The sequence below is a fragment of the Myxocyprinus asiaticus genome, chromosome 23, assembly GCF_019703515.2.
Source record: "Myxocyprinus asiaticus isolate MX2 ecotype Aquarium Trade chromosome 23, UBuf_Myxa_2, whole genome shotgun sequence".
Classification (NCBI taxonomy): Eukaryota; Metazoa; Chordata; class Actinopteri; order Cypriniformes; family Catostomidae; genus Myxocyprinus; species Myxocyprinus asiaticus.
In genome coordinates this window covers 16,687,490-16,759,578 of record NC_059366.1, presented here as the reverse complement: position 1 = coordinate 16,759,578, position 72,089 = coordinate 16,687,490, and the positions used below count along the sequence as shown (strand labels likewise).

Genomic DNA, 72,089 nt, shown 5'->3' with positions numbered 1-72,089 from the left:
ATGGAAGAGGTTTGGTACAACCACGACTCTTCCTAGAGCTGGCTGCCCAGCCAAACCGAGCAATCGGGGAAGAAGGGCCTTGGTAAGAGAGGTGACTAAGAACCCGATGGTCACTCTGGTTGAGCTCCAGAGATCATGTGTGGAGATGGAAGAAACTTGCAGAAGGACAACCATCACTGCAACACTCCACCAAACTGAGCTTCAAGGCAGAGGGGCCAGACGGAAGCCCCTCACCAGTGTAAGACACATAAAAATGCACATAAAAAACTCTCAGTCTGTGAGAAACAAGATTCTCTGGTCTGATGAAACAATATTGAACTGTTTGGCCTCAATTCCAAGCATCATGTCAGGATGAAACCAGGCACCGCTCATCACCTGCGCAATACCATCCCAACGGCGGTGGTAGCATCATGCTGTGGGGGTGTTTTCCAGTGGCAGGGACTGGAGGACTGGTCAGGGTTGAAGGAAAGCTGAACACAGCAAAATACAGAGATCCTTAAATGAAAACCTGGTCCAGAGTGCTCAGGACCTCAGACTGGGCCGAAGGTTCACCTTCCAACAGGACAATGATCCTAAGCACACAGCCAAGACAACACAAGAGTGGCTTAGGCACAACTCTGTGAATGTGAGTGGCCTAGCCAGAGCCCGGACTTGAACACAGTTGAACATCTCTGGAGAGACCTGAAATTGGCTGTCCACTGATGGTCTCCATCCAACCTGACAGAGCTTGAGAGGATCTGCAGAGAAGAATGGCAGAAAATCCCCAAATCCAGGTGTGCAAAGCTTGTAGCATCATACCCAAAAAGACTTGAGGCTGTAATCGCTGCCAAAGGTGCTTCAACTAAGTACTGAGTAAAGGGTCTGAATACTTATGTCAATGTGATATTTCAGTTTTTTCTTTTTTTAAATTTGCAAAGTTATCAAAAATTAGATTTTTGCTTTGTCATTATGGGGTATGGACTGTAGATTGATGTGAAAAAATAATTTAAAGCATTTTAGCATAAGGTTGCAACATAACAAAATGTGAGAAAATAAATGAAGGGGTCTGAATACTTTATGAATGCACTGTATACTCTGTGTAAAAAGGATGAGAGATTAACTTTTCAGAATCTTAATAATAGTACAAGATGGCAAAGTCAAACTTTTAACGTACAGTATATCTCCCATAGAGAAAAATAAATAAACAACAAACTATGTTATTACGTTCCCTGTCTGTCACTCACTCGAAGTTGTGTCAATGTAGTGACACTAGGGGTTCGATCTTGAGAGCCCCAATCACCTTTGCTTAAAATAGAAAAGGCCAATGATAATTAGCGAGTGGAATTTGCATGCCATTCTCCGCCCCCGGACATACAAGTATAAAAGGAGATGGCATGCACCACTCATTCAGATTTTTCTTCGGAGCCGAATGCATGCTTGTGTTCATCCTCTCACCTTTCGCTTACGCTTCTGGATTTTGCGCCGCATATCAGCAGACACCCTCGCACAGTTGAGTGTTGTGCTTCCCTTGGGTGCTTCGGCGGCTGAGTCCATGGGTGCTAAAAGAGTATATTCAAAAGAGTATATTTCCTTCTAAAAGAGCTCACGCAAATGCTTGGCGTCTATTTAAAGAGGTCCTTCCATGTTTGCGCTACTGGATGTGGCCTTTATCTCTCCCCTTCGGACAGCCATGAAGTCTGTCTCGAATGCTTGGGGTGCCAGCACACCGAGGCAGCTTTCGTGGAAGGGTTATGTTCTCATTGCGAGAACATGCCCATCAGAACGTTGCGGTTGTGGCTCACTTCCTTCTTCATCATGCAAGGAGCCACCGCGGCTGCTCCCCAGCCCGCTCCGTCCTGGGCTGATGCTCAGCCGGCCGGGTCGGCAAACACCGCGGGCGATCTGGATATGGATATGGGAGCGTTTTCGCCGGCTCAACCCCCGTGGACCTCCCATCCCCCAGCATGCTCGTTCTATCCGGAAGAGCTGTCGAGCGATACAGGCGGTTCACCTCAGGGCGGATTTAATGTGTCGTTCGCGGCTCACAACGAGGATGAGCTTTCGGTCACAGCATCAGAGGGTGGGCTTCTGCTGTCGGAAGCGGATGGATCTTCTGAGCTCAGTAGAGCACAGGATGAGGCGGACACTGAGATGGCAGCTGTGCTTGCCGGAGCGGCTGCAAACATCAGGCACTACCGACCAAGGCTCCCTTCCAAGGCCTGTAAGTTATCTTCCTCATTAATGACGAAGGCTTTAACTCGCTGTGTCTGAAACCGCCCCCTATCCACTATATAGTGCTCTATTTTGGGTGTCCGCCATTTTGTAGGAGTGTCTGAATTCTGAGTGAGCCACTCATTCCCTACTTTTGTTCACTCATTCTTACCCACAATGCACTCAAATTCGAGTGTACATTTGATGTACACTCGACGACGGTTAATTGCCCATAATCCACAGCAGGGAAGACGTCAAGCTGGGAGTTTACTGCTTCCTTCACTTCTGCAATGTTTTATTTCATGCTGAATGTATTAAAATAACCTTTTTTTTAAAATAACTTTTTGACAAATCATTACTTGATTAAAATAACATAACATATAAAGAGGCAAAACATACAGATACATTTAAAAATGTACTCTTTATTTATATTTATACAGAATTTTGCCATTAAGCTGAAGAATTCTTTATTTACTAAATAATTCACTGAGGTGATATTATTTTAATTTAGGAGACTGCACACAGCGGAAATTATAATTCTGTGGATTATTTAAATATTTAGTTAAAACATAGGTTATGATAACTTTGGTGCTGTTTATGGTTGGATGAGGGTGCGATGCGCCCAGAAACGCTTGTATTGGAGTTTAATAAAATAATGTACATTTGATAAAATGTGTTTACTCTTTATATTAACGCTATATTATACACAGTGTATATTACACTGGCGGCCAAAAGTTTGGAATAATGTAGAGATTTTACTCTTATGGAAAGAAACTGGTACTTTTATTCACCAAAGTGGCATTCAACCAGTGGCGAATTCTCAGGGCCAGCAAAGCCTTCTCTGCTGGCCTAACATGACAAATAAATAAATATTTTTCATCCTTTCATTCTCAATCACCTCTTTACCTATGTATTTTTAATCGCTTTCCACTCTTAATTAATCTACAAACAAACAGAGAAAAATTAGTTTATCCAGTCAGAATTTATTCCTTGATGCTTACAAGCAAAGTGTGACAGCTGTTTTACAAATTGCATGCCCGAAGCTGAGCTCGTTAGACGAAGCAGCGCGTGAGTCTGAGCTCCATCCCCTCAGGCCTTCAGAATTTCTTCAGAATCCCTCAACAGTGCAAATGAATGAGCAACTAAAGTCAGATTGTCAGATTCATCAGCCAATCAGATTGATTTGTTTGTTCTTGGTGGGTGTGATCTTAAGGATATGTCCCAGTCGAGGCCTTCTAGCTGGCCTTAAGTGACGCAATCACGCTTTAAGTGATGCACGTAATTCAAGAGCAAAAAGCACGAGATCTGGCTGTCATCACTGCCGCTCTCGCCGTTGAGAAAGAGATCCTTACGGATTTAAAAACCTGAGATGTTCTGCATGACCATGTGATTGATTAATTAAACAGGAAAGGAGGACTGATTTTCACTTCAAGTAAATTGGTAAGTGCTTTTTGCATTGTTTTAGCAACATCAGGAGTTTTCTAAGTGTAGGCTGCTTGAGCATTCAGTGTCAGATCAAGTTTTGAAAAGCAGTGCTGCATCCATTCAACTCAGAAAGTCGGATTTTACAACTTCCTACTGCAATGGAATGCATCTTGAAGTCAGAATTACAACTTGTAGGCTCGTGCAGAAATTCTCAACTCCAATTTCAATGAGATGCAGGGGCATGATGTCACACAAACATGTCGACACTCAGGGAGATATACAAAGTAAGTGATAAACATTCACTTTATTAAGTAATATCGATACATGATATTAAAGCTTGTTTAACAAACACCTGCAGAAACAGGTGTATAAAACATGGTCAATTATAATCTCTTTCGATAATCGTACACCTGAAGCACAAATGCTAGCGCTGCAGAACTGTTTATTAGTTGGGTTGCTAGGAGACATCTCTAATGAGAGTCAAACCCCTGCTAAGCTAATGGGAGTGTTGCAGTTCCGAATATAGGGGAATAGAATGCATTTATGGTCGGAGATATCAAGTAGGAATATCCCACATCCAACTTGAATGGAACACAGCATAACCATGTACCTTGACGAAATGAAATTTATTGCAAGCAACATTTAAATCGCAAATATTATTAGATAGATTTTTCCAGGTATTATAGACCTCCATTCATATGAAAAATTATGATTTTTGAATGTCTGTTCGGGAGACGCTCATTTCACTAAACAGTCATGCTGCAGTTAAAATTAGGCTTGTTTGAGTATTAAGTGTCGTTTCAAGTTCTGGCTTTCGTGCGTGGACGTGTTTTTAAAATGTAAATTGGTATTACTAGTTAGCTGTGACATAATGTATGATGCCCAAAGGCATAGGGTGTCTTATTCATTGTGAAACTGTGTTTTCTTAATGGCATGAATCACACTGAAAGCTTAGACTTTAAATGCATGGCCCGCCGCTGCATTCAATGGATCACAATGAATAGTCAGGACATTAATAATGTGAAAAATTACTATTACAATTTACAATTGTTCAGAACTTCTTAAACTACTTCAAATAGTTCTCCCCCACGTGCAGCAATGACAGCTTTGCAGATCCTTGGCATTCTAACTGTCAGTCCAGATACTCTGTATCCTGTAGCTTCCTGTAGCACTTGCCATAGATGTGGCTGTCTTGTCGGGCACTTTTCACACACCTTACAGTCTAGCTGATCCCACAAAAGCTCAATGGGGTTAAGATCCATAACACTCTTTCCAATTATCTGTTGTCCAATGTCTGTGTTTCTTTGCCCACTCTAACCTTTGCTTTTTGTTTTTCTGTTTCAAAAGTGACTTTTTCTTTGCAATTCTTCGCATAAGGCCTGCACCCCTGAGTCTTCTGTTTACTGTTGTACATGAAACTGGTGTTGAGCGGGTAGAATTCAATGAAGCTGCCAGCTGAGGACAGTGAGGCATCTATTTCTCAAACTAGAATCTCTGATGTACTTATCCTCTTGTTTAGTTGTACATCTGGCCTTCCACATCTCTTTCTGTCCTTGTTAGAGCCAGTTGTCCTTTGTCTTTGAAGACTGTAGTGTAAACCTTTGTTTGAAATCTTCGGTTTTTTGGCAATTTCAAGCATTGTATAGCCTTCATTCCTCAAAACAATGATTGATTGACGAGTTTCTAGAGAAAGCCATTTTTGACCTAATATTGACCTTAAGACATGCCAGCCTATTGCATACTGTGGCAACTCAAAATCAAACACAATGTTAAGCTTCATTTAACGAACCAAATAGCTTTCAGCTGTGTTTGATATAATGGCAAGTGATTTTCTAATACCAAATTAGCAATTTAACATTATTACTCAAGGATAAGGTTTTGGAGTGATGGCTGCTGGAAATGGGGCCTGTCTATATTTGATCAAAAATTACTTTTTTCAAATAGCGATGGTGCTGTTTTTTTACATCAGTAATGTCCTGACTATAATTTGTGATCAGTTGAATGCCATTTTGGTGAATTAAAGTACTAATTTCCTTCCAAAACAGCAAAATCTGTACATTATTCCCAACTTTTGGCCGCAAGTTTATATTCAAATTTACAAACAAAATGAAGATTTATTGTATTAATATATTATATAATATGAATAAGAAGTAAGGCACAAGTATTTTAAAAGTTCATATGTGACATTGTTTCTGTGACAGCCCCAGAGCTCTGAAACTCGGTGTATACGTCAGCATCTGAATTCACTCACTCATTTTGTTCACTCACTGCTGAGACATAGTGCACTCACTGCCATTCACTATATAGGAAATAGTGAATGAGTGAACGATTTCGGACACAGCCACTCTCTTCACCATACGATCGACTCGCGCCCACACATCGCTCCCATGCGCACCTTGCTGTGAACGCGCAGAAGTGCTGTCTGTTCGCGCTCCTGTTGTCAATCACGTGAACGGCAGAGCAAAAGGCATTTACACTTAACGTGGATGTTTACATGGATTTACACAGTTAATCAGCCCGAAGTAGCTGCGATAGTTTCCAGTATCCCTGCGAGAGCGCAGGGTAAATGCGTAAATACTGCTCATGACATGCGGGACGCAGGACAAAGCGCACTGATATATTGCTGCACTGATTTAAAAATGTACACTTAAAAACTGATACCATAAGAGCCCAGTTACAGAATCTCCCTGAAAATGACCATCTCATTACACAGAAAAGCCTGCATTAGCATTAGAACCTCAACTTACCTCAGAGTGTTGCCATAAGTTGAAGCTGAGATTTTAATCTTGAAATATCAGCTTGTCTTGGTGTTAAATGAAGGCATTACATGACGAAACTATTCTTTTTTCACTGTGCGGAGTGAAGAAAGTGTTTCACTTTGAAGAGCAAGATGCTGCAGCAGTGATGGCTTGAGTGACAGTCTGTGACAGCGCGTGCAGCTGTTTGAACTTCCGCTGTTGTAAAAGTCCCATTAAATAATCTTTCAATAAATTACACATTAACTCAAATTAAACCCAGTAAAGTAAGGACAGGAATGCTGCCCACTGAAACGTTTTCATTAGAAATTTACTTGAGTGAGAGTAAAAAGTACTCGCTTTTAAACCTTAACTTTTAATTTTTTCCTCCAAAAAGTTACTGTAAATGTAAATGTAACAGAGTAAATGTAGCACGTTACATCCCACCTCTGGGAATGAGTAACCAAATTGGTTCATAGACAATAGTCAAAATACAAATAGTCCTTTCTTAAAATAAAGTGTTGGATACGGATGCCTGAATTGTATCGATTTGAAATCTCACTCTGCTGTTTCAGTACGCCAACGTGGCAACCTCCACCTCCCCCGATGCCACCAGTAGTCCCCGTCATGTCACTGAGGGTGGGCTCCTCACCTCTGCCGCCTTTCATCTGGCAGGATCTGATGGTTCGATTAGAATCTTATCGGACCGTCAGACGGGGCTTACTTCGAAGATGGACATAATCAGTTGTCTAGCTGTTATTCCTTCAATGAAAGATTCTGTGAATTCATTCAGTCTGCGAGTCTTCTGATAGAACTATGACGTCGCCATCTCAAAGTATTACAAGTTGCTATGAGAATATATTGGTTGTGGCACAGATCTTTGAAAGACACTGTATGCAGTTTTGTTTGAAGTGCTTAGTAAATATCCATGAGCAGAACTGTGGGTGTTTCTCAATGCTAAGAATGCAGAGAACGGACTTGCGTTCTTATGAAGACTAGTCTTAACAAGCTAACTTGGAGGAACGAACTCGGAGAAACAGGAGGACGTAGAACACATCTATTGCGAGCTTTGAGATGTGCTGCAGTCTTCCTGTTGCTTAATTGTCCGACCCAGCACATTTGAAGCTAGTGAGGGATCTACTGGCATCATCACACCAGTGAGGTTTTGCAGGTAATATATTAAAATAATAAAGCATGTTAACACTCAATTCTTCCATGTGTTTATTACTTTACTAAATCATGCCCATCATGGGAAATCACAACGATGAATGCTCTTCGTTTGCCACCATACTGCTAAGACTTCTGGGACTTAAAATGGGTTCTTGCGGACAAATCACCATCCAATGTATCCTCAATATTCTGTCTGATCAAGAACACATCCGAGCAATTCTCAGACCTTGCACCGTTGAGAATTGTGTTGAACTTCGGCAGTGGATGATGGCGTTGAACGAGTCCATGAGAACATCAGAACACATAAGAATGCACATTAAGAAACAGCCTGTATATTCTGATTTGGATCTCGAACACAAGATGTTTTAGAGAAATGGAGTTGCAGAATAGGTGACCTATCCACCTCTTTTATCATCTCATGTTTGAGATCCACATATAGCAGGTACCGGTGTCCTTCCCATAGGTGGATCTGGAACACAAGATGTTTCAGAGAACTGGGGTTACAGAATAGGTAACCTATTGTTTTCTGTAAAGCCGGACACAGACCAAACTGAGGTGCTGTTGTTTGAATTGATTTATATATTTTTGCATGCTTGGCTATTATTGTTAACTGGTATCTGGCTGGGAGATATTATGATATATATCGTTAAGGCGATATAAAGTGTCAGTTGATAGAGATTTTGCTATATTGTGTAAATCGCGGTATGTAAATATCCATGTGCGCAGCATGAGCGTTTTTATCAGTGGAAAGGGTTTCACGTGAGACTGAGGGGGGAATAAATACTTCTATACTTTTCCATCATTAGATCATTATGTGAGGAATTATTGCTGATATGATGGATAGAAATATCAAGAAATTGAAAAGAAGCTTGTTATTAAGCAAGTTCTGTGAAAATGTAATCTGCAAACTGTGTCGTGCAATGATAATCACTCGTGGTAATATAAGCAATCTGTTTTACCACCTCAAAATGAAGCACACTAAAGAATAATATGTAAGCCGAAGATACGTTCTGCATTACAGTTTTTCTGAATTGCTAAAACACTAAACCAAATGAATTCTCTTCTCTGAACCAAATGCTTAGTGGCCTAAACCCATTTGTCGAATCAATCACTCTTTTTGCAAAACTCTAAATACATTCTTACTCACTAACACACATTTCAAACTGTGATGCATTTGTGTTGCAAAATGGTAAACACGGGCAGCAAAAATTAAGCACAACTACAACACAGTTAACATAGTTTACACACAACGACTTAAAATTGTTCACACTTGTTTCTAATGATGTGAAAATGTGATGCTGAGGCAGAATTAATCTCTCATTGACTTTGATTTTACAGTTGCACAATATTTTTGAGTGAGTGTACTTTAATGTGTTTTTCATATAGAGTTTTCTTTGTTCTTTGGGGTTTTGTAGTTGGACTGCTGTATTTTTACAGTATGCTAAATATATATAAAGTGCTGAATATACAGATATTCAATACTGTATTACTTGCAGTACTTACAGTATACCATATATTCACTGTACTATTGTAAGTTGTGATTACTATACTTTTTTTGACAGTAATTGCAAAATGCACTTACTATATACAATACATTTTCTGTAACTTCAAGCCCTGGATGCTGTGTTCTCCATTTTCTGATGTAGTATATAATGAATGCTCTGTAGTGTTTATATATTGACTTGCTGCACTGTAAAATAAATCCTGTTAAATTACGGTAAAAAACTGGCAGCTGTGGTTGCCAGAAATTCACCGTAAAAAATATGGTATCCACTTTTCAGGCTTTATGGGATGTAATTTTGATGCCTGTATATTTTACGGTGCATTACCGTTGTTTATATTATTAAATAATAAACTTGATATATTAACCTTCTGAAACTGTAAAAATCTGCTTTTCACTTTATAATATATTGTTAGTTACCGTAGTAATTACAGAAGGGCACATGATGACATGAAGTTCATCAATAGAGGCCCTTCCAGGAGCAATGACCAATAAACATGCAGAGACAGTGCTCAGTTAACTCACACAAACACTAAACACCATCAGGGTAACACATGTGAAATTAAAATTATGCAATAAACTACATCAAATATAACACAGAACACCCCAAAGTACATAACTGATATTAAAAATAACAATTCCCATAAAATATAATGAAATGAACTGGGTCACACAGGAAATTCTGTGAACGCCCAATTATTATTTTTTACCGTAATTTTAACAATAATTTACCATAAAAAGTACATGTACTCTCTTGTTAAACATAATCGAAATTTTTACTGTTAATTATACAGAAAATCATACTTTTTACATTTAAAAATATATATATATTTTTACAAAATTTTACCATAAAACTACATGTATTGTCTTTTTATATATATATATATATATATATATATATATATATATATATATATATATATATATATATATATATATAAAAATTTACCGTATATTTTAAGGTAACTAACCTTTAACCAATTAAAAAAAATTTACTGTAGCATTTTTACAGTCTTTTACAGTTAAAATTACGAACATTTTTTACAGTGTGTGTGTGTATGATCTGAAAGTATTGTTTGATTTTGAGCACAGATGAAATGGTTTTGAGGTGATTGTTTGATTTTGCCAGAAGGGTCAGGAGTTTTGTAAATGTAGTTTGAAGATTTGGTTTTGAGTTTAAAGTTGTGAGAAAATGGGTGAAGGTTTCAAGAAATGTGTTTTAGCAATTCAGAAAAACTGTAATTAATTTCTGTTCAGTCATTTGTTTTGTTTTTTCAGGAAGTGTTTACATAATTTGGGATATTTTCTGCAAGAAGTTTTATTTACAGTACTTATGTTTACTTATGTATTATTTTCTTTGTTGCATTGATTTGAGAACATCTTGAGTTTCTTTACGAAAATTCATAATCAACAACATATCAGCCTGTTTGAGAACTTGGGAGTGTGATATTGCAGATTTTGTTGACTTTTGTATGACAAACTGCATGTTATGTTTCTCATTTTGGCTTTGGATAAAAGCGTCTGTTAAATGACTAAATGTAAATGTAATGTAAATGTAGACTGAAATGTGGCATCATGTGAAATTGAGCATAATGGTAAGGTTAATTTAACACAGTGTTTTTTGTTTTTTACTTTGACTGTTTGTCAAGTTTCAGAAAAGAGAAAAATATAAGAGGCTTTCATTTATTAAGTATTTAATTCACTGACTGGATTTTCCAAAACTAGGCCTTACAATATGGTTATTTAATATATTAACCATAACATTAAATCATGATATATATTGTTATCATGATAAAAAATTACTCAGATTTCAGTCACATCACCCACCCCTAGTATCAACCACTTGTATCAACTATATCAGATAAAACTGCCCCTAAATAGAAGGAAAACCATTTGAATTGTGATTGGTCACTTTTCATGTCAGTCAGATAGACCTGTCTAAGTCCGTGGTTCTTGGTCATAAACTGAATGAGACTTTATGCTGATAGTTGAAATTATGGCTACACAAGACAATCCTTAACTCACTCTCATACAATCTTTGAAAGAAATATAGGCCTATTATTTGATCATTCCTATAGCTTACACTCTGGTTGGTTAAAAGTGCCAGATCATTCAGAGAAAATGATGGTAAGTGACTGTGAAAGGAAAGAGAAGTAAAAGGATATGAAAATACTATGCTTATGATTGTGTTGTAGTTAATCGTCCATGAGCAAGAGAAGATGAGGAATTTACATTAATCTTTAATTCACTGGCACTGGTCATGAGTTCCAGCAAGACACATACATCAAGAGAACAGCATTGCACATGAATAATGCACTGAGAGAGTGCATTTATTTCATGCAGGTCTTGGTGTCTGTTTCCAGCTGCACTGAGTGACAATTAAAGGGGCTTTTGAGTTAATGTAATATTTATGTAGTTGTGGTGGTGTCCCTTTAGGTGTCAGACCTCTGGTTGCATGTCATCCAAGGTAAATAATAATAAAATAAAAAAATTATTTCTGGTAATTATCTTTCCTGTGTGTGCAGGCCCTCCATACACCTTTGTTTTCATCCATCTCTTTATTACTATAATGCATCCTACCATGTCAGCTGGACCTGGGTGTGCCTAACGACTTAGAACAATAACAATTTAATTTTTAAGTTTCATTAATTTTATTTCCTTAAAATTAATGTTCCTATCATCTTAACTGGACCAGAGAATGTATTACGGAATGGAACAATAATATAATTGCCATTGTTTTATACATTTTATTTCTTTAGAAGTGAAGTGTGTAATTAATTTCTGTGCCACTTCCTTCACCAAATGGAACTGCAAAAATAATGACTGTTTTCAAGCAGATTTCTAGAATATTCCCAACTTCTTCCATTGGTCAGACAGATAGTCCTGTCCCAAACTCACACCATTGGTAGAGAAGGATATAGCTGCAGGCCGAGCTCCAAACCGCCAGCAAAGAGAGCCCCTAACCTAACCCTTTCCTTAACCCTAACCATGTGTGGAAGAGTCGCCTCCTTTTGGAGCTAGCCCAACCCCCTTCTGGAGTGTCTCTGCCCTCTTTTAAAGATAATGCCCCAATATGGAGATCTCCAGGAGGCACTTTTTTTACAGCACTGTATTACATTTATGTACTATATAATTACAACTACTACAGTAATTACTAGGTACTAACCCTAAACCTAACCCGACCCTAACCTTAACCCATATTAAGTACATGTAGTTACCTAATATTACACAGTACTTTCTTGGATAATTACACTGTAAGTATACTGAAAGTACACGTACTGTAAAATAAAGTGCAACCGATCTTCGGCCAGCAGCTATACCTACTTGGCCTGGTGACCCTACAAAGGTGAAATGCTGTAACTAAGCCAACACTGAAACTTAGAAAAATTGCTTCTGTTTTTTTGGTTGTCCAACCAGATGTGGATTATAAAATTTTCACTGTCCGTTTTCTCTAAATATGAGCATAGCTGAGGCAAACCCAAATATGGCATAGGAGAAAGTATTTCAACATGTAAAAAATTACACCTCACCTTGAAATCATTTAATAACACACAAGCTGTGGGGGAAAGACTGGACGCAGTAATTAATATAAAGTATAAAATGTATACCTTAATGAAGATGGATATATACAGTAAGTCATGTGTGTGTTGCTAGGAGCTGGCAAGCAGAAGGTGAGGCTGTCAGACGTGATTTACTTCGCACAGGGGCATAGCAGTCATTTCAAAAATGTGTGTGTGGGACACACACACACACACACACGGCTGTCAGTAGGTGGCTCACACAGACCCAACACTTACAGTGCAGTATTAATATATTACAGTATATATTAATATACAAGTATGATATATTGTAAGTATTATATATATATATATATATATATATATATATATTATTTACTTTTAATATTTGTAGTATTTTAAAGATTCAAGTATAGCAAAATAATTGCAAAATTTTGCAAAAATAGTTACAAAAATAAAGGGCATCTTGTGGAGCACTTAGTTTTGTTTCACACATGACAATAAAAGACTGAGCACAAGCTGGTCCTGAATAAATAATTTAATCAGTTACAATAATGACAATTGTGCATGTGCACAATTACATTTTTTACTCTGTGCTTGAGCATTGTGGGATTTAAACGTATCCAAGTGGCTCGAGTGTTTTGACTACGTTCACCAAAATCCGTTCAGATCCACTTAATGATTCAGTGACCAGTTCTGGTGATGCCAGAATAGTTAGTAATTGAATCAACAATCAAAAGAAAATTTTATCCTTTAAAATGTGTATGTCTACAGACCTACAAAGAGACTTTAGTAGAGGTTTTAAGCATTATAATTACAAAGCAAATCTATAATTTCCCTACAGTTTGTGAGCTGCTGTGCATGACTTAAATCAAAAGACAACCATAATAGTCTTATAATAATTATAATGAGTTTCAATTACGTCCGTATGTTTTCATGTATATAAAAGCATGTCTACATATCTATTCACTGCAGTAAAATGCAAAAGTGTTCTAAGAACATAGCAGATCTATCTTTTTGCCTAAGATTGTCGATTGCACACCAACACAGAGGTAAAAAACAGGAGCTGATATTAAAAATAGCTTTACATATTTAACACTCTAGTATCTAGTAATCTGCTTAAATTGGCAAAAACAACTGATCAAACTATTACCACAGAAACATAATGTAAAAAGCATAACTTAAAAAAGACTTATGCACTGATATAAACTCCACTTACAATGTGTGCTTAAAAGAAGGATTGTCTTTTTGTTTTTTCTGCAGTGCATTTCACCTAATGCTGCCAATCAAGAACGATATGCCAATACAAAATTTGTGTGTTCCTCATCTCTAGATTATTCATTTACATCAGCATCAATGCCGATAAAAAACATGGATAAATGAGCATTGTTGAAAGCAACTTTGTAGAACTGAACGGTACCACGTTGATTAGACTGTCTGACTGACGGCCTATTACGTAAGGGTTGTTTCAGCTCATGAAACTCACCTGTGATTGGCTGGATGGTCGCTCAATCAGCCCAAAGTAACTGTGGGGGCGAGGGCATGGCTAAGCATTTGTCTGGGGAGAGAGGAAGCGGTAAGGGTTTTCACCTGAGATGAATTGCTGCTAATTGTGATTTTCTATGTTCACAGTGAGAGGCAGGGAGATAAAAGGCTGCCCAAAACCCCAGAGAGAGGGAAAGAACCCAGCTGACAAGCTGTGTGTGTTGGATGCTGTCAGCTGTTTTGAAAGCTTCAACATCACGCTTGAGGCAGACGTGTTTAATTTATAAAATAAAAGTGACATACCTGAGTTTGAATCACTGTTTCCCACTTCCTCATTTCATTGAACCATTACAGTAACAAAACGTAAAAAATACTGTATACAAATCCACTATTTGGACTCAGTATGGGTTTAGCTTGGAAAAGTGTGGGGAACAAAAATCTCCTTTTTAAAGAGTGCTACACCCTCTTCGCATATCAGAGATTAGAGCGCCAGTGCAAGCATGTCATGCCTCCCTGCTGCACTGATGCTCGATGACTATGATGCTCCTATACTCTATGTGAGAGTCCTGATGCAGTCCAACCTTCCACTGCAGTTTGGATTTCATCCTGTTACAACAGATGTGCAGGAAGTCAACAGCTCTCACTATACACATGCACAAGCACAGAGCCGCATTCACATTTGATGGAATACAAAGATTTTGTGTGTCCTTAACCATTTACAATGAACTGGTTTCACCTCACACGTCTGTTTTACCATAATTTCCTTGGTTCTTGGTCTATTTCCCCTTCTGCTCTTTAGCCTTCTGTCAACCTCTTTCTCGATTTCATACAGTAACAGCATGTCTCATTGCCAAATTTTGTTTCAAGGCTTCTCTCCACCCTACTGATGGCCATGACACACCTCCCTGAGGCTGATATGGATGCCAAGCCGGCAAACTGCCACATACATACACACAAACAGGATTACAAAGAATCTCCTTAGCTGATATGGGCATCTGATCACACTGCCTATACTGTAAACCCAAGGCTTGACAAAGAGAGTTTACAGAGCTTAAAGGAATAGTACTCAAAAAAGAAAATGTTGTCATCATTTACTCATACCAAGTCAGTATTATGTTCTTTCTTCAGTGAAACACAGGTGATCTTAAGGCTGGATTAGGCAACAATACACAACTTTTACTCAAATTTTAGCCCAGATTTTCAGTCAGGCCGAGTTGGTGCTAGTCGGGGCTAGTCGGTTCCAGTCTGCAGATTTAGAGAAAGTCGGAGTCCGAGAAAATTGCCAAGTGTATGATGGAGTAGTGTATGATTTCATCTAATCTGAGGATTTTAAACATTTTTTAACCGACTACCCTTACAAAACAAATCAGCAGCAGTGTGCACTCTTCCAAAATAACTTTTTTTACAGCCCGTGCTGTATGTGTGTGTGGAAAAGAGATAGCCATTGGACAGACGTGCTCTGCCGCTCTCATCCAGAAATATCAGTAACGTAATACACTTTAAAAGGTACGTTCTCCAACTCTGCAAATGATTAAATAGAAGACGTTTTATCAGACTCACGCTTACTACGCAAAGTAATTTCTAACTGAAAATGTTGACTATATCAAGACAAAATCAAATTTACTACGTATCAGGGACAGTTAAACTAATGTGATGGATGAAATAGACCATGATGGAAATTGTACAATTCAGTCTGTCACATATTTATAGTGCAACCTCTGTGTGTTGCCTGTAAAGCTGGTACTTGCGTTTCAATGGCAAAAACGTCAGAAAATACAATGAAGAACACAAGTGAGGGGAGAAATCTCTATTCACCTATTATCCATACTAAATAAAATGTGAAAAGAATGAAACATCAGCCCAAGGTGAATTTGTCAAAAATGTGATCTTGACTTTAAGGATGTAGGCTACACCTGGACACAGCAGGAGGACTGATAAGTGTGAAGTGTAGTACTGTAGTATATAAATATTTTTTTAATGGTATCTGATCTTTTCTGTTTTTATTTTATGTTGTTGTATTTAAATTTATGGACATTATTAAATGTTTTAATATTACCATTTATTAAATGTATTAAACACTTTAAATGTATTTAATTAAATACATTAAATGTATTTCACCAATAATTTTAGATAAAACTAAACTAAATTGAATGGACAAATTGAAAATGAAGTAGAAATAAAAATGAAATTACAATTCGAAATAATAATAACTCTGGTTGTAATGACTAATGCAGCTTTCACTTTCTTTGGTGTATGTTTGAGTGGAGGGGAAAAGCAACAAATAATTTAAATGTCAGCAGAACGCAATAAGAAGTGTGTTGAAGGACAGTTTTGTCTTCATACACCTAAAGCATATGCTTTCATTCTGAAACCACTTTGAAATTTGTTCAGCAGGATATTAATCATTTGTTCTTTGCATTTATATTGACAAATTGTTTTTCTTAGTTGTGAAGGTTAAAATAAGTGTAAAATATTGATGTTGAGTTTACAGTTACAATTTTAATTCAGATTCTTGAACAGATTAATTCGGACTCTGCCTTGAGTCTGACTCAGCCACTTTTGGCCTCAGACTTGGTTGTTTAAAGACTCTGACTTGACTTGGACTTGACTAAGGTGGACTCAAACCAACACTAGATGTTTGTACAGAATGAGAATGTTTAAAGATTTAAGACAGAGCCAGCATGCCTGCTTTGATGTCGGCACATAAGCTAAGGAAAGTGTTTGAGGAGTTAAAATAGAAGGGGTAGATCAATCGTTGCACGTTACACATAACAGGCTCATATTCAGAATTTATGAGAGGTTGAGCCAAGAGTATAAATCCTTATGTAAACGTATAGCTCAGGTCAGACTGCTTTATTGATCCAGAAAAAGATTCCAGTTCCCAAGAGATCAGCCTACCTCATCTCACCATTATGATATTGATGTGTCAGTCAGGAGCAAAGTCTCTGGTTGTGGGAACTGTGTGCTGGTGAATGTTGCAATGTGACCCAATTTTGTCTAAGTTGTGCTTAGCTATTGCTGGACAATGAGCATTATCTGAAATGATGACTGTGGTAAAAGAGTAAATAGGTCTGGTGGCTGAGGGTGCTTAAATATCCATGAAATACTATGCAGTTGAGATGGGTGGAGGATGGCTGGAGGTTGTATGCCTGTCTGTTAGTTCCAAGAGCTGTGATTCACATTGCAGACTTCTGATCATTGTTCAACTGCTTCAAACATTGTGGAGTTGAAACTGCTGAAAGTTTCTTCGGGTGAAGAGTACTTGTATAGTGTATCTAGCCTATATAACTATAGAAGAAGGTCTCTCTCAGGCTGTTTGGTTTAAAGCTCTATGCTTCAGCTGCCTGAAAATTGTGTGAGCCTTAAGGACCTGGACAGCCTTCAAACACAAAGATGAATGTCTGGTATAGAAACAGGCACAACACATGCAATGTCTGACAATCTTTTCACAGTCTGACAAAGACTATCTTCAGGCCCTCAGTTGTCCTCCACACAGTCTTTATGTTCTATTATCTCACATTTTTCCTGATTCTTCCTGTTGATTCATACTTTCACTTGTATTCCCTTTTCCTCTATTCTCTATTTTCTGATGATTTTTCCAGAGCATCTCTTAAAGCATCTCCAGATGTTTGTCTGCTTTGCTATTGTTGTTTTTTTTGTTGAAATCCATTCAGGTAAACCAGGAGGGAAAGGCTGATGTGTTTGAAACAAAGGGAAAAGACACAGACCCTCCTGTTGTGAATCATGGTGGATATCATGAGCTTTTTGTTTAAAGAAATTGAAAAGTTGGGGCCTGGATAGTTCAGCGAGTAAAGACGCTGACTACCACCCTTGGAGTTCGCGAGTTCGAATCCCAGGGCGTGCTGAGTGACTCCAGCCAGGTCTCCTAAGCAACCAAATTGGCCCGGTTGCTAGGGAGGGCAGAGTCACATGGGCTAACCTCCTCATGATCGCTATAATGTGGTTCGTTCACGGTGGGGCACGCGGTGAGTTGTGCGTGGATGCCACGGTGGATGGTGTGAAGCCTCCACACGTGCTATGTCTCAGCGGTAACGCGCCCAACAAGCCACGTGATAAGATGCGTGGGTTGACAGTCTCAGACGTGGAGGCAACTGAGATTTGTCCTCCGCCACCCGGATTGAGGTGAGTCACTACGCCACCATGAGGATTTAGAGTTCATTGGGAATTGGGCATTCCAAATTGGGGAGAAAAGAGGGAGAAAATCCAAAAAAATTGGTACTGAACAATGCAATGAGGAAAATAAACATTGTGGTCTCATGCCATTCACTGTAACTTGCCTTAGAGCTAATACACTCCCCAGCACTCCATGGGTTTCACATTGTGCATGCTGACTGGTGTAAGAGTGTAAAGAAATGAGACGTGTCCTTGAGGTTTTTTGAATGATGGTTCAACTCAGATCACATTATCATACAGTAAATGCACTACACTCAAAAAACTGAAATGTTGCATTTACTTAAAAAACTTCGTCAAGTGGTTCCACTTAAGTAATCTCAACAAACAAAAAATTTGTTGCATGTACAAAAGAAATTTATGTAAAGCTGACAGAACTTCTTTACGTAAATACAACTTATTTACATTTGTTGTGTGAACTAAAGAAAATTTGACATCTGTACACACCATTTGCATGTCACTATTACATATTATATATGTACGGTTTGCTTAATAAAATTATGCTTAATTTAAGAAAATTCAATATGCAATAAACATTTGTTATGGATTCTGGTTACCTTATTTTTATAATTATTATTATATTATTATTATTTGCCATACAAGTGTACAAGAAAACCATTAAGTAATCACACAGATATTTCCAGAAACAAATTGCTTTTATTTAATAGGCCTTGCAATACAACTGGGCCATGGTTTTCGAGCCTTGAAGAAATTGTGATAAATCTATTTTTCTTAAAAACAATTACCATAATAAGTGGCTTCAGCTCAAGATTGGCAGCATAGCCCAAAATGCCACATAACTCAATAGGTTTTTTAGCATTTAATAAAAGGAACACTTATGACTGGCCCATATTTTTTATCAATAACAAAAACAAAAACAAATTCACAGTTCTGAAAAATAAATAAAACAACAATACAAGCAGCAGCATTGTTCTGGTATGAGAATTAAACATGCAATTATTTATTCCATAAGTTTGTTTTTAAGAACCTGTATTTTGTTTGAAAGTTTGTTTGCATCAAGTCCCATTAACACCTTCTGAAGAAATTCAAAGGTGTACTTGAGTTCAGATGGATAGCTCAGATTCGAGCTGTATATTACTCCTAAAAGCAGAGCACAAGCCTAAAGCAAGGAACAAAATATCCTGAAGTAATACAACAATTTGGCATTCCAAATCACTTTTTCTTGGCAGTATTTTTCAGGATGGCAAAGGATTTCACCAAAATATTCATACCTTACAAAGTTGCCAACATAATCTCCTCAATGTGGACGGGACCTAAACTGGTGGTGTTAAGATTTGAGGTGAGTGAAAGCAGCACGTCATATGAGCAAATGAAGACAGCTGTGCGTCCTATAAGACATAGGCTAGATCATGATTGGATGTGATGCCAGAACTGAATGAATGACGTAATGCTACCATGAGTCCTTTTCGAGGCTGCTACAGATGATAGATTAGTCTGTAGTGACCAGTACGCTTTTCAACAGTGAGTCACAAAGTCTCATGACGATGATGCCTAGGCAATGCAGAGGACCCTGGGAACAGAACCTATCCTTCATTCCATCTTTCTAACCTTAATTCACAAAGCAAGCCATTTGACCAAAACAGGCTTTTTGTTTTTCTGTTATACTGGGTTAGTTATTATTACCTATTGATGAAATGTGGATTGGCTGGAAGACGCAGGGAGTCTCACATGGGCCTGGATACTGTTGCGGGGCATGACAGAAGCGCTGTTGGACATTAATGAGAGAAATCTTGGCATAATTATGGAACACACAGTGATTGTGAAATGTGGCAAGGCACTGAGGAGGGGAGTATGGTTTAAAAGACCCTTTAACTGCAATAATGGCTCATAATTAAACTAACACGTCTGGGTGAAATATGCAAAGGCACATTAACACCTGCTTTTAGACTAAATGGTATATTTGAATAGTCTGCCATCTGGTGCACCTACAGCCCATTCACCCCTGAGTAATTAATGGCCATGTTAATTCTTCATAAATAAGTTCCAGACACAGTGACATCATTATCATCTTTTTCTTGATTTTCTGGATGTCTTTGAAGACAACATTCTTCATGGTCTAATCAACCACACCCACAACTGTAAAATCTAACAACTGTGCATATACATTTTCAAAGGTGTTGCTCATAGAAGAATGCTAGAAATGAGATGGCTTGAATAAAGAGCTGAATCTAAATGAAAAACGCCTGCTATTATAAGACTGCAACACACTGACAACATCAGTATGAAAACTGAACTGTAAGTCATGCTTTCGATTATCAATTCATTACTCATCATCCTCTTGGCTCTTTTAATTACTCTCTAAACACACATTAACCAAGTTACAGTCATGAAAGCATGAGCGTTATATGCTGTACGGTAGAGTATGGTCAAGTCTGAAATTAAAATGTTCTTGAGGCTAATGAAGAGCTCTCCAGACAACAGCTGAATTTTAATGCATCCCTGCTCTGCACAGGAGTGCCACTCGTGCTATGGAAATGCATCCTCAGAGCTGCCATTACACAGCCATAAATCAATTAACAACCTTTAACATTAATTATATTTCAAGCTGAACAACAGAAGTATTCTCTGATTAATGCAACCAATGCCACGCCCACATATCCCATCAGCCCCTGCTTTCTGACATCAGCACATTCTCGCTTAATGGAATATGAAGGGCTGTTATCCAGCAGACATGCACCATTACACTCTATTACTGTACAAGACCTGGTGTATGTGCATCAGCCTTTCCTGAATTAAAAAGAAACAACAAAACACCTTTTGAGCTGTCACTGCCGAAGGGTCTTGATGGGAGATGGTTCAATGTAGAAACAGCAGTTTCTGATGAGACGAGAGCTGCACAAAGGCCACATCTTCTCTACAAAATTTAAGACACCTCTATACATCATCAACACTAGGGGTGCTCAGTCCTGCATTTGGAGATCTACCTTCCTGCAGAGTTTAGTCAGGGAATGCAACACCCAATATGACCACAATGGGAGGTGCCATACTTTGGTCCTGGCAGGCTAGGGTGGGGTTAGGGCATCTGCTGCCTGCTAGGAACAAACCATGGCCCCTTTGTCCAATGGGCCAATATGACAGATGTCGAAAAACAAGTCCCGCCAAGGGATGTGAATCGTAAGGAATTAAACAATTCCTCTTAATGACTCCAGTTCCTTAACAGTTCCAGTAATTGTTCTTTTATACTTTCGAGGAAGAATTATTTGTAAATAGGTCAAGAGCTGCAATTCTTGTTGCATTTACTTCCCTCTGCATTCTGTTGCTAAATGATGAGATAATTTCAGATTCCAACAGAGTAGATTTAACAATTTAGAAATGCATTAAAAAAAAAAAAATATATATATATATATATATATATATATATATATATATATATTGTTTGCAGATTTTTAGAGGCATAATGCAATACAATAATCAAATCAAATCAAATCCCTCTATTTTCACTCAACCATATACACGAGTGCAACAGTGGGTGAAAGTCTTGGGTGCAGTTTCGAGCAACATAGCAGTCATGACAGTGATGAGACATATACCAATTTACAATAAACATCAAATTTACACAACACAATTTACATATCTAATATACACATAATTACACACAACACAATATACAAATAATAATATACAATGTACAGTATACAATACACACAGTATAGAATATGCATACAATATAGAATACACAGTATACAATAAAAATATATATATAAAATATACAGTAGGTTGTATGTGCTGTATTGACACTCAGGCTGTCGGTTGATAGTCAGTTGCCAGTGTGTTGTTAAGAGAGAATATAATTTATGACAGTCCAGTGTGAGATAATACGATTAATAAAGTGCAGTGTTGATGTATATTGATTGTGAGAGATCAAGAGTTCAAAAGTCTGATTGCTTGGGGAAGAAGCTGTCGTGAAGTCGGCTGGTGCGGGTCCTGATGCTGCGATACCGCCTGCCTGATGGTAGCAGTGAGAGCAGCCCATGGCTTGAGTGGCTGGAGTCTCTGATGATTCTCAGAGGTTTTTTCACACACCGCCTTGTATATATGTGGGAGGGAAGCTCACCTCCGATGATGTGTCTGGCAGTTCGCACCACCCTTTGCAATAATTGATCCTACCTATATTTTAAATAATGTTTAAACAAGATATGGGATAGCATATTTCATTAATTTATTCTTTTATTAAAATTGCACTTACAACAAAACTCATGTGTATCTTTAACTATACTTGTCATATAAACAACCGGTCAGTAACTGCACTGCCTGATTGAAGTCTCACAGGTTTGAAGTTAAATATACACAGTAAAAGACAGTTTAGACTGCATAATGTATCTTAAATGTTGTACTTCATGCTTGTGAGATTTCAACACTTCTTATTTCATTTTAAGTTTGTCATTCATAACTTGCGCATCAGTATAAGATTAATTCTGTAACAGCTCAGATTGATGTACAAGTATTTTTGATTCACTAAAAAGAACCAGCTCATAAGAGCCATTTGTTTGGGAATTAGACAATTCTGGAAGCGCCGCATTTTTCATGCTATAGATTCAAGAGAACTGGCTCATTAGTCATTCATTAGAGAATCAGACTATACCGGAAGAGTATGATTCACGCTGGCAAACGAGGTCAAACCATTAAAAGAGCAGTTTCATTGTGATGGCCACTAGAGAAAATTTACTATTTTCATGGACATTTCAACATTCTTGTCTTTTCAAAGGAGATAAGGGAAACACCATTACAGTTTAGTGTAATTGATGCCTTCCAGCGGTGAATATGCTGTCATTTACCAAGTACCCGACATACAGTATAATTTAAACAAGCATTTAAAGGTAAAACCCACGTTAGCTTAGGTTAGCTAAAATTAGTCATAAGTCACTGATTCTTGAGATAAGGGACAAAACATGTTTAAAAATATTAGTTTTTATTTATTTAATACTAAATTAATTTGAAATGGACATATTTGTAGACAGAGGTCTCAACTAACGAACTATGTAAGGAAACAGGTTTTTATAAAAATGCTTTTTTTCTGAAAATTGACATTTATTCACTTCATAACTTAAATCTTACTATAATTTGAGTCAATTCAGTCAGAAACACTAAAAAGCATGTCATGCATTAATGATGATGATGATGATGGTGATGAAAATAGCCTGTGATCTACCTATTGTCGAAGTTAATGAATGGTACAATTAGTCAACCAACTGCAAAACATGGCAGAATTGAACTTTGCAGTGTTTTTGAATCTATCCTGGCAGATTGTTTAAAGTTAACCAAGACATAATTCAGTGCATCTGTTATAATTGTATTTGCTTGATGAGAAAATAAGACATTTTCTGTAGTAGACAGAGAACTTGCCTTATTTGTTTAAAAATACTGAATTGTTCTACATTTGAACATATTCTGTTTTCCTATTAAGGAGGCACTGCCCCTGTTTTTCATGTTTTTTTTTCTTATATATCATAATAGCTACATCACTCATAACATTATTCAAACTCCGTTTGTGTGCATTCAGAGGGCATAATAACTATTCGAGATTATGTTGCTTTTCTCTTGACTTTATTTACACATGTGACCTTAAGGTAATCAAAAAGTAATTCAAAGTAATCTGATTACATTACTTTCTAATTTTGGTAACTGGATAAAGTTACTGATTAAATGTTTTTTAAATAGAGGTGGGGGGAAAAATGTATATGTTATAGTATTGCAATATTTTTCTTCATGATATGGTATCAATATTCACGTGCCAAAAATCAATATTATTTCAACTTCTACAACAGTCCCTTAGATGGCACAGCTATTTCGCTTTACCACTGAGACAAAAAATAACTCCTTTGATGTCACCCACAACACGGAAAAGTTGTTGACAGCATGAACCCATCAGAGACTATTCAAAATTTGCCTTCCTCTTTCAAATCCAGAGTTTGGCAACATTTTGGTTTGTGCAACATTGTTTATGTTGTGCATTGAAGTCCACATTATCAGAAGTGAAGTGATCGTTCTTTTGGTTATTAGCACATTAGCGCATTTTCCAGTGCTCCGGTATTTTGTGTTATTGTGTGTCATGGTTGTTACAGTCAAGCTCCAATTTGACATTAAAGAGGCATAAAAGCACAATTAAAGTAGTCCATATGGCTCATGCATTATATTCAAAGTCTCTTGAAGCCAAACAATAGTATTGCAAAAGGATGCATTTAAAGGGAAAAATACTGTCTGCATATGCAGCATGTTTCAGGGAATGAGCGATGCTCTGTTGTTGACTGACACACACACACACACACACACACACACACTATTGAGAAGCATATTAAAACTACTGTGAACTAGCCTACAGACAGTTTTGCCTTTTGGAATGTCAAATAGCCAGCAGCCTGATGGCACCCGTTTACTTACATTATAAGGACTTGCTGAGCTTCAACATTATTCTAAAAATCTTAAATTGTATTCTGCTGAAGAAAGACAGTCATACACATCTGGGATGACTTCAGGGTAAGTGACTAATAAAATAATTTTCATTTTTGGGTGAAATATTCCTTTAAAACAAGTAAACAAGATAGAACCACTTGTTCTCCACACAGTTCTGATTCACACCCTCATTTCTTATTTATTTAATAGAAGAATGCCCATTTCTTAATCCACAATTAATAGGAACCAAACCCAAGCCTTCCACACACACCCAAAGTTAACTTTTTAAGACAGGCCTGAGAACTCAATGTGGGCTGTTCAACACACCTGTACTTGTGAGTGCCTCAGACCAGTTCTTACCATCACTCCATCGGTAGAGTGTCCTAGCAAGACTCTTACACTGGCGGCCAAAAGTTTGGAATAATGTACAGATTTTGCTGTTTCGGAAGGTAATTGGTACTTTAATTCACCAAAGTGGCATTCAGCTGATCACAAAATATAGTCAGGACATTACTGATGTGAAAAACAGCACCATCACTATTTGAAAAAAGTCATTTTTTATAAAAATCTAGACAGGCCCCATTTCCAGCAGCCATCACTCCAACACCTTATCCTTGAGTAATCATGCTAAATTGCTAATTTGGTACTAGAAAACCACTTGCCATTATAACAAACACAGCTGAAAGCTATTTGGTTCGTTAAATAAAGCATAACATTGTCTTTGTTTTTGAGTTGCCACAGTATGCAATAGACTGGCATGTCTTAAGGTCAATATTAGGTCAAAAATGGCACAAAAAAAAGAAACAGTTTTCTCTTGAATTTGCCAAAAAACTGAAGATTTCATACAAAGGTGTACACTATAGTCTTCAAAGACAAAGGACAACTGGCTCTAACATGGACAGAAAGAGATGTGGAAGGCCAGATGTACAACTAAACAAGAGGATAAGTACATCAAAGTCTCTAGTTTGAGAAATAGACGCCTCACATTTCCTCAGCTAAGAGCTTCATTGAATTCTACCTGCTCAACACCAGTTTTATGTATAACAGTAAAGAAAAGGTTAGAGTGGGCAAAGAAACAGACATTGGACAACAGATATTTGGAAAAGAATGTTATGGATCTTAACTCCATTGAGCTTTTGTGGGATCAGCTAGACTGTAAGGTATGTGAGAAGTGCCCGACAACACAGCCACATCTATGGCGAGTGCTACAGGAAGCGTGAGGTGAAATGTCACCTGAGTATCTGGACAAACTGACAGCTAGAATAAAAGTACCAATTTCTTTCCATAAGAGCAAAATCTGTACATTATTCCAAACTTATTATTCCAAACTTTTGGCCGCCAGTGCATATATAAGCAAGAGACAGAGAGGAGAGAATACATACCTTGAGATATGTTATGTGTTCAGTGACTGGAAGTCTCTCTTTCTCTCATGTTTTTTTCCCTTTACCTCTTTCTCTCACCATGCCCTTTATTCATACTGACATGCCATTGCAGACTGACTAGGGAATGACAACAATGACAGAATCGTGCTAACCAGGGCATATTCCTGACACTGATAGCTTACACACACGTCAGCCTACAGGCAACTCTGATTAAGATACAGTACAACGACATTGGTTAACGCTCTAACTATTAATCGTCTCTGTGGTTTCTTGCATTTTTCCTCTCTTTAACCTTTCTTCTATACACATACACTCACTGCAGGATCCACCAGATGGCTCCATGTCACCTAACATGAACAAAATCCATCAGGAATAATGTGACATCAGTTGGACAAACACACACGCCGACACATCCAGACAGACCATCCTCCTCATCCACTGCTGCAGTAAGCCATCTGTGAATTAGAAAATGATTTACTTATTCAGAGATAAACATCACACGTGCACTCATTCTCTCGCTCTCTCTCTCTCTTACACACAAAAATACAGACAAATGGGCATACTTGCTTTTTTCTTTCTCCATTCTGTGTGTGTGTGTGTGTGTGTGTGTGTGTGTTCCTATGGCTATGTTCAGAATGGAATACTAACTTAGCCTACTACTTACTGAATGCTGTGCAGTATACACTGTATTTTGCTAACTGTTTTAAAAATAATAGTAAGTGAAACGTCCTGGTTACTTTCGTAAACTCCATTCCCTGATGGAGTGAACGAGACGTTGTGTCGATGTAGTGACACCTCTGATCTTTGAGAAAAGGCCAGTGGGAATTGGTGAGTGGAATTTGCATGCCACTCCCCCGGACATACAAGTATAAAAGGAGCTGGCTTGCAACCACTCATTCAGGTTTTGTGCTGAGGAGCCGAGACAAAGTCCCGGCCATTTCAGCGTGTAGTTCAGTGTTGTGGCAGGAGGGTCACAACATCTCGTTCCCTCCATCAGGGAATGGAGGTTACGAAAGTAACCAGGACGTTCCCTATCTGTCACTCACTCAACGCTGTGTCGATGTAGTGACACTAGGGGTCCCTATACAAAACATCACGACTAACTGAATTGTGTTACGTGGACTGGTGGTGCGAGACGGGCAGACCTTGTGTGCCTCATAGCCAGCAAACCCGTCTGTCACGTAACCTCCCCCAATGCTCTTACAGGCATCACACGGTCCCCTGCACCTCGGGGACGGATCGACTGCCCAAAAATAGGGACCAGCTGACCCAGCCGTGGCCTCTTCTCCTTTTTTCTCCCCAAAAAGAACAAAATCGTTCAGCTGGGGGTCATATAGTGGTCTGTGTCAGGAGGTGTCCCTCCGAAGGGGAGGACACCGTGGAGACCACACCCCGCCCGGAAGGGGGGTATTTGAGTGGAAATATGTCACATGGTCTTACCGAGTTTTGTCGGAAGTGTCTCATGTGGAGAAGTCCCGTGGTAGTTCCTACCTGAGGGGGGAGGAGCTCTACAAACATGGTGACCAGGGGTAGAGGACCTCTGCAGATGTCTGCTAAAGAGGCACCATTGGTCAGGGCCCAGGAGGCCGCCACACTCCTAGTAGAGTGGGCTCGTAGCCCCAAGGGGAGCGGCACGTCCTGGGCATGATATGCCATAGCGATGGCATCAGTGACCCAGTGGGCGATCCTCTGGTTGGAGACAGCGCTCCCTTTCCGCTGTCCACCAAAGCAGACAAAGAGCTGATCGGAGCTTCTAAGGCTCTGTGTGCGATCCAAATAGATGCGTAAAGCATGCACCGGACACAGCAACGCCAAGGCTGGGTCTGCCCCCTCTTGGGGAAGCGCTTGCAGGTTCACCACCTGATCCCTAAATGGGGTCATGGGAACCTTGGGCACATAGCCCTGTCGGGGTCTCAGGGTCACGTGACAGTAGCCCAGACCGAACTCCAGGCACATTTCACTGACAGAGAACACCTGCAGGTCCCCTACCCTCTTGATGGAAGTGAGCGCAGTCTGGAGGGCAGTCTTCAAAGAGAGTGCCTTTAGCTCAACTGACTCCAGAGGCTCGAATGGAGCTCCCTGTAGGCCCCGAAGGACCACAGAGAGGTCTGACGAGGGGATGAGGCATGATCTGGGGGGATTCAACCACCTAGCGCCTCTCAGGAACCTGATGATTAATTCATGCTTCCCCAAATACTTACCGTCTACTGCATCGTGATGTGCTGATATAGCGGCTACATACACCTTCAAGGTGGAGGGGGACAGCTGCCCCTCCAGCCTCTCCTGCAGGAAGGAAAGCACCGATCCGACTGCGCATCTCTGGCAGTCTTCGCGTCGGGAAGAACACCACTTAGCGAACAGACGCCACTTCAAGACATACAGGTGTCTCGTAGAGGTAGCCCTGGTCTGAGTGATCGTGTCTACCACTGCAGGTGGTAGGCCACTTAGGTCTTCCATGTCCCATCCAAGGGCCAGACATGGAGGTTCCAGAGGTCTGGTCACAGGTGCCAGATGGTGCCCCGTCCCTGAGAAAGAAGGTCCTTCCTCAGGGGAATTTGCCAGGGAGGGGCTGTCATGAGGAGCATGAGGTCCGAGAACCAAGTCTGGGTAGGCCAGTAGGGTGCTATAAGGATGACCTGCTCCTTGTCCTCCCTGACCTTGCACAACGTCTGTGCAAGTAGGCTCAATGGGGGGAACGCATACTTTCACAGCCCCAGGGGCCAGCTGTGTGCCAGGGGAGTCTCGGTCAGAGAATACCAGAGCAGGCAGTTGGAGGATTCCCAGGAAGCGAACAGGTCTACCTGCACTTGACCGAATCGACTCCAAATCAGCTGGACCACCTGGGGGTGGAGTCTCCACTCTCCCCTGAGCATGTCCGCTGCACTGTTGAGGTTGCCCGGGATGTGAGTGGCTCACAATGACTTGAGCCGCTGCTGACTCCAGAGGAGGAGACTGCGGGCGAGTTGTGACATTTGACGAGAGCGCACACTGCCTTGGTGGTTGATGTACGCTACCGTCACCATGTTGTCCATCCAGACAAACACGTGCTTGCCCTGGATCAACGGCCAAAGCCTCTGCAGGGTGAGCAATACTGCCAGCAACTCGAGGCATTTGATGTGCCAACACAGTCGTGGGCCAGTCAAGGACCGGCAACTGCGCGCCCATTGCACACGGTGCCCCAGCCATGCTTGGAGGCATCCGTCGTAACCACAACGCGCCTGGAGACCTGCTCTAGGGGAACCCCTGCCCGTAGAAACACTAGGTCGGTCCAAGTGCTGAACAGACGGCAGCAGACCAGTGTGACGAGCATGCGGTGTGCCCCGTGGTGCCATGCCCATCTCTGGACTTGAGTCTGAAGCCAGTGATGAAGCGGTCTCATATGCATCAACCTGAGTGGCATGACTGCCGCTGAGGACACCATATGCCCCAGGATCCTCTGAAATAGTTTCAGTGGGACAGCCGTTTTCCATCTGTACGCTCTCAGACAGTTCAGCACCGACTGCGCGTGCGCGCTCGCTCGTGAGGCGGGCCATCATCGAGACTGAGTCTAACACCATGCCGAGAAAAGAGATGCTCTGAACCGGGGAGAGATTGCTCTTTTCCCAGTTGACCTGAAGCCCCAACCGGCTGAGGTGCCTGAGCACCAGGCCCCTGTGCACACACAACAAGTCCCGCGAGTGAGCTAGAATCAGCCAGTCATTGAGATAGCTGAGGATGCGAACGCCCACATCCCTTAGAGGCAAGGGCTGCCTCTACGACTTTCGTGAAGGCGCGAGGTGACAGGGACAGACCAAAGAGGAGGACTTTGTACTGGTATGCCCTGCCCTTGAAAGCAAACCATAGGAAAGGCATGTGTCGAGGTAAAACCGAGACATGGGAGTACGCGTCCTTCAGGTCTACCGCCGCAAACCAATCTTGATGTCAGACGCTCGTAAAATGCGTTTTTGCATCAGCATCTTAAACGGGAGTCTGTGCAAGGCCGGTTCAGAACTCGCAGGTCCGCTTCAGAACATCGCAACCCACCACCTTTTTTGGGTACGATGAAGTAGGGGCTGTAAAACCCCTTCCTCATCTCAGCTGAAGGGATAGGCTCTATCACATCCTTCCGTAGAAGTGACGAGGTGAAGCGGATGCCATTGAACCTGGGTGGGCGCTTGGCGAACTGAATTGCGTAGCCGAGTCGGACGGTCCTGATCAGCCAATGCGACAGACTGGGGAGCATGAGCCACGCCACCAAACTCCGAGCGAGGGGGATCAAAGGGACGATCGCGTCAGACGTACTGGCGGATGGGGCCTCGCAGCAGGGAGGAGCCTGAGGCACCATGTTGGGGGGGCTCGAGCCCCAAACTCGTGGCCGTGCTGAGTCTGGGGACATCGAAGCACTTACCTGGCTCCATATACCCACCGTAGGAGCAGTCTGGGATGGGGGAGGAGGGAAATCGTCCTCGCGGCCTGACACGACCATCCTGTCGTGGGTGTGATTGTGCCACAGTGGGGCACATGGGGATGGGAGGCCCACCTCCGCAGCGCTGTACATGCCAAAAAGGAACGGTGCTCGGCCATGGACACCGAATGTGTGACCCAGGAAGTGAGGAAACCACTCTTTTGTTGAAAATGTGGGTGCGGCGAAATCAGCAGAAAAGGTAAATAAGGATTTTCCACCCAGCCCTCCACCGGGGGATGGAGTGGTCTGCTTCCCAGTTCCTGTGCAGCGGGTTCCTGGCTCCCTGGGTCACCTGTCTCAGGGGCGCTTTGAAGCCTTCCTTGGGTTCTTGGCGCCCAGCCGTGAGATGGGTGGCATCAGTTTTCTGCGAGTGGCTGGACTACTGGGGCGGGCTGTGGCGGAGCCGGTGTTGCTGCCACAGGGGGACACCCTTAGAGACGTGAGACAGCGATCGTGGCCGTCAGAAGCGGAGAGATAGTGACCACAACCAGGAATAATACACAAACGAAAAGGCATCTTGAGTAAGTGGCACTCTTTTAGTAGGAAAATATACTCTTTGTGAGGAAAGAATATACTCTTTTAGCTGCTGAAGCGCCCAGGGCCGTTCTCTACACAACGCCGGTGCAAGAGGGGGAGAAACCGCTGTAATGCGCCATAAATCCAACAGTTTGGATATTAGAGGTGAATGGATCGGCAGAGTAATTCAGCTCTCTGAACACAAACGCTCGGCTCCGAAGAGAAAATCTGAATGAGTGGTTGCAAGCCAGCTCCTTTTATACCCCTATGTCCGGGGGAATGGCATGCAAAATCTCAAAGATCAGAGGTGTTTGGGGCTCCCAAGGGCGACCCCTAGTGTCACTACATCGACCCAACTTCAAATGAGTGACAGATAGGGAACAGTAGGCATTTTTCCACGATAAACGTTTCAAACAGTAGAATGCTAATGAGTCACATGAACTCACTTTCATTAAATGAGCTGCATCCAGTTCTAATCTTGGAAATAAAAAATGGTCATTTCACATTTTTAATCCAATTTCATGTACAAATTAGGGCTGTCAATCGATTAAAATGTATAACTGAATTAATTACATGATATGGTGATAAATTATAGCAATTAATTGCTTATTACAATATTTGCAGAAATAGGCCCCCAAATAAAGACGACTCAATATATATTATAATAAAAATAATCATGCATATAATATATATAATAAATATAACAATTCAGATAATTCAAAAAATTATTGTGGCAGACAAGTAAAGCAATGATTAGACTATACAAAAAGTGGCTTTAAAAGTCAACATTGACCATAAAACTTTCATTGGCCTATTACTTATTGTGCAATTGAGTTCATCAATTTGTCCCACGTTCTTGCCTTCCTTGGACACTTTAAGGCCATTTTATATTTTGCTTTGCATTTATAGTTCTGCGCTGGATGTCTTTTTAAAGCTTAGAAGCTGAACTTTACAATGCATATAGGCATTATAACTTTTAAAAGGTGCTTTTTAATTTGCTGACAAATTAGAAGTGTCATAACTTTTCAAATTTGATTATTTACTGTACACTTTACTGTCGAATACTGTATTCTGCCAAAATATCATATAGATTGAAAAGTTTTTAGTGGAATATAACAAATTTTGTTTCACTCACAAACCAAATTTATATCAAGCACAGAGTTTATAAGTTGTAAACATATGTATTTTGTGTCGCGTTTTCACTCGTAACTTTATTACACATAAACAGAATTTAAAAACATCAGATGCTCTTGTTGGGCCTCATGTATTCAGATAGAAGACAAAGGCAGGCCTAACACAGTCGTAAAACCTAACTCAGGCCCACATACCAAGTCATACATTTTACTGATAAAAACCACACCAAAATCATACAAAGGGAGTCCAAAACAGACTGCAAATCCCATGAAGCCTTGCTCACTAAAGGTTCGAACTCTCAACTCCTACTGGATGAGGCACACGACAGAACGCACCTCAACCATGACATCATCAGGAGTAGAAATACCTCTGAAATGCTTCCGGGATTTGCTTCCAGCAACTTTGCTCGCCGTGCGTAAACGCAGCTCATCGCTGCTCTCAGGTGCAGCCTTGTGGCACAAGGAAGTAACGTCCGACTTGAAACTGTGGCCATACAATCTCCATCTCGCTGGACGAGTTGAGATTACTCTGTGTTCCACCGAACACTCTAACGGATCTGAAGGAGACCGCCGAGAAATCCGCATCTTCATCCGTTTGCCTGCAGAAGTGAAGAGATAAAAGATTTCTCTTCCATCTTCAATCAAGTCGACGTCGCTGATTTCTCCGCCAGCCCGCCGAGAATCAGCAGCCGTACCGCCCACCGACAGAGCGAGGAAACGGCCTCCCATCATCACCCGAGCCTCGAGGAACCGAGTCTGAGTTAAAGGACAGATGAACACACATTCTGCTCCTCATGCGATTCAAGTAAGATGTTTACATCTGGGCAGAGATAGAATATCATAGTGTGTTATTCTTGTGTATCAGGGTTATTGCTTGTACAGTTTACGGACCACCATGTTCGCTCATTATTAATACTCAGGGTATTAATTATCACGAATTTGATTTGCTGTATTGTAGTCCAACCACATTGGACTGTTGAGCATTTCCGCCATCGCGGGTGAGACCGGCAAACTGAGTTTATCCATTAAAGAAACAAAGAGCGCGGGACGGTTTACGAGCTGTCCACCGCGTCTCTGAGTGATAAACTAACAGCTGCTTTCTCTCCCACGATCGCGAAATCGGCTTTGGGGCCATCACTTAATTCTCTCTCTCTCTCGTACTAACACACACACACACACACACACACACACACACTCACACACCCTCAAGTGTTATAGGATTATTTTGATTTCCATATCTAATCATATCACTGTTTAGTTTGTAGTTGTAAGTCGGAAGTTTATTAACTGCATTGTATTAATTTATATTACTGCATAAATAAACTTTTTTATATTACAAAGAGAAGTGTTTTGGTTTGTTTTGCATACACCTGTGTCATGCTGACGGGATGTCAGTGCTCGGATTCAAGCCTTCATTCATTGTTTTTTTCCCGAAAATCGATATTCTTCGGATGTCGATTTTCCTAAGAAAACAATCTAATATTGAGACTGTTATACTGTCTGGTTATTAGTCCCTGATTCCAGGGTGGTGTCCTGTCAATGTTAATCCTTATTAATATTCTATTGATTTTTGATAATTGATAATTATCTTTGACGATTGTTGATTTTGAAGGATCAATAAGCTAGTGTTAATTTTAATTAATGTATCATAGATGTTAATGATTGGTGATTATCTTTGAATATTGTTGATTTAAAGGTTTAAAAAAAGCTAACATTGATTCTCATCAATGTTCTATTGATTTTAATAATTAATAATTATCTTTGATCATTGTTAATTATTGCTAATAACCAAACCCGCTCCTAAACGTAGCACACTACATTTACTGGAGCCCCATATGGGGTTTTAATGAGTTAGATTCAATTAATTAATTTAAATATTAATTAATAACTAAAGAAATAATTATTAATTATTTCTGATAGTAACACTGATCTAAACAACCTGTAAAGCCCTACACTCCCAAAAAAAGCAACCATTCCAAATCAGTGGATATGATGCCTAGATCTTAAAATATTCTTGGAGAAATTGTGAAGCTACCTCAGATTTCCTTTTTTATCATCCTGGGGGAGTACTCTGTAATACAGAAAATTTTCATAGTATACATGTAGGATGGTATGCTATTCCAAACATAGCCTCAGATATGCATTCTCTCCCCTCTTCACCCTAGTGAGCAACAAACGATCTGGGAGTAAGAACTGAGCCCTCCATCTTCATCTAAAGAGCATTCTGTTTCAGTCTAGTGAGCAACATCTCTGTCTCACCCTCTTGCCCTTGATGGATAGGAGGGATGACAATGGAGAGATGATGTACAAAGGGATGTATAATCAGTATGCCTGTGTCCCCTAATGATGTCATCCTGAGTTGTGAGGACATCCTCTCTATAGTAAACAAAACAGAGACCCCCTGAGGAACGCTACTGCTTCAGCAACTGTACAAAAAGCTCCCAGCATAAATCAGAAGAATGACTTAAGTTTGCTTTAAACAAAACCCAAATGCTTATCCTTCCTTACCCAGCAAAAGAAAACGCTACTAGATAAGTGATGGTAATCAAGATTGTCTTGTACATTTTACAGAGACACTGGTGTAAATTGATGAGGAGTCATTCATTCCAAACACACACACAGATAGGTACAAGTTCAAAGCCTCTTTAAAGGGTTAGTTCACCCAAAAATGAAAATTCTGTCAGCATTTACTCACTCTTATGCCATCACAGATGTGTATTACTTTCTTTCATCTGCTGAGCTCGAAGATTTTTAGAAGAATATTTCGGCTCTTTTGGTCCATACAATGCAAGTGAATGGGTGCCAAATTTTTGAAGCTCCAAAAATCACATAAATCAGCATTAAAGTAATCCATAAGTCTTTTTTTTTTTTTTTTTACTATAAATTATCCTCCCTGCTCAGTCAATCTCCACTTTAACTTTCACATTCTTCTTCTTTTGTTTTTGGTGATTCACACTCTTCATGCATATCACCTCCTACTGGGCAGGGAGAAGAATTTCTAGCAAAAAATGACTTAAATATTGATCTGTTTCTCACCCACACCTATCATATCACTTCTAAAAATATGTATTAAAACACTGGAATCATATGGATTACTTTTATGATGCCTTTACGTGCTTTTTTGAGCTTCAAAGTTCTGATCACCAATCACTTGCATTGTATGGACCTACAGAACCCAAATCTTCTTCTAAAAATCTTGCATTGTACTGTGGACAGTTGTTGTACAGGTTTTTGAAATAACTTTGAAATGACAAGTGGCATTGTCATTCAAATCAGAAGCTGCCTTCTAAGCATGGATGTTTTATGTCTTTGCTTTGATTTCTGCACTCTCTGTGATGGAAAGAAACTCTTTTCAACGATTCGAGTCTATTTGTTTAGTCAAAATCAGTTTGTTTTTTAAAGACATTTTGCACATTTCAGCCAGTAGTACATGGATGCAAATAACCAGATCTTCACATTCATTAACACTGGATAATGTCAATTATCACTATATCTACATAACCAAATGAGCTCAAAACTAAATTAGCTCTCAATTTATTTTAAGTGCTTATCTACTTACATCTTTTTACAATGACTTTTTTATAATGTTGTCAAGACCAGTTATGGTCTGTTTAATTAGCAATGAAATATTTTGTATATATAAAATAAAGGTAATGTATTGTGTGATCATCAAGGTGAGAAGATTGTGAAGCAAATTGAACTCATAAATCAATTATTGTGCCGGTTTATGCCTCTGCATACATAAAGAATTGAAGTGATGGTGAACAAGAGATAAAGAGAAGAAAAATACTATGGGAATCGATTTTGTTCAAGAAGAAAATCTATAGAGGAGACACAGAAGAGTGCAGAATAACATCACTACAATCTTGAAAATACAGTATGCATTCAAAACATATGTGTGTATTTGAGAGAGAAAGAGATATAAGAATTTCTGATGTGTTCTTCAATTTATACCTGCACAGATCTGAGTTCAATAAACTATTCTCACAGTTCTAAAAATTCATACATTATCACTGTTTTTTTCTTCTTGCTTGTGCTTATTGTCATTTTTATTAATAGTAATCGTATTAGAGGACAACAAATCATGCAGAGAAGATAGGGGAATGGGATTGGCAAATGACACAAACCGGACTCGAACCCATGTTGCCAGTATGAGCACCAAAGCTCAAAAGAGTCCTACCCTCTGTTGTTGTTTACATAAAATCTTATTTCTGAACAAAGACCTTTTAATCTTTTAAGTTTTAAATAATTAAATGCTTAATTTTTGGCTTCCTTCTGAAAGGAAAAGCCCTGCTGTTCAGTAGGGGGAAAAAGCTCCAGACAAAATCCTGGTAAACCTGGAATGTAGGTGGGAAGATCAGACATCTGAGTCTTTTTTTCTCTCCCTTTTAACTTCTCTACAAATGTTTCACTAATGTCTCCCTAAACCCCTCCTTGGCTTTCATTGATAAAAATGGTCAGTGGAAACATTCAAAGACACCCACATTCTTCAGGAATATGAGTCTAAATGAGTCATAATTGAGTTACTCTCAAAATTTATTTCAGCGTTTAAAGTGTAGCATTGGACCCAGACTGACAGTCAGAACCTCAAACACAGTCTGACTGCATGCCTTTGTTCATGAATGTTGAATATTGTCTTTCATTATTCTACAGCACTAAAAAAGACATCAAGGAGAAAAAAGTATGTTAGGCAGTTAAAAAAAAAATAATAAATACTTTTCAGAAGAATGTGTAGGAGTTGAAAATGTAGAAAATGTCGGAGGAAGCGTCTCTCAGTCATTTACTGAAACAAGTAAATGAGAAACAGGCTAGAGAACCTCACAATAGTGATAGTGATCCTTCAGGACACTGAAGCTTTGTTTCCTGGCTGTCAATAGAATTTAAGTTAAAATAATCTTGGACCGTAATTTACCCCAAGATAGGGTCTAAAAAACATCTATAGAGAGGGCCATACTATCAGATCAAGTACTGAATTATAATGCACAATAAAATGTGAAGTTTTTATCCTTGTGATTATGTACAGTATATTGCCAAAGTTATAAATACTTGGTTATGTTTAGGATTATGAACAAGTATTTAATTAGAGTACATTTTTGTACACATTAAAGTAATTTTACAGTGGGAGTACAGAGTGTTCTTGGGCACAATGCAAATTAAAACTAGAGTCAGAAATAAAAAAATAAATAATGTAAAGTTTAACATTGAAGATACAGTTTTATAAAGTTCTCATGAATGGATTTTATCATTAACTTCACTCTGCAAATCAGTGTGTTTGTTTCAGATTTTTTTTTTTTTTTAATTCAAATACCGATTTGAGTAAAAAAATCTAATCTGAAACAAACGACCGATGTGCTGAATTTCAGACAACAGCCACTCTGCAGCAAAGGTTCATGCCCTGAAAATCGCCTGCACTGTGCCTATGATGTCACATCCTTTTGATCTCCGGCTAGTGTCCCCTGGAAGTATGAGATCAAGAGGCAGCCATCTTTGCTTATGGGCGCTCAATTCCAGGATCAGGTGTCATGCAACTGACCACTCATCAATGGCAACAAATTGGGAAAAATGTAAGTCCATTTCATGCTTTTAAGAGGCCTTTAAAAACAATGTCCCTTGGGGGGGGGGGAGTGCTATAAAAGTAATGAAATAATTGCAATTTAAATCTGTATTGGAAAACATTTTATTTAGTCATAGGCTACTTTTGAATGGCTGTCAATAGATAAATAGTTGCTTTTTGCCATCACAAAGTGTAGTTTGAATGTGAATGAATGCTGTTTTGGTCCTAGTACTGTTATGGTTAGGTTTATTGATAGGTTTAGGACTATATTAATGTAATTACTATTCAAATGTTTCAGAAAATCGGTCTGCCTGCATTAATTGAATTAACGCAGTTTTGGTCCTAATACTGTTGTGCATGCACACAACTGTACTTCCAGCTTCGGCCAGCTGGAGGGCGGTTTGGACATTCAGAAAGCAAAGATTTTGACAGAAAAAAATTGACCTCCTGTCAAAGATTTTCATGTGAAACCTGTCCCTTATTGTGACAGGGTAAAAGATAGTGCTAGTAGTAGAGCTGAGAATCGGCACAAAACTGAAGCAAAATTTAAATGTGATTACTTGAGGCTTTCATTAAACCTCGGGGAGAATATTCCTCAATTTAGGACAGAATCATCAGACAGCTGAATAACAGATTTCACAGCTGAACTGGATCTAAATATACCAAGAAACGCTCTATGATTTCTGCAGTAATTGCATTTTTGTTTTGCTCCCATACATTAACACTTTTTGAAAATACCTCTTGGATGAATGTGTTGGTGTGGATAAGGCATAAAATATTTTGTGGACGTTTAATCAACAAAGGAGTAACCATAAAGGATAAATTGTCTTGCATTTACTCTCTTGAAATGATAATGCTGATTTGTTTGTGAAAAGAACCAGCAATAGTGTGTCTATATGCACATGCCTCCCAAATGAAATAATTTATATATGAACTTCTGTTCAACGTTGTGGTTTTCTTAAATTAGCATGTAACGTCCACTCTCGTTTTTTTCTTTTTTTTTTTTTCTTTGTGGCCAAAGTAAATCCATGTTCCAGTTCCATGTAAGGTTTCACTGTTTCCAGTGGAATCAATGGCAAAACTATTAATTTATTTAACAAGTTGTATCAAAGTCTCATTAAATGTATGCATCTTAACATCTTTTTTTTTTTTTTTTTTACATTGCTTCAAAAATAGCTAAAACAATAACAATCATATTGCATTTATCTTTTATTTGTTGTTCAACTATTATATTGACCATTTTCTGACAATTTGCCAACTAATCCTCCTAAAATCTCAGCACAATTTAATTCAGGTTGAGACCTCATCTGTGTCTGTGAACCCTGATCTAAACACTATTTTTCACTCTTCATACAGGCCTAACAGAAAAGTGACATCTTGAAACTGTGTAGTGTATCCACGCCGTCACCATTGTCCTATACTAAAAATGTTTTTGAATTAAGCATCGGGACTGGACCTTGGAGCAGTGGAAGAAGGTCGTCTGGTCCAATGAGTCCTGTTTTCTTTTACAACATGTGGACGTGTACATGTGCGCCGTTTACCTGGGGAAGTGTGATGCTCTGGGCAATGTTCTGCTGGGAAACCCTGGGTCCAGCCATTCATGTGGATGTCAGTTTGACACGTGCTACCTACCTAAACATTGTTGCAGACCAGGTACACCCCTTCATGGCAATGGTATTTCCTGATGGCAGTGGCCTCTTTCAGCAGGATAATGCGCCCTGCCACACTGCACACATTGTTCAGGAATGGTTTAAGGAACATGATGAAGAGTTTAAGATGCCCTGGCTTCCAAATTCCCCAGATCTCAATCTGAGCATCTGTGGGATGTGCAACAAGTCCGATCCACAGCGGCTCCACCTCGCAACTTACAGGACTTGAACAATCTGCTGCTAATGTCTTGGTGCCAGATACCACAGGACACCTTCAGGTGTCTTGTAAAGTCCATGCCTTGGCGGGTCGGTGCTGTTTTGGCGGCATGTGGAGAACCAACAGCATATTAGGCAGGTGGCCATAATGTTTTGGCTCATCAGTGTAAGTGTTAGCTGGAGTGAAAATGAGTTAAGACTAAATTTATGCAGTTGTTGGCTGTCATAACAACATAAAGTAGTTAGTTATTAGATAATGTCAACATAACAAACCTTGACCATCGCTTCATGTCATCTACCCACTCCTTAAACTTTTACTATGGAGGCACATGGTTTTTTTTTGGTGGAAATGTTCAAACATTTAATATGCTTAACATCACATTATCCACTAGAATTTGCACCGATGACAGTGAAAACACTAGAGACCAGAAATCAAAAATATTCTTCTGTTATTAATCAGGGAACACTTGGCATTCAGGAAAGAGGTGGATAGTTTTTGACATTACAGGGGTCGTACCATAAGAAATGCAAATTTTTAAGATCTTTTGGAAATATGAATTTAGAACCTTCAGAATTCAAAACTCCCCAGTTCATAAAGACCACATATTTAACAGGATCCCTCATCTTAACATTAAAGCACAGACTGTTTTGTGATACTGTCTGTCACAATGTAATGCAGGCTTTGCAAAGAAGCTTTTATCGAAGGGAAAACATCTAATGATAAAACAAAATGATGTGATGTAAACACTTTGATAAATTTGAGTTATATCTGACTGCACAGACTTCCGTAATATGTAATTTTCTTTGCTATGTTAATGTGCTATAGGTGTATTTATTTTGAGTGTCACTCAACAGCTCTTCACAGCTATGGAAATATAGCCATAACAGGGCTCTTGTCTTACTTGATGCAGGCAGAATACCAACAACACAGTCTGTAAGACAGATGACACGAGAAACTCTTGAACAGGAAACCACTCACACTTACCAGTCAACATATTGAACCACAGTTCTTGTGTTACACTTACTGGCCTCACACTTACTATAAGTGGACTTCATCCTTAACCTCCCTTCATTTCAAGTGCAGCATGGGGACAGAGGTAACTCATGGTTACATCAGAGAAAACAGAGGCTAAATATGGATTTTCTGGATTTGAGTGATTGCTCTGTTGGCCTAGATATGAAGGCTTCATACAGCCTTGTCAATCAGTCATCTAAGATCTGTTGGCAGGCACACTGCTGTGATCCATTTAATTATTTTAGATAAAAGTGTTGAAGGATTATTCTAATTGCTATGCAATTCACTGAAATGCAACATGCAGCAAACAATAAAATGCAACACTGCCCTCTAGTGTAGAGCTATATAAATATAAACGCACAGGTTTTATTCTGAAACACCCACTCAGAATTCATATAAATTCAGCCATATATTAACAATTTTATAATAAAGTTATAAAATGATCTGCTATGGCAAGTTACCCCAGTACTCACAAATCATTCTGCGTTAATGGGCTGGTAATACAGGATGGGTTGCAAGGCTGTACAACACACATGCAAATAAAACAGCTGTAAAGGGCAGAAAAACAAGGTCTCTTGCACACATGCACACAAACACACACAACAGAGATGTCCTCTCAAATGTGTAAAAGTCAAAATCAGTACAGCATTCACTTGAATGGGCTATTTACACCTTTAGAACCACTCTACTGAATACTATTTAGAACTGGTGCCCTCTGGTATCCTCATAGGGAAAAACTGGTTAACAGTACACTTTGTGGGTGCTATCTTCTACTTTTTAAACACCTACAGGACTGTGCATTGCATCTCCTGAGAAGTGATTTCTCGAATCTCCTATATCAAAAGGCAGTTTATACATTACTCTCAAAATAGGTGGCAAACACTCGCCAATGTAATTATACCAGTACACACACTCTCTCATTTGCTCACGTAGCTTGCTATCTCTTTATCCAAGCTGAAGGCAAAACGGTGGTTGAGGAAAAGGAGCTGACCATGAGGAAGGAGTCTCTGCAACACTGCGTCCACTCGATCACTTTTCAGCAATACCTGAAAATAACATCTAAATCAGCCAAAGAGAAAATAAAAGTGTAGTGCCAGATAATCAACAGCTTGGCAACCTGCCTACTTTCAATTTGTGTCCTTGGTCACTGCCTGCCAACAACTCTGGCCCTAACAGGGTTCCCACTCTTTTCAAGGCACAATTTTCCAGGACACTTCCAAGACATTTTATGTGCCCAACAAGAGTAATATTTAAGCAAAAACACATGCGTCTATTTTAACTGAGCTTTTATTTTAGCGTTTGTGTGTTTTTGATGGTAGTTTCACATCTCCAGATAAGCACCATGGCCCAGTGTGATTATTAATCCCCGTAAAGATGTGATTTAATTCAACAAATACATAGTCTGTATGTGCTGCGCACTTCAGTGCTCTACTCACTGTCATCTTACACATACATAGAGCACACGATGATCATGAAAAGTGTTTTCAGTGTACCAGTGCCCAGCTTCACACATTAATTTTGAATTCCGCATCACTTGCAGATTATATACTGGTTTAATTAAATCACATACTTTTGCAGTTTAATTATCACACTAGGACATATTGCAATTTTAATTTGATTAATTGTGCATTCAAACATTCATTTTCGTTCAAATATGTCATATTCAGTAACATTCTGCTTTTTCTTGCTAATGCCATTTTTATGACTAGATTCCGTGATCCTGTCCGTGTGGTTACCGCCGTATAAGCAGACTCCGATCATTGAATTATTGAAAATGAATTCACATCCGGAGGTGTGAAAGCCGAATCACTACGCTACCAACTCAGAGTGTGAATTCATTTTTTGTTTTTATAAATCAGTGGACCGTCATCGTTGTCTAAAGTGTATCAAATGTTTTTGTGGTTAACACAACAGCAATGTGGGAATGAAAAAAGTACTTATTTTGTACTATATCATTATTAAACTATTTTGTTGGGGCAAAGCAGAGATGACAGCAGATGAGCAGAGAGAGTATGTGACAAGGATTCGTTTATGACAGTTAACCGTTGAAGTTGTTTCACAATGCGCAGCCGACGGCAGTGACAAAATAATACGAATGTGTGTATTTGACTCCTATTCCGAGTCACGATCATTACCATTCAGGGCTCGACAATAAGGACTCCCCGATGGCCCGGGGCCAGTGTGAGAAAGATTCGGGCCAGTTGCTAGAACTGTCACTTGCCCGATCGGGCCAGTGCTGCATTTATAGCATTAGTGCAAGAAAACAACAAGCGAGAGAGCACAAAAATTACACGGCACGAACGAAGTATTCTAACCGAGGAGCGAGCACGAGTATATTTATCTCGCAAAGACGCGCAAATGCATAATATACTGGACGCGCCAAGGCACAGTCGCGTGCACACACAAAATCATGCAGACACCGAGCGTACTCTCCTAGCACTGTCCCCGCTCTTTTCCAAGTGTCTTAGCAGCAGTTATTAACAATGTGTATAAAATAGCAGGAAAAAAACACATTTAATGAATTTCGTAGTGGGATTTAACGTCTTGTGCAACACTTTAAGTATCCCCGCATATTCCGTGTTCACAGTGCGCGAAATCCCCACAATTTTCATTTTTACATGTTGGTGAAAATTAGTAATCCACACATTGCAACACAAGAAATCAACAGTTTTTTTCAATAGGACTGAAAATCCATGTATCTCCGTGCAAATGTCTCATCATCATCTCTCTCCGTGCAGCGTAGACTGTTTAACATGCATGTGCTCTCGTAAAGGGACAGAGCGCTAGTTTTATTCCCATTGTAAAAAAAAACAAACACATTTTCTCTTATTAACTCGTCTTTAGAGATGAAGCGCCGAATGAGACGTAATAAACTTTGTTAAACCCCAGTTATACACGTGTCTGGAAATCACGAGCTGCTCAATATCCAAAAATGTAAGTATACATTTAATTAATTGACGTTTCAAAACGTAAACATTAATTCGACATGATAATGGCGTTTGATATGAAAAGCAAGATCACTATTAGGCTATTATTATCAGAGCTGTTCAGCTGCAGGGTGAAGATGAATATTTAAAACAGTCTACTTCATTTCATCCTCATAAAACACCTGTTACATTTCTCATTTCTGGACCATACAGGCATTTTTGTTTTTGTTCTCAGTCTCAGTCAGTGTTGGTCTTGTTTGGGTTGTCTGATTTCATGTTATATACACATTGTTAATTCACAGATTAGGCCTAATATCTACCTACTGTATATTACACATCACAACCGATTTAGTAGCAAGTCTGTTCTCTCAGCCAATAATCAAATCTTTAACTCAGTGAATAATCTTTGATCCTTCTTGTGAAAACACTACACATGGGCAAAAGCTGCATGACAGCATGACTAAATGGGTGACCGAAAACCCATCATCTCCTCCACAGAACTCTTGGCTTAAAAGCACATGTGTAAATGGCAGGACGGCTGAGGTTAATATGATATATTTATGAATTTATATCTGTAAAGCACATATATGGGATTACATAAGGCATAAATCATATCTTGCAAATTATAAATGTGATTCAGTTTTGGGGGACATTGTGTTTTTTTTTTTTCTCTCTCCAATTTGGAATGCCCAATTCCCAATGCGCTCCAAGTCCTCGTGGTGGCGTAGAGACTCGCCTCAATCTGGGTGGCGGAGGACGAAGCTCAGTTGCCTCTGTGTCTGAGACCGTCAATCCGCGCATTTTATCATGTGGCTTGTTGAGCACGTTACTGCGGAGACATAGTGTGTGTGGAGGCCCACGCTATTCTCCACGGCATCCACGCACAACTAACCACACGCCCCACTGAGAGCAAGAACCACACATTATAAAGACCACAAGGAGGTTACCCCATAAGACTCTCCCCTCCCTAGCAACTGGGCCAATTTGGTTGCTTTGACTCCAGCCAGGTCTCCTCTCAACACACACTGGATTCGAACTCGCGACTCCAGGGGTGGTAGTCAGCATCTTTACTCGTTGAGCTACCCAGGCCCCTGGGGCACATTGTATTAAAAACATAAGATATGTAAAAAATTGTTATCTTCTGACATATTTTTTAAAGCCATGATGGTAAAAACAGCTATTTGTCATTTTTGTGTTGGGGCTAGTGAAAATTTTGGCAGGGGCAGTAAAAATCTGAAGCACTGGCCCAACTAGGCCAGTAGAAAAAATTCTTAGCGTTGAGCCCAGACCATGTTTTCTTACATGTAACAAAAACCTTGTTAGCAACACAGTCAAACAGTTCTACTACATTTAAATATTTCCCAATACAAATAATTATTTTCCAGAACATTTAGGTATTTTTCTAATTTTCTAAGTTTCCATAACTGGAAACTGCATGATGTGTGGGAACCCTGCCTAACTGTATAGTAATTACAATTAAAAAGGGTATAATTCAAATCCTGCAACATTCTGAAATCACTGGGAATTGTGAATGTATTGCTTATGTGTCAAAGACCTATCACATGTGTCACATGGACCCCTTCCTAAAATACAAGTGTTGCATTATATTTTCATGTATAAAGACTCATTTTTACTGGGTAAGCAATATAGTAAGTGATATTATAAAGAAAACATGTTAGCAAAATTAAATAACTGGCTTTTATATTGTTATTGCACTAAAGCCAAAACAAATGATTCAAATATTATCTGTAAAATAGTATTTATAAAATAATTTACCTTTCATTTAATACGTTTACAGTGTATATTTTGTCTTATGTTCTTATTTTTACTATTAGAGTAATGTTAGTTGTATCAACACGAAGAGCTGATTTATTTGAGAGAAATTCATTTGTAAAGTGCTTATCACAATAAATATTGTTCCAAGGTATTCACAGAGAATACAGACTTAGAACCCTTTCTTGGTCTAACTTTTTGTTTTTGTTTTCTGCTAACCCCTACCACCCCCTTCTGGTCCCCTGTTGAATGAGATGCACATGATAGTAATTTCAATTGTAACCAGACTTACTGGTGTGAGGTAACTAGGCCAGCAGATAAAAGCAAAACAAAGCTTCGACTAAGGCTTTTTAATAAGATAATGGGAGTTCAAAAGAAGTTCCATTTAGCTATCAAAATAAAGATCAAACAATAGTTTTCCGACTATACGCTGCATGAATCTACATCTACACAGTGACGAAATGAAAACACCGGTTAAGTTGGTTTGGCAAATTTAAAAAACATTTCACAACAGTATAAATTATAGTTGTTTACTGGCCAAAGTCAAAAGAGCTAATGTGCTGTATATCCCAAGATAAAAGAAGATTAAGAACATTAAAGAGAAGTCCCTACTTTAATGTTGGGATACCAAGCATATATAAAGCATATGGGATTTTTTCATCCACCAGGCTGCTTAAAAAAATACATATCACACCTCTTCTCAACAAGCCACACAGTTTGAAGAAGCATCCATGTTTGTAGCATAATGCTATGTAGTGAGGCAAATACTCAGGGGTAGTGGATTATTCAAATCTCTAACAACAAGTATGAGAAATAGTAATAGTGAAGCTTGACTTAAAAGTTTCTCCTACTGGCAAAAGCTCACCTCAGAACCAGGTCCCAGCAGACGTAGTTCCTCTAGACAGTGACGTGCAATGCTGCGAAGTGTTCCTTCTGCAAGCAAAAGATTCTCGTGGGGTCTGCAGACCAGAGTGAATGCAAGAGACTGCACCCCCAGCCACAGAACAACACTCCGATCTGGAAACAAGTCTGCGTTGCCCAGAGAAAACACACCACTCTCGGCTTCACCCAGTGCCACAGCCTCCTCACCCAGCACAGCTTCCACACACAGATTGCCTGAGGCCTCCCTGCTTAGAGTCACAGCACTTCGTACCTGCCTGAGAGACAAAGACAAGCAGACAGAAAAAAGAAACAGGGGGTTTGGTTACTGTTTGTCATATGCACACATATAAAAATTACAAGTGTAACAATAGTTTCTGCCAAACTACTACAGTAAAAAAAAATCAAGTGTGGTAAGTTGGTGGAAAGGCAACTTCACAAAAAAAAAAAAAAAAAAAAAACGTTTAACCGAGCAACTCACCGGTATGACACTAGGGTGTTGTGGGTGGTTGTCAAGGCTTTGCTATGTGGTTGCTAGGGTGTTATAGGAGGATAGGGTAGACGTTTCCCGGTCTGGAATGCATGATAGGTGGATTTTTCTATGGCATTTTCTAGCGGCTCGGTGGAAAGCAAGGGCTACGGTAACCCGTTTTCTGGACCTGAATTATATACCGTTTTATTATACACCAGGGAGAAAATAGCATATGCCACCATTTACAGTAGCCTAAGTGCAAATATCATCTACTGTAGCCTACCACGCCTTAATTTGGTAATTGAATTCCTTATTACTCATTTGCACAGAATTTCATTAAATATATTTATTAATTTGTGCATGGGATATGTATGTGTGCTTGTTAAAAAAAAAAATATATGTTTTTTTGTTGTTGTTTTTTTACTTCTGAAGTAGTTATTCCTGTGCTGATAAACTAGTTGATAGAGTTGCATTTTTAAGCTTTATTCTTTTGGGGGAAAAAAGAAAGAAAAAAAGACTTGTTTATTTGCACAATTAAGACTTGCTTTGTTATTAATGTTGGTTGTGTTTGGATAGGTGTAATTAGGTGTAGGTAGGGGGCCCCATTTTGATAATCTTCTTATAGGGCCCTCAAAATGCTAGGGCTGGCCCTGGGAGGGAAGGAAGGATGGAAGGAACTAAGGAAGGAAGGAATATTCTGGTATTCATAAAGATTTGTACATTTTGAAGGATATTATAATTTTGCAGTTGTAACAATAAGTTGATTAAACTATGGAAAATTGGCTTAAACTGCTGTTCCCATGGTCATTTTTTGAAAGAATATTCCGGGTTCAATACAAGTTAAGCTCAATCGACAGCATTTGTGGCATAATGTTGATTACCACAAAAATTCATTTAGACTCGTCCCTCCTTTAAAAAAAAGGCACAAATTTGGGTTACAGTGTACAGGCACTTATACAATGCAAGTGAAATGTGAAGCTTGTAATTTTATAAAAGCAGTTACATTAATCTTACTGTTCAAAACTTTTTGTATTAGTTGAGCTGTAAAGTTGTTTAAATTGTCATTTTCACAGTAGTTTAATGGTTTACAGCATTACATTGTCATGGCAATGAAAACTTTACACCGAAAATATTAGGAAGCAATTTTAACAGACTAAAATCATAACAACACTCATATTGTTTACATCTTTTAGTAATACTTTGGAAACTTGAACATTTACAGATTGGCCCCATTCACTTCCATTGTAAGTGCCTCACTGTTACCCAGATTTTGGCTTTGTTTGTTTGTTTGCTTGTTTTTAAGAAAAGGAGGGACAAGTCAAAACAAAATTCTGTGGTAATCAACATTATGCCACAAATGCTGTCGATTGAGCTTAAATCAGGGGTTCCACATTCCACACATTCCAACCCGATCTCATGAAAAGTCGTCCATAATTTACGAGTTGGCTATTTCTTATGTTCTGGCACGACATTGTTTGCATACTCGTACGACTTCATCACGTGCAAATTCCCGGATGTCTAATGCAGAAGAGCGAGTTCTGTGCACCAAGTGTTAAGGACATACTTATTAATATTTTGCCCTTACCCAAACCCAACCAATCAGTAGAGTGTGTAAACATGATAGGAAGCTGTTGTGTGTGACAGAACAAGTAATTGTTGTATTAGATGGAAACAATGTCCAGCAACGTCATTGGCTGTACTGAAAGTCGTAGGAATTCAAATGAGTGCAGTCGCACGATATCATACGAATTAGCCAAATTTAGAAAAGTCATACGAATCCTGACGATTTTGCCATTAGAGTGCGTTGCACATTCCCACAATGAAGTTTCTCTCACAGAAATAATGACAACATGGACAGGCCCAAGGACAAATATTAGATGTAATAACTGTTGCATTGTTTCAGTTCCACTGAACTATTAATTTAAGCAGGTTTCAGTTTCTTGGTGTTTATGTTCGGTTTCAGATGGTTTATTGAGACTAAAGCTCCAGCCAAAGAGTAAGTGGTTCTCTCTTTTTCTTGTAAATATTATTACTTGATTCCCTTCAACTAATTGTGTATTTGTGATATTTTATGCGCAGTGGTGGGTTATTTCTGTGGCGGGTGACTTTTAAAAAGTCTTGGAGTGACATGTGACAAGAAATGCTGTCAGACACAAAGACGCGCGTTTGAAGAAACACACTTGATTATATTTTGAAGAACAGACAAAAGAAAAGCCGATGATTCTCCGTGTATTCAGAGGCGCTTCTCACGGAACACGCGCATGCAGAGTGCTCACTGTTTCTGCTGTTTCAGTCATCTGAAAATAGTTTGCAACTGCAAGAACAGTGTCGTCCTTGAGAACACTGCAAATGATCTCAGACCATCTAAGTTCAGTTCGCTTGAATTCCACGGAGCAGTTTACATTTACACGCACTGTGAATGCAACATTGCTTAATTCCACATATTTGTGGCTGAATACAAAACCATACAAAGCAAATTACATGAGGCGACATTAATGAGTTGTCACGTGTGACATTATAATTCACTACAGCTTCAGAAGTGGTGTTTTATATACCTTTATGATTAACCAAAGGAGCTGGTAAAAAAAAATAAATAAATAAAAAATAAAAAATAAAAATTAAAAGTATCCTTTTACCCCAGTGTTGGTTATGAAAACAGCATCTTTCTATTTTCCTGCTCCAATTTTCCTTTGCTCCACCGCAGATCTACCAGAGTCACTAAAGAAGTTATATTTTACCCAATTTATGAGATTGCAGTCTGAATGTGGTGACATAAAAAAGCGTGCACCGTGAAATAACACCAAAACAGCACGCCTTTCTATTGCGTTGTGTTCGCTGGCTGTACTCAACAACAAACACACGGACGCACGCACGCAATGTCGCTTGGTCCAATCAGGACCGCGACCAAAATTAATTTGACACCCATGGCCTAAATGGTTTTAACCTGGAATATCCCTTTAAAGGGCTAGTCACAGCAGAGACCAAATGTAATTTTGGCATTTATTATATGATGAGAGGTATGGTCGTTCAAGAATATTGAGAAAATAATTAAGCCAACAATCTAAGTCAATGAAATGTTCTCTACGACCTGTGTAAAGTTTCAGAATCTCACCAAAGAATGTAACTAGGCTACTGTATATTCAATGAGGGGACCCATTGACAAAATTCAGTCATTAAACGCTGTTTATTGACTGACCACTAATATTAATTTTGGGGAGACAAGTCTATGGTTCCAGCCCTGATCTCACCTCGTTACCATGTGAAGTTTCTCTTTCTGCATCAATCGTCTGTGCTCCGGTGTGAAGTCACGGCCATCTGCGGTCTCTGGTCCGAATACACGCGAGTAGAGTATCCGGCTCTCGCCAGTGGACAGTGCGCTCACCGGACACACCGTTTGGATTAAGAAGCACAGCACCATATCTCATTTAAGATGCGGTGAACTACAGAGGTAACAGCTAGATGTTAAACTATTTATATGTGCCAGAGCCCACAAGTCTTACAACAACAGAGACATACTGACGGAGAACTGCACAACTGAGCAAACAAATACACTAACGTTTACAAAATATGCATATTGCCATTGTGAACAAACTCAGCGGATTTATTTCCGTATTCGGTCACATGATTGTGGATCAGCTGATCGTTTTTAACTCTAGATGGCGCTCAACGTATTACATTAAATCCAGTTAATATTAGAGATAGCGCTTAACGATATAACATATGGCCTATTCATACAATAAAATAAAATATTAATATTATTTTTTTAATGTTTTTATAATATTATATTATTTTCGTAGTATCAAGTGTTTAATTATATTTATTATGTTTTGAGTGCAGTCAGTGCTTAGGACAAATGCTACTTATACTGTTTTAATCACCACCAAAGCTTCAGCTACAGAATTAATTTTATGATATATTAATATTATCTTCAAAGATAGATAGATAGATAGATAGATAGATAGATAGATAGATAGATAGATAAAGAGTAACAGACAGACAGACAGACAAAAAGATAGATAGATAGATAGATAGATAGATAGATAGATAGATAGATAGATAAAGAGTGACAGACAGACAGACAGATAAAAAGTGACAGACGGACAGATAGATAAATAGATAAAGAGTGATGGACAGAGATAGATAGATAGATAGATAGACAGACAGATAGATAGATATATAAAAAGTGACAGATGGACAGATAGATAAATAGATAAAGAGTGATGGACAGACAGATAGAAAGACAGATAGATAGATAGATAGATAGTGACGGACAGACAGATAGAGATAGATAGATAGATAGATAGATAGATAAAGAGTGACAGACAGACAGACAGACAGACAGATAGATAGATAGATAGTGACGGACAGACAGATAGATAGATAGATAGATAGATAGATAATGACAGACAGACAGACAGACAGATAGATAGATAGATAGATAGATAAAGAGTGACAGACGGACAGACAGATAGATAGATAGTTAGTGATGGACGGACAGACAGACAGACAGACAGATAGATAGATAGATAGATAAAGAGTGACAGACAGATAGATAGATAGATAGATAGATAAAGAGTGATGGACAGATAGATAGAGACGGACAGACAGACAGACAGATAGATAGATAAAGAGTGACAGACAGACAAATAGATAGATAGATATATAGGTAGATAAAGAGTGACAGACGAACGGACAGATAGATAAAGAGTGACAGACGGATAGATAGATAGATAGATAGATAAAGAGTGATGGATGGACGGACGGAGGGATGGACGGACAGACAGACAGATAGATAGATAAAGAGTGACAGATGGATAGATAGATGATAGATAGGTAAAGAGTGACAGATGGATAGATAGATAGATAGATAAAGAGTGATGGACAGATAGATAGAGACGGACAGACGGATGGATGGACGGACAGACAGATAGATAGATAGATAGATAGATAGATAAAGAGTGACGGACGGATGGACAGACAGATAGATAGATAAAGAGTGACAGACAGATAGATAGATAGATAGATAGATAGATAGATAAAGAGTGACGGACGGACGGACAGACAGACAGATAAAGAGTGACAGACAGAAAGACAGATAGATAAAGAGTGACAGACGGACGGATAGATAGATAAAAAGTGACAGAAGGACAGACAGATAAATAGATAAAGAGTGACAGACAGACAGACAGATAGATAAAGAGTGACAGACAGACAGACAGATAGATAGATAGACAGACAGACCCTCCATACACCAGTGCCAATGACTGAATCCTCCTTTCAAGAATCAGTTGGAGCAATTTAAACACCTGTGCTTACACAAAAGACAGATGTTTTGCTTTACAACTATTCCTCATGCTCAAACCACTTGAGGGAGGACACACACATCATCACCCCCACAAACTTCGTGCTGCACTGAATTTACACCAACACATCACATAAAGTCAGTTAGATGTGAGATGCCACAGTAGTGTAAAGTTCTAAAACAACAAAACTAATATAACATTTAATAGTATAGTACATAGTTCTAAACTGACAAAATGAGAATCTGTATACTTTTGGTAGTAAAATACTTTGACTAGTAAAACTAGTAAAAAGCACTGAGACAAGACTGATTTTCTAGTCTGTCCATAGCTGGAGATGGACCACACATAATAAAAGCTTGTTCTAAAGATAAAAGAAGAAAAAGCCAAGGCCACAAGCAGAGGAACTTGCTGTTGCTAAAGAGATAGGATGTGGTTACAGTGATGGCAATGCTCCAACCTAACAGCCAATCATGGTATTCTTATCATTTAGAGTTATGCTAACAAAGAAGAAAATTATTCACAATGGAAACTCAGCATACATAAGATTCTCTTACTCAAATTAGACTTTCTATTGGGTGGCTTTACCAATGTTAGCAAACACAACTTTTGATTTAACTAATGTTAAAATTAACATCAAGCAAGATTAATAAATGTTGTAAAAGTATTGTTCATTGTTAACTAATGTTAACAAATGGAACCTTATTGTAAAGTATTACCAATTTTTTTATTTTTTGTAGTACTTTTAAAATATAAACAAATATTTAAAACATGTAAATGGTTGCATAGCTTTCAAGATGTCAATAATGAATCCAAACAACTTCTGAAACTCTAAAGCACATTTGTGTTGAAGATTTTGGAGAAAGTCAAAAATGCACTTTTATTGCATTGATGTGCATTGCAAATTCCTGCTGTATTTTAAACCGTTAATGTTAACTTCTCAAATATCTTCTTTTTATCCATACTGGTAGGAATAGCAGTGTGTAGAATATGAACATTTGGCTCAGTTTGTAACCTCTCCTTAACTAAAAATCCTGTGCATCACACATTTTACACTTGGTAGTGTAAAGTTTCATTTCTCAATTTGATCAAACAGAAAAAGATTCCTCACACACTCATATGTTTTTGTTTGGTTAATGAATAACATATGCACAGATACAGGTATGACAGTGTGCCAGGACGTTAGGGAATGGCTGGAAAACTGCTGGCTCCCCCGCCCCCCCGGAACAGCTTTGGAATGTGAGTGAATGTGTGCACAGAGATGTGCTGGTAATTGGCTAACCACGTTCAAGGTCCATGCTCGACTGGTATATTTGAAAAACAAGTGACTTAAGCAAATAAATAGCTTCACAGTGGAGGAAAGAGAATCAAGACTCAGTTTTGAGTTATTACCCCAAATTCCAACTTCCGTTTTATTCATGAATACATAAACCAACCTCTCATTTACACATTACCATTAAATCATACACTCAGGTAACAAATTACAAACACACACATACTTTCACACTAGCATGGGAGAGATAGTTATGATTGAACTTGTCAAATTGGTTTAAATGGACAAATAATAATCTAGTCTTAGAACATTTTGGTGAACATCAATGGTCATCACTTGCTGACCAGCAGCAAAAGCCAGGCTCCTGCCCGGGTTAGAGCTGTCAGTCAAGTCAACAGTAAAAAAATAAATTAGGGGAGTGGGGGGCATTTGATAGTTCCCCTCCAAGAAACTGTACAATTTCTGAACAATCACAGCAAAAGGCATAGAAAGGCATAAATGCTGAATCTTGTAAAATATGCAGGGATATAAATAATTACAATAGTTATATGTTACAGGAAAATGTACATAATACAAGTTACACTAAGGAAACGGGGGGTGGACTGAAAGTATAACTGAAATTTATAAAAAGCACCACACACACACTCTCTCTCTCTCTCTCTCTCTCTCTCTCTCTAAAGGAGAGGGAAAAACAAAATACAAAGATTAATTGGTAAAGAACTAAAATCTGACAAAATACGACTAGTATAGTGGACCAAAATTATAGGGGATTAGAAATGCGGGGCAGTTAAAAGTGTGTGCATGTAATACATGGCTGTTAGAAGGACGTCAGGGTGGTAGTGGATGATTGCAGTTTAAGCGGGTTGTGACCAGACCAAAAGGAGGTCTAACAGGCTGAAATACATATAAGCCTCATAACCTTGCTTGACATTGTGGCAGTAAAGCAATACCAAGACCAGAAATCTAACAACTGTCTTAAAGCAAATAAACACCTCTTCAGGTCCTGCCCCATCTAATGTGTGAGGGCAGTGTTTGAGCAAATAACGGCAGTAAAATCATAAAGGAATGGGAGTGTATGCATCTCAAAGTTTCTTGAGATGGCGGAACATGTCTCTCTTGCAACGTTCTCCAGCCCAGGTGCAGCTTTTAAGGCGGAACTTCCGGAGGTCTTCTTTGAAGTCTTTATGATGCATCCGCGTATAAGCCTGGGGTTCACACACCGACTGCAGGCAAAAACACAAACATAACATTACAAGATCTGAATAAATAATAAGGGCCATCAACCAATTACATAATGTATTTTCCAGAAATAAAGTCGCACTATGTAAAAATCTAAAAAAAAAAACAAGTAGCACTGACGGAAGGCACTAGGACCCGGGACCAGCCATCCGATTTCCATTCACCAGTTTAAGCACTATACAGACATGCAGCAACTTCCAGCAACAAAGCAACCTCATCTCATTCATTGTCAATGAGAGCTGATGACTTCCGGCGACACGCGCGACCTCTGGCAACTAGATGTGGGCGTGGTGAGCGACACGACAAAGTTGAGAAAAGTTGAACTGGATGCAAATGAGGAGTAACTTTCAGGAACGACAACCAATAGGAGAGAAGACGGTGTTCACTGTTCACTCACGTCAACCGTCTCCTTTGATAATGGAGTCGAGTGCAGACAAGACAGAGAAGTTTCTGGGAGCGATTTCACTATTCTATATGATTAATCTGTAACCATGGATTTAATAAAAAGTGATGCATGGAAAAGAAAATATCAGCAGTCTGAGTGAGTTTGATTCGTACATTGATAGTTCGTTCATCTTGTTAACGATCTGATGCAATGAGCACTGCTGCAGTTCATATTAAAACACTCTCCCCTGCAGAATGTTCATTTTTAGGGACAAAAAACTGATTCCATATCAAATTAGACTGAAATTGTAGTTTTACTAGCGAACTGCCTCATCCGTGATCATATTTTCAAAAGACATGGCCAGATGTGCAGTCCACCAATAACGTCAGAGCGACAGCAGTAGAAATGCCCACTTGTGACTTCACAGTACAGAGACTAGCGACATCAAGCCATAAAGTCTCTGCATGTGTGTACGGGGCTTTAGAATGTCAAACATGCTTTGTGAAGCAGTGGTGGCTCAGCGGTTAAGGCTCTGGGTTACTGAGCAGAAGGTCAGGGGTTCAAGCCCCAGTACTGCCAAGATGCCACTGTTGGGCCCTTGAGCAAGGCCCTTGACCCTGTCTGCTCCAGGGGTGCCTTATCATGGCTGACCCTGCACTCTAACCCCAGCTTTGCTAGGATATGTGAAAAAGAATTTCACTGTATATGTGCAAATGTATAATGTGTGATAAATAAATACAATTATCATATTCTTTTTATGTTTCATGAAAGAAATGCGACAAGTAAGCCACATCTGTTAATAACATCTGTAACTATGCAGTGCACAAATAAACAAATTTAATCTGCAAGTAAAACAATATGCCTGTTGTATTCCATTAATTCATTAACGTTAGCGACAGTCTATCTGTGGATATTTCTGATATATTACCATCTATGCTGTGCAATAATTATCTGGTTCACTGACTGAATGTTTTTATTATAAGTGTGATGATGAAATGTCATTTTGTGGGCATGCGAGTTTGTTAAAACAATAATGTTATGATGGACAAAATATCTAAACTGGTTGCAAAATATTCTGAATTGACAACTAAAATGCTTCTATTGTCTCCGACTTCTGTTTTCATCTGTTTCGGTGCACGTGTTTGACCAGACGACATCAGTTTCTAATAAATTATGTAAATAAATCACTTCGGTCTATAAGTCGCAGGACCTTTCAGATGATGAAAAAACAATAAAAAAAAAACACGACTTATATTCCGGAAAATACGGTAATTACATACGCCAAATAAAATATTGATTGACAATAATTTTCGAATCACATACCATATAAAAACAAATAAGAAGAAATGCTATCAATAGATTCATTTTTTATTTAAATCCATTACATACGCCGAACAATCGAATTAATCGCACATCAAATCAATATTTGCTAAGAAAGACCCTTGAATAATTCAAAACATGATTAAGTTATTGACGGTTAAATTTAAACACTTTACAAATTTAAAAAAAAAAAAAAAAAAAAAAATATATGCAAACAAACATTAAAAACCATACTCAATTAAAATGAATTTCATTATTGTGGCCGAATAATTAATCACATGTGCCGAATAATTAGTCACTACAACATTAATTACTTAACCATTAAAAAATTATAAATAATTAAAATGCATCACATTATAGTGGCAGACAAGAACTTAGAAGGTAGTATATTGTTTATTTCCATATTATCAAACATGAGATCAACATTGTTTTTTTGCTAAAACCAAAAGATATTTCTAAATGCAAATTGCACTTCAAACGAAATGAAAAAGCAATTAAAAAAAAATTATTCCTTGTTGCCCCTCATCATAGATTCCACATGGGCCCGGTTATAACCATAGATCTCAATCAGTACACAAAATGACAGACATCCCATGTTAATACACAGTTTAGAAGACTAATTTCGTCTAAATGGTTTAGTCTTTTTTCCATTAATTTTCAGTTTCCAAAGGTCTTTGTTTTCTGAAGTACTGTATACTACAGAGCATTTTCAAAACTCTTGTTTTCAGTGGAGAAAAATGCTGTTTCAGTGTGGCCGAAAGGCATAAAGCAAAATGAATGCGTTTTCAAATGAAAATGTATTAGTGGACATGGCCTTAGTTTCACACTGTGAAAACACTCATACACACCTCGTGAATTGGGAAAAACTCATTGTAGCCTCCCTTCAGGATGTAGAGTTCAGGGTAATGGAGGTTGGGATACTCATTCAGATCACGATCTCTCTCTCGGATGTAGCGGCACATGCGTGGACCACGCTTGTATGAAAATTCACAGTGGAACACCAGCAGGACGCGCTTCCCAGGACATACTGGGAGAATAGGATGCCTTAAAAAGTAGTCTTCAATTTGATCCTCCTGATGGAGGTTAAGGGCACCCTGGGAACAAAAACGCAGTCATCGTGATTTGCCCCACAGAAACAACATGCAACTGCAAGTAGTCTAATTAATTGCAAGCGACAATCTCACCTTAATATGGCCGCCCTCATACTCGTATGGATAGCGGCAATCAATGACAAACAGCCTTTCCACCAGATCACTATATTGACCATTCATTGCTTGAACCATCTGATAAACACAGAAATGCACGTTATGGGCTTATTTGGACTGCACTGTAACACTGAACTGACATACCAGTCGTATCTATTAATTACATTGATGTTTAATGTTTGTTTTTCATTTGAAATGTATATGCCAACTCTTAATGTGTGCAAACTTACAATCTCTGGAGTGATGTATTTCAACTCTTGGTATTTTCCATCTACTGTGGGTAATGCTGGAGGCTTCAAAGACACAAATGCACTCTTTAAATCATTGTTTTAGGGGTAGAACTTATTATAATGCCCGTCTATGCCATTGTAAAAAAAAAAAAAAAAAAAAAAAAGTCTGGTTCATACACACCTTGGTAAAATCTCCAATCACATTACTGGGATCTGTATCCAAAAGTCTCTCAATCAGTGAGTGATTAAATGACTTTGACCTTTGAACCTGTAAGAGGAAGGATTCAAAGTTAGGGCTCAGATTCTGGCTGCTAATGTGTCCGTTTGGCCATGTTGAGAATGAAATATTAGCTTATCACATTCTTGGTGCAGTGTACACTATATAGTGCCTAGTATTTGTAGTATGTGAAACAGAGTGCATCATGCAAGGTTTTAAAAAGTGTTATGCACATTACAGTGTGCTCTGTTGTATACAGCACATTTCCGCACATGTAGTAAGTCATTTGGGTATTCCATGCAGACATTAAATATGCATACCATACGCAAGGTATATATACACTTTATACATGTAAACTGTAGAAACAGATTAGTATGCTATTCCAGACAGCTTTTTCAATTTTCCCACTGTGGTCTGACCTGATGTGGCATTGCATCCCCCTGCTCAGCAGGAGAGACTCGTGTCCCTGCCAGACTTCGTCGTCTTTTCACTCGGACAGGAGTGTTTTCATCTTGGGGCCTCTCGAGTCTCTTAAGTGGGACACGCCCTACTGGGCTGGGCATAGAGGGAGATCGGAACAGCCCACGTGGACGACAGCGAATCACAGGCTGAGGGCAATAAAGTTGGTATGGCATGTCAATAACCCAATTAAATAAATATTCAACCCAACTAGAGATAACCAAGAATTTATGCTTGTAAGAGCGTAAAATTGAAACCTACCGAATCAGTACTGTCCATACTTTGTTTGGCCACCAGAGGAGCCGTGAGAAGACTATCCATTCCGAGGGGAACCTCCGAGTCATTCTATACAAATGACACATTGATGTTATTTCCCACACAATCAATGCAAATGTAAATAAACACAAAAGGCTGTAGCCATAGACAGTAGAAGATTCTCACCTCCACGTCGTCAAGCCCCTCCAAGAAGCCGTCATCGTCGTCATCATGGAGACAGGAGAGAGAGGGGCGTCGCCGTATGGAGGGACTGCTCTCAAAAGAGTCAAACTGAAGGGATGATGGTGGGGAATGCTGTAAGAAGAAAAACAAAAAACATATTCTTAATAGTCATCTCAACATCACAATTAAAACAATGCAAGATCAACATGATTTTTACAGGCTTGTGTGTTGTACCATTAACGCAGGAGCAGAGTTTGGTCTACAGGCGAAATCCTCCTTGGCCCCACCTGTAGAGCGCATCCGACAGCGAGATGCAGGCATGGAAGGCTTTTTGAACTCGAAATTCTCCTGTAGAACAAGAGGTTGGATCAAACACAAGCCATAAGACATAGTATGCCAAAAATCAGGCAACTGCACCTTTTGTCCAATTATTTTCTATGATTGGATAAGGATTTAAAAATAATAATTTCTTAATTCACTCAGAGCAATAGTAGCAGCAGCAATTCTAGTAGATCAAATTTTTTTAAAGCATAACTAGAAAAATATTATAATTATAATAAAAAAATTCCTATGACTTTTCTACAGGGCTTCAACACTCTTTGACCAATGGATTTCCATGACTTTCCCAGTCATAGGTTATTGTTGGATAAAGATTTATAAAAATGATTGGCCAATCTACTACCAAGCTATTCAAACAAATAACTCACAAAAATCAAACATTACTATGATTTGCATGAAAGTTTTACTCTACATACACAAAACAGGCCTAGACAATTTAATATTTTACAGCGGAGCGCAACTACCAGTACAAAAATTGACTACATTTCCATAACTAACTTTTTATAGTCTTACAGCCCAGGAAATCACAATATCAAAATTCCCAAATGAAACCTTAATCCGATCGATTGCACACCAGACAAGAGTCACGCAGTGTCGATGAGGTGCAAGTTTTTAATGTAGTTACCATACACTCAAAAGTTACGAAGGATTTTGTAATTCTTTAAGAATGAACAAAGTGATGTTGAGGAGTTTGCAGATTAGTGTATGAAACTGGTGTAACTGCGCAAACAGAATGATTAGAAATGGTGATATTTGTTGTGCAATTTCTCTGTTTGTAGCCTTGGATAGGTTTCATTCAAGCTGTCAAATCACAAAAAGACATAATTGTAACTGAAAATACATTGTGTAGGCTATATGAACGATACACATAGACAACATATCATCAAGTCATGGCTAAAATAAATAGTCTATGTTCTTTGATGAAAGACTATGTCAGTTGCGCTCTGTGGCGCTGCAGAATTTTGAGCAGCCTCCGGAGTCGTAGCTGGCAGAGGTGTGCGTACATTCCTAGAAAACAACCGATTCTAATTTTACTACGTGCCTTGTCATCCGCCAGACATGTTTGGTGTGCATCCCCCTTTGGACAATATAAAAAGGAACCACAGACACACACCTCAGCCAGGTTCTCTTTGTTGGCACTGCAGTGTGCACGAGTCCATACTCCATATCGTGAAGGATCACATTCTTTATTCTTCAGATTGGGACTGTGACCTGATAACGGCAACTATAGAGAGAAAAACAAAGAGATCTGATTATCTTCATGGAAAACAGCCTCAATTCTGAATATCCCTTTATTAATGCTAGAGTAGAAAAGTCCTAAAAGTCTAAAGAATAAACTTACTGGTAACGAATTTATCCTGCGAATGGGCATTTTCCTATAGAAACAGAAAATGTTGAGCAAGTCTGAGTCAACACAACAAATTTTAGAGACAGAGAAACTTGTCCTCTGCTTTGTAGTGCATGACCACTTACTCGTTTACTACTCTTGATGCATCTAGCATGGCCCTTTCAAACCTGTGAAAAAGGAAATTCTGTTAGACTCGACTCCAACAGTTCTTAGTGCACTCAAAGTTCCCTCCTATCCAGAACACTAATCACAGACGGCTATTCAATCTCATTTAAGTCTCAGACTAGACCACTCACTACTCTATATTGAACAAATACACAGCGATGCCCACCTGTATGCTAAACAGTCCTAAGCAGCTCTGAGGAAGAGAGGGGGTCTTCTAATTTACCATATGCCCACACAACGCTCACCCCCTCTGCAAGGCTCTTTTGTTGGAAGAGGGGAGCAAGGGGAGAGAGTGAATGGTTGTTTGGAGGGGGAGGTGGTAAGGAGTGTCTCTCTTTCACAGCATAGGGAAAGGGGGAATTAAAGTTAAGGAGGGGGGTTTCGCAGCTACCTCACATACATAGTACTGCTCAATTTGGACGCCTCTTCTCACAGAGCATGAAAAACATGCCACTGCATTCACCCAGCCCCCCTTCAGCTACGTGCCACAGAACACACACACTGATGTGTGAGGAACCAAAACATCTGTAGGTCTGGCCACAGATGAATGGATTTCCGCTGACACCAAATGGCTAGGACATGAACACAATTTCTTTCACACACACTGCAGATTTCTACAAAATGCCAGGATGCAGAACTCATCCTCAAAAGGAGCATTTTTAGCTGGTTCACTAAGCTATAAAAGGAATGTAAATAAACTGTCATTTTGTCAGCCTCTTGTTGTTGCAAACCTGTATGACTTTTCTTCCGTGGAACACACAAGATGATGTCAGGAAGAATGTTGGCCTCAGAAATCATTCACTTTAATTGTGTGAAATACAATTTCATTTTATGCAGAAAGATTAAACTAAAGTGAAAGGTGACCAAGGCTAACATTCTGCCTATGGCTGGATATCGTTACAGATTTTCCGATTTGATTAGAGTCTGATTCACAAGCTCTCGATTCGGTCGTTTTCCTAACAAATGAAAGGAAATATCTCAGCTAATGCTGTAAATTGTGAAAGGAACTGTGACGAGGAGGGCGTGATCAGCGGGAGAGCGAGATAAAGGGGAGCCGGAGACGACAGTTCGAGAGAGAGAGATGCACGCGGCCGCGTTGCATGTGTGTCCTTATGTTTATGTTGAGTTTGATTAAAATTTACATTGACTGTTCAGCCGGTTTCCGCCTCCTCCTTGCCCGTCCATATACTGTTACAGGAACCTTCTTACTGGGCACATTATGAACATATTTCTTAAATTTACAGCATGGCCCCAATTATGCAGCTCAATTGCAATAGATTTAACCGATCCAATATTCAACAAGAAGAAAATGGATGTACTCTTTTAAAGTAATAGATTGATCTTGGAATTTTAAGAATCAATATCACTCAAATGAAGACTGCGATTAATTGGCAAAATCAATACTTTTACCCAGACCTAATTCTGCATGACATTTCCTTTTGTGTTCCACGTAAGATAGAAAGTCATATGGGTTTGGAACACGAGTCATGACTTCGAGTCAATGACTACAATTTTCCTTTTTGGTCAAACTATCCAATTAAACGGATGAAATGAAAATTCTCTCATCGTTTACTCTCCTTCATGCCATCCCTGAAGTATATTACTTTCTTCTGCTGAACACAAAGATTTATAGAAGAAAATTTCAGCTCTTTAACGTAAATAAAGGCAGCATAAAAATACTCTGAACGACTCCAGTGGTTAAATCCATATATTTAGATGTGCTATGATAGGTGTGGGTGAGAAACAGATTAATATTCGAGTCATATTTTACTATGAATTCTCCTTTCTGCCCATTAGTTGGCGATATGCACAACGAATGTGAATTGCCAAAAACATAAAGGTGAAAGTGGACATTTTTAGTTAAAAAAGCACTTAAATATTGACCTATTTCTCACTCAAAACCAACTGGATCTCTTCAAAATGGAGTATGGATTACTTTTATGCTGTCTTTATTTGCTTTTGAAGCTTCAATGTTCTGGTCACCATTCACTTGCACTGTATGGACCTACAGAGCTGAAATATTCTTCTAAAAATCTTTATTTGTGTTCTGCAGAAGAAAGTCATACACATCTGGAATGGCATGAGGGTGAGTGAATGACAGAATTTTCATTTTTGGGTGAACTATTCCTTTAACATGCTGGGTATAAATCATGATTTTATATCTCAAGTTACTAAATTAATAAACTGACTAGTGTGGCTGAGTTGATAACGAACACGCAGCTGTGATTTGGGATGCAAGCCAAGTAAAAAGCATATGCCAGTCTAATCTGTATCTGTAGAAAACCAACACACTGGGCAACGGGCATATGCACAGACCTTGTAACGGCAGGGATTAGATTATAATCCTCAAACCAAGCACCCCAGCCAAGCTCTCTCACATGTCAGAAATTATGATCAACAGGCAGGAGAACCATACTCACTTCTGCTCAGCATCCTGAGAGTCCAAAGGGCTGAGGGAATCCAGGCCAAGACCTGTAGAGAGGGGGATGAGGACACTGGTAAGAACACACCCTATTGATAAGCATACAATAACAGCAGCCCTATAAACATTATTGCAGCTCGCATTCCAGTGCGATAACCTGTCACAAACCTACACACTGAAGCGAACGCATCAGTATAAAGCGTTTACAGGACAATAAATGCAGGTATCCCCAAACTAACCTGCATCGGAGGAGGTATCAGATGCAAAGGAAGGGATCTTCAGGAGGGGCGGGGGTTTCTTCCGCTTTGGTGTTTCACATTCACTGTATCAGGACGTAAACATAACACGTTTAGAAAACTGGAACATACCATAAACCATTTATATTACATAAATACATCTTCCTTGTTTTACAAGAGCAATCAAATATCATCTGCTTAGATAATTTTCAGGAAGCAGTTGTATGGTTGACCTTTTTTTCCACACTCGTTCCAGCTAAAAGATACAATGCAATTCCACCTACCTTCCAAGCCCAGACAGATTATTCATGTTTAGCGCCAGATTAGTCACAGGAGACAGCACTGCCATGGGTCCGGGAGAGGCTAGGCTCTGCATGCAGGGGGAGCCCCTCGTCCCGACCTCGGGCAGGGTGAGAATGTGAGGTCTGAGGACTGATTCGGGCCCGGTACTGATCAGATCGCTTACAGGGCTGATATCGCCTCGAACTGAATCAAATTCCATTGTCAAAGTCACAAGAGACGCCAAAAAGTTGTTGAAAGACGACAAAGGGTTAAGTCAAACTAGCGAGCACAGCAATCCGGGCAGAGATTCAATTTTTATAGTAGTTAGGATTGGAAGAAACGACTTGCAGAATGGCGCATAATAGCGACGCCTAAATAGTCTAGATTACATTAGCGACTGGGGAAATTTAGTTTTAAAAGTTCATCTTCCTTTAATTTTGTCGTCAGAGAGCTGCCGATTCAAATGCAGTATCGCTGACTGACTTTTCCAAACTCTGCTGAGGAAGAGAGTGCTGAATGTAGCTCTTATTTATGTTCAAAACATGCAGTCCACAAGCGGCAATCTCTGTAGCCAATGAACAACGCCGTTACATTCGATTCCTCCAGTAAGATGCGCTTCCTCTTTTTTCAGCATTGTTCTCGAAGGGTAAGTAGGCGTTGCAAAGAATGACAGACAAATCTAATGTCCAATGAACATTAAGATGACAACAGCACCGCTAAGAATTCATCCAATAGCATTTGTTTTACATACACTGGGCGGGACCAAAAGGCATAAAGACGTGAAGCGAGCGTGAATTTTCCCGCGGAACATTTCAAGCTATAGTTTGGTAATGCCCTCATTTACAAGACAGCCAATCATATGCCAGCGTTCTGGTCTGGAACGTACCACTCAGATCGCTTGGACAGGGGAAAGTAAACACTTATGTATTGTTTTATTTGATATATTTGTGCTGATACTTAGCTATTTTCATATTTAACATATTAAAATAGCCAAAATATGCAGTAGAGTATAGAAGGTTTTTAGTGTTCAAAATTAGGTAAATGATAAAAGATTACGATTAAAAAAACATAACAATTAATTAAATATTCAGCTTTAGTTGAACGACATACACTGACTTTGAACCCAGTTTCACACAATGACAAAGCTGTACTGACAAACTTGTTGTCAATAGTACAACCTGAACTCTTGCATTGAGATCATCTTTACTGTTTAAAGACATTGCATTGCATTACTAGGACCTATACTATAGCAAGCTAGTCCAAACATACATAAATAGCATATTCAATTTAAAACGGACCATTCTGAGACTACATCAAATGCACAATTAATTAATCTTAAACAACAGCAAAGTCCCATGTCAATCTGGTTAAACAGGCTCTTACGGAAGTAGAACGATCTCTGAAAACTAGCCCAGACAGTTTTACAGACTGGTGTTTGCTAACAGGTAAACACCTGCTGTGTGGATTCACAAAAGTGCATGTGGGGTTCCTCAGGGTGTGAGATTTCAGCCTCAGTTAGACAAAACTGTACCAGCACTCTGATATAATCTATACATTTGGATTTCAGTGGTTCTGAGAAATGATTTACACACAAAAATCATTTACGGTCCTTTAATGTAATCTTTACCAAGGATCACTTGTGTACTAAAGTCACATTTGCCTTGAATTAGAACATGCACATACCCTTATGTAGAACCAGAAAGAACAAATGCCTGCTGGTCAATTAAACATGGATACAAAATTCCACATTATCTTGTGAATTTAATCATATTAATGTTATACACCTAAAAAGAAAGGTAATGAATATCTAACATTTGTCATAATCTCACATGTTTAAGGACCTAACACTTATGTCTGAGGTCTGTGGTGGTCCCAACACAGTAGCTTATGAATTCATTGTGCATAAGCATTGACCCATCAAGAATGTCTGCTGCTATAATGAACTTCCTGGATAAAGAGTAAAGCGTGGACTCAGAGGGCAAACCTCTGCTCAGAAAGGAACAGTGCTCTATAACTGATCCATAGCACCTGTAGTCACATATGGAAATGTAATTGAAATGACTGGCATAAATACACTCAAGCATATACACTAACAGATTGTGCTAACAGTATTCAGTTGGGGTATGGGCATGCTAGTGCATGTACATGCAGGTGTGGGACTGTGGAAGGAGAAACGTTTTCTGTTTACATGCAGCTGAGCAGGCTGTAAGGTACACAATCCCTTTGAAACTCCTCTACCCCTACAACCTCAGCTTTTGTGGATGTGTAAGTGAATGTCCACATGCGTACATCAGGTGGCCTGGCCTAAACCTTTAGCATTTGAGACTACTGCATGTGTAAATGACTGACTGTGAATATGAGTATTTACATAGCTCTAATGTAGGAGTGTATTGCACTGTCATTAATGTCCTCTGCCTTATTACTACCCTGAGCCATCAGGAACAGCCCATAGCCCAAATGGCACAAAGGGTCTTGCATTAACACGTGCATGGGGCAAGAACTGAATGGCCTAAATCCTCTCAACTTTCTCACCCACACCTAAAATTACTGAAGGAATAAGAAACACCCAGTGAGAGAATGTGGCTTAAGTACACAAGTGATCTTTGGTAAAGATTACTTAAAATAATTTAACAATTTTAGGAGTGCCTTAAGTCTAGGAGGTGCCATGTACATAATATGTCTTACATAATTTTCAGTATTGCACACATTCCCTGTCAAAAGTATTAAATCAAACACAACCTATGGCAATATTTAACAGTCTTGTCCATTTGAATGGCATACTTAAAAAAAAAAAAAAAATTCTGTACACAGTGACGTGAGCATTGCTGACCACTGCTTTCGGGTCAGCATGAAAGACAGCGAGAGAGAGAGAGAGAGAGAGAGAGAGATTGAGGCAGAGAGAGGGAGAGAAGGAGACAGGCAAGAACATCTGTCTATTGAGGCTCCTGGGAACAGATGGGCCTGTGGGGAGAGAATAATTCAGCCTCAGGCTGCCGTTCTGGAAGGAACACGAAAAAACAGGGACAAAAGAGAGGAGGGGGAGGAGAGCGTAGAAAAAAGGAGAATATGGGGTTTGTTTGGAGGGAGGCGTTAGGGAGGCCAACGGTTTCCAGCAGACCTTAGACAGACAGGAGACAACAAGGCTCGAAAGGGAAGAAAGAGGGGTGAAATAGACAATCCTATGCAGCTGATCAAAGACAGTGACAGCTGGAGATTTTCAAACAGAACTAAGCAAAAGAATGTGAGGAGGGCTCAGAGGTGACCACAGCTGATGAATCACGCACAGATAGTTTTATTAGGCTTCAACATTTTGATTATGATAATGTTGAGCAGATCAGCTACTGACCATATCTCCCACAGAGCAGCAAGGATTGACAATGATCACAATTCAGAATCATTATCAGAATCAGAATCAGAATCAGCTTTATTGCCAAGTATGCTTCCACATACAAGGAATTTTTCTTGGTGACAGAAGCTTCCAGTGCACAAACAATACAACAACAAGAAAGAAATAATAATAAATAAATAAATAATAAAATAAAAATAAAAAGCGAATAGAAATATAAGTATATATAGAAATACACAATAAGACAAAAAATATACATATAGCATGTACAAATACAAATCTGTTATATACAGTGCAAGGGAATGTAATGCTGAAGTATAATATAACTGACTAGGCTGTGTATTGCATGTAATTATAGTTTAGTTTTTAACTGTTTATGAGATGAATAGTCTGAGGGAAATACTGTTCCTGTGCCTGACGGTTCTGGTGCTCAGTGCTCTGTAGCACCATCCAGAAGGCAACAGTTCAAAAAGTTAGTGGGCTGGGTGAGTGGGGTCCAGAATGATTTTACCAGCCCTTTTCCTCAATCTAGAAGTGTATAGTTCTTGAGGGGAGGGGCGGGGGCAACCAATAATCCTCTCAGCAGTCTGAACTGTCCTTTGTAATCTTCTGATATCAGATTTCATAACTGCACCAAACCAGACAGTTACTGAAGTGCAGAGGACAGACTCAATGACAGCTGAGTTGAGCTGTATCAGCAACACCTGCGGCAGGTTGAACTTCCTCAGCTGGCAAAGAAAGTACAACCTCTGCTGGGCCTTTCATCACAATTAAGAAATTATCAGCATCATTTTCAGGCTTTCAATGTACAGTTTGATTTCTTCATTTATTTTGATTCCAATTCAAAAGCTCTTGATTTGATTCTGATTGAAATTTGGTTAGATTCTGATTCATTCCATTTTGACGCCTTACAGGAACCTTCTAACTTTACATTATGAAAATATTCTTAAAAAAATTAAGAACATGTCCAAACTATCGCTTCAATCGCTATTTATTTAACATATATATAATCAACACAATCTAAACCGAAGTTAACTTTAAAGTAAAACTAAAAGATTGATCTCTGGATTTTAATAATCAAAATTGGGATCATTCAAATTTTGATTGCAATTGATTGGGGAAATCAATATTTTTGCAGCCTTAAAAATTATGAATAAAGAAACTGCACTGAAAAATAATTTTGGTGCTTAGTTGTATTAACATGCTTTTTTGAGTTGACGCAACTAACCACCTTCAGAAGATTTGTTGATTCAACTACATTCGGTGTCAGGTAACTATCATGCGATCTTAGATACTAAGAAATGTGAATTCCTTTGAATCTACCTGAAAACACATATTAGACAATATCACAAATGCTCTTCCAACAAGCTTAACAAAGTTGTCTAAACAAACAGGTTATAGTTTGCTGACTTTATCTACAGCCTGCTGTTGTTTTTGTCAGGATTGTTAGTTATTGGTTGTGTGGTGATGTTAAGAGCTTATCTTTTTACTTGATGTTTGTTAATGGTCACAATTATTGAGGTTTGTGTGTTAAGTATTGAGGTCTATGAGCCTCCAAAACAAGACTATTACATATTCTGCTTCTGAAGTGAAAATTTCTAGGATTTCTTGACATATAAGTCAAGTTCACTAAACATTAATAGTGACAGTGTAAACAGATCAAAGCTTATAATACTTGAAAAAAAATCAAATCAAACAGAAATGAACTCTTTATAGCTTCTTTCATTTTGTGTCAGAAAATGTTTTGAAATACAGAATGCAGCTACATAACTTCTGGTACTACTTCACTAAATGGTAAGCACATAAAATAAAAAATGTAAACACATGGCATAATGGATACCTAACTATTCATAGAAACCACTGGCAAATTTGGCATTTAGTTAATTTATCAGAACATAAAACATCAAAAATGTGTGTGCTGTAATGCATCCTCCCGGCTGCCAGAATATTCAGGTTATATGAACAAATCGTGTTGTCCACACAATTTAAAATAAACAGTTTTGTCAACTAATTATTTAGTTGTCTCAACAAAACATTGTTTGCTGAGTCCACTCTAATGGTATGTCAACATAAATGTTATTAAGTTAACTCAAAATGATAAGGCAATGGGGTAACAATTTTTTTTAAGTTGACTCAACAAATAGTTTTTTTTACAGTGAGATCAATTCACGTTAACAAATATAGCAAAATATCGCACCAATTATTTGCTTTTTGAATTATGCTTTGATCATTTTGATAACGAGAAAGGTCATTTAATGATTTAATTAGTTGAATATTTCTTTATAACAGAGTCTCTGCCAGACTGATCTATGTATTTGTGTTATTTCTGATACTGTGAGGCTTGGCTGTAAAGCTACATTCAGCTTTTTTCAAAAGACACACAGAGCTCTTCTGTTGGGGTTCTGTGATGCATATTGATGGCCACTGATTGTCTGCATTTAAAATGCATTCAGTGATACCTGTATTCCAGTAAAATGGGATGTTTGCAAACCCTCGGTACAGCCCAGTCTAAATCAGCCTGTAATTGTGTGTGAATTGGATCATCAGCAGTGTTGATACAGCTCTGTGTTTGAACAGGAATGTTTGAAATGTAAAGTTTTGCAACAACAAACGACTTGGTGTGTAAAACACAACTGGAGCTTTGCCCCACTGAAGACCAAGCAACTCTTATCCAGTCATTAATAATCCATATCTCACCTGCTGATCAATATTTCATTAAGCTTGTTATTTGATGCTGGATTCTAGCTGCTCTGAACAGATCTATGAGTTGTACTGGACATAATTCCCCTAATCACAGGACAGGGCCTTCATAGTTATCCATCATTAGCTTTGGGGTAAATAAAGCTTTTGCCATTAGAGAATTTACTAAAGCAATAAGGTACAAGAGGCCATGCTATATTGTGAATATAGTCACAACTGTAGGGCGTTTTAGGCACAATGCGAAGCAGACTACAATGTGGCAAAGCCTCAAATGCCTTTTTGCTTTAATAAATATTCATGTAAATGTTTGTTTTTAAGTAAAATTATTATATGGCATCCTTACACTAAAAGACATAGTCCCTGACAAGTAAACAGTAAACAGAACATTGCTATGCATAAGAAAAATCAGCTATGGGTGCTGCCCAGTGATACAAATAGTAGCTCGGTAAAGAAGTCATAGCTGTGCTTTATCATGAATAGAGCATAGCTATTGAAAAATCAGCATTCAGGACTAGAACTATCTGTTTTATATTATGTAATATTATACTGTATTGTATTATATTGTACTTTGTTTATTGTATAATTACTTAATATTTCACTATCCCTTGTGTTGTGATTGAGAAGACTGTATGAACATGCTTCTCCCAAACTTTTGTTACGAACTCCTTTAGATACAGAACTATGCAATATTGCATTTAAGAGGAATTGGCTAGAAGTATAAATTATTGAAATACTGGTTCTAAAATATTGAGAATATGAAAGTGTAATATGAACACTAATACTAATGTGCATCTTAGGTGCCAAAATTGACATTTCTGGGTTTGGAGCGTGTAAGTAAGTAAACTATTGCAGGCTAAATGGCGCTACTGGTGTGGAAATGTAAATGACAATGGAAAAATTAAACCATAGCAAATGTTATTGCAGCTTTGCTCTTTGGTTTAATAGCAAAAGTAAAAATTCCATATTAAGTTTCCATAATTAAATTTCCTCAGATGTTGTATTTGAATACCCATCACAGGAAGCATTGACTAGTTAGCAGGATTTTTATTTTATTTTTTACATTAATGCCAGGGTACATAATGTGCATTACATTTAGCTAGATCTACCCTGCTAAATTAAAGTAGAAATACATATGTCATTGAACACTGTGAAAAGAGTCAATCAAATGGTTGTAGGTTCAAATGGACAATTCATTAAAGTTGAACTAAATAACTTTTTTTAATTTAATTAATGTCCAGAGAGATTCATTTAAATTCAAGAACATTCTTTACACTTTCCTAAGACATGCATGTGCATGTGCATTGGCAGGTGAGCTCAAAATAGAAACAGAAACACACATTTAACCTCACAGCGTAAGAAAAGAGAAAAATAATAGCTATTTTATGATAAGAGCACATCTTTTGAGCAGATACCAGAAATTCTTCCATAATGAGCTACCAATAAAGCACTTAACACCTTAGTTGCTCCAGGGGAACTGTCCCTGAAGTGAAATACTTCAGTTTGAAAAGCATTTTGAATAAGAAAGCACCTGCTAACTAAAGATAATGATGTTAAAGGAATATTCCGGGTTCAAAGCAAGTTAAGCTCAATCGACAGCATTTGTGGCATAATGCTGATTACCACTAAAATAACTTTGACTCGTCTCTCCTTTTCTTAAAAAAAATAAATAAAAAAAACCCCAAAAATCGAGGTTACAGTTTGAGGCATTTACAATGTAAGTGAATGGGGCTAATTTTTGGAGGATTTACAGGCAAAAATATAAAGTTTATAATTTTATAAAAGCACTTACACTAATTCTTCTGTTAAAACTTGTGTGTTATTTGAGCTCTAAAATTGATTAAATCTTTATTATTACGTCGTCATGGCAACAAAGTCGAAAAATTGGATACAGTTTTACACAGAAAAGGTTAGTAATCGAGTTTATCAAACTAAAATCATGTTTATGCATATGTTTACATCCTGTGGTTATACTTTTGAAACAGTGAGTATTTTAATATTTACGGATTGGCCCCATTCACTTCCATTGTAAATGCCCCACTGTAACACAGATTTGTATTTATTTATTTTTATTTTTAAACAAGGGACGAGTTAAAATAAATGTTGGGCGTAATCAACATTTTACCACAAATGCTGTCGATTTAGCTTATATTGAACCCGCAATATTCCTTTAAGTAGCTGTAACAGTAAAAATTCTCATCTGCTTTTAAATTTGTGTAATCTCACTTCCAAAATGACACATTAGAAGACCCCAGTGGTGTCAACAATTATTGGCCAAACTGTTTGACTTCAATAAATCATCAGACTTCAAAACAGGCCACTCGACTGAAATTGTTCTCTTTGACCGTCGGTTATTACCACCAACTGCTCCACACTGATGGTGATGGTGAGTATCTCTTGATATGCTCTTTCCCAGGTTACATCATCCTAGACTGCAAGTCTTATCAAGTCCACTAGAAATGTTTATTTCCACATTCCTCACCCTCAACCAGAGTCCCACATGGGCATGTACTCTGACATCAATTCTCTTTCTATTAGCTATGTTATCAGCTTGTTTCTCTTACCACTGATATGGTGATAGGGCAAAAGATCTCAATCTCAA

At 38.8% G+C, this 72,089-nt stretch overlaps 2 protein-coding genes across 2 annotated transcripts; both read right to left on the bottom strand.

Annotated features, from left to right (window-relative positions):
- Nucleotides 1–37,721: 37,721 nt before the first annotated feature.
- On the bottom strand, nt 37,722–50,198 carry LOC127414235 (AP-5 complex subunit sigma-1-like). The gene is made up of 3 exons (XM_051652118.1): nt 49,835–50,198; nt 46,101–46,392; nt 37,722–41,581 (listed from the first exon to the last, which is right to left on the bottom strand). Exons 1-3 carry the CDS (start codon nt 50,002–50,004, stop codon nt 41,453–41,455), a joined length of 591 nt encoding a protein of 196 aa, XP_051508078.1. The 5' UTR covers nt 50,005–50,198; the 3' UTR covers nt 37,722–41,452.
- A 3,081-nt stretch (nt 50,199–53,279) lies between these two features.
- On the bottom strand, nt 53,280–63,966 carry LOC127414227 (M-phase inducer phosphatase 1-like). Its single transcript, XM_051652109.1, has 15 exons — nt 63,447–63,966; nt 63,166–63,248; nt 62,925–62,976; nt 60,465–60,506; nt 60,334–60,367; nt 60,106–60,216; nt 58,887–59,000; nt 58,656–58,784; nt 58,476–58,559; nt 58,175–58,363; nt 57,720–57,806; nt 57,539–57,601; nt 57,288–57,386; nt 56,952–57,197; nt 53,280–54,382 (listed from the first exon to the last, which is right to left on the bottom strand). The coding sequence occupies exons 1-15, from the start codon at nt 63,662–63,664 to the stop codon at nt 54,242–54,244; spliced, it is 1,692 nt and encodes a 563-aa protein (XP_051508069.1). The 5' UTR covers nt 63,665–63,966; the 3' UTR covers nt 53,280–54,241.
- Between the last annotated feature and the right edge of the window lie 8,123 nt (nt 63,967–72,089).

Bases quoted from the DNA above. Each gene is read 5' to 3' on its own strand.
- LOC127414235 (XM_051652118.1), bottom strand. From the start codon at position 50,004: ATGGTGCTGTGCTTCTTAATCCAAACGGTGTGTCCGGTGAGCGCACTG. The intron at 46,393-49,834 runs GTGAGATCAGGG...TTTGTCTCTCAG, and splicing joins AAACTTCACATGGTAACGAG to GCAGGTACGAAGTGCTGTGA. The intron at 41,582-46,100 runs GTGAGCTTTTGC...TGTTATTTTCAG, and splicing joins TGCTGGGACCTGGTTCTGAG to GTATTGCTGAAAAGTGATCG.
- LOC127414227 (XM_051652109.1), bottom strand. From the start codon at position 63,664: ATGGAATTTGATTCAGTTCGAGGCGATATCAGCCCTGTAAGCGATCTG. The intron at 57,807-58,174 runs GTCAGACCACAG...TTCCTCTTACAG, and splicing joins GGGATGCAATGCCACATCAG to GTTCAAAGGTCAAAGTCATT. The intron at 57,387-57,538 runs GTAAGTTTGCAC...TGTGTTTATCAG, and splicing joins AATACATCACTCCAGAGATT to ATGGTTCAAGCAATGAATGG.